The sequence below is a fragment of the Saimiri boliviensis genome, chromosome 18 (assembly GCF_048565385.1).
Source record: "Saimiri boliviensis isolate mSaiBol1 chromosome 18, mSaiBol1.pri, whole genome shotgun sequence".
In the NCBI taxonomy this organism is placed as follows: Eukaryota; Metazoa; Chordata; class Mammalia; order Primates; family Cebidae; genus Saimiri; species Saimiri boliviensis.
The window spans coordinates 38,205,578-38,277,666 of NC_133466.1; the positions used below are offsets into that span (position 1 = coordinate 38,205,578).

The 72,089-nt window shown below is 36.0% G+C and overlaps 1 pseudogene; it reads left to right on the forward strand.

Moving 5' to 3' along the window:
• The first annotated feature begins 22,340 nt into the window (after window positions 1-22,340).
• Window positions 22,341-34,913, forward strand: LOC101042171 (pantothenate kinase 3 pseudogene; annotated as a pseudogene).
• Window positions 34,914-72,089: the final 37,176 nt, after the last annotated feature.

Sequence of the window (72,089 nt, forward strand, 5' to 3'; positions counted from 1 at the left end):
CAAAGTGAGAACATTAATTGCTGTTTTTCTGCTGGAATGTTGCCTTTTCCAAAAGCACTCATGACCCACCTGTCCCTCATCCTGTTCCCCTAAAACACTAAAATCCCAGTGAAACTGGCAGAGAGAGAGGAGAAGAGGAGAAGCCACTGGATGTCAGAGACTATGTTTTGATGTTGGAGAGATGCAGCTTGACTTCAGAGGGACTGCTTGATGACATGACTCCTCTCCAAAGTCATGCCATCAAGCAGCTGGGGACAGCTGGACTCTGGGGGAAGATCACCTTCCCACTCCATCCCCTTCCTAGCTTCCCTTCCAGCTGAGAGCTACTTTCATCAGTAATAAAATCCTCTGCATTCACCACCCTTCAATTCGTTTGTGTGGCCTGATTTTTTCCGAACGCTGAACAAAAGCTCAGGTGCCATGGGTGCAGATGCTAAAAGCCGTCACAGTGACCATCTGCCCTCTCTGCCCACATCTTGATGAGAACTTTCTTAAAAATATGTCCTTAGTAATTATTAGAAATGTGTGAGGCTGTTTTGTTTTGTAACTCTCAAATTTTAACAATAATTATATTCAGAAAAAAAAATGCAAGTGAATTTCGCCAAACACTTCTCTCTCTTAAATTTCAATCCTAGGGAAATTCTAATGGATTGCACTGCATATGATTCTGATTTATTTTTACTTATTCAATCATTACATCATACAGAGGCTATAAGGAAGCATAGATTATACTTTTCTTAATCTTCTTCACACAATTTCTATAGGAAGCAAAGGCCTTAAGCTCCTTGCAGGATTCAAACTGCCTGCAAACTGCATGGTCTATAGATTGAAGAGTCTTACAATTTTCCAGATCATGGTAAGCAGGACACAACAAATGAGGATGCTTTTTATTGTTAAATTATCATTCTGACTCTGAAAAAGGAAGGAGAGATAATGACTCCCTATATAATCTTCATGGCTTTAGGGAGTGAGAGCACACATTTAAACTTAAAAGCACCACAGAAACAGGATTATAGGGAAAATTGTGGAGTAGGAATCACCAGATACCACACACACGTAACAATTATTCTAGCAGAATCCATTTGGTGTAATTATTTTGAAACTATAAACTCCATGGAAGGCTTATGATTTACAGGGGAAGTCCTGGTTAACAAATTACAGATAAATACAGAAGTGCTGGTGAATTTTGTCTGTTGACTTTGTATCTTGCAACTTTACAGAATTTGTTTATCAGTTCTAACAGTTTCCTGGTGGATACTTTAAGTTGTTTCCATATACAAGATCATTTTATCTGCAGCAAGGATGATTTGACTTCTTCCACTTAAATTTGGATCCCTTTACTTTTTTTCCCTCTGGTCTTATAAATTTTTGCTCAAGCTAGGACTTCCAGCTTTATGTTGAATAAGAGAATTGAAAGTGGACATCCTTATTGTGTTCCCAATCTCAGAAAAAAAGGCTTTTCATTTTTCCCCATTCAGTATAATACTAGCTATGAGTCTGTCATATATGTCTTTTATTATATTGAGATATGTTCTTCATTCACATAGTTTTTGAGAATTTTTCTCATGAAGAAATGTTGCATTTTACAAATTGATTTTTCAGCTTCAATTGAAATAATCATATTGTTTTTACCCTTTATTTCATTGATATGATGTGTCACACTGACAGATTTGCATGTATTGAACCACTTGCATCCCTGGGGTAAACCCCACTTGGTCATGATGAATGATCTTTTTAATGTGTTACTGAATTCAATTTGCCAGTATTTTCTTGAGAATTTTTGAGTCATTATTTATCAGAGATAATGGCCTATAGTTTAATTTTCTCAATGTGTCTTTCTCTCATTTTGGTATCAGAGTAATACAGAACTTGCAGAATGAGTTTGGAAATATTCCCTCCTCCTCTGTTGTTTAGAATAGTTTTAGTTTAAGTAATATTGGTATTAGTGCTTCTTCAAATGCTTGGCAAAATTTAGCAATGAAGCCAAGGGGTCCTGGGCTTTTCTTTGCTGAGAGAATTTTTATTATTACTTTGATCTTGTTAATTTTTACTGTTCTGTTTATATATAGAATTTCTTCATGACTCAATCTTAGTAGGGTGTATGTGTTTAGGAATTTATCCATTTCTTCTAGATTTTCCAGTGTATTGTATATACTTGCTCATAGTGGCAACTAACGATCCTCTAAATTTCTGCAGTATCAGATGTAATGTCTCCTTTTTCATCTCTGATTTCATTTATTTGGGTTTTTCTATTTTTCCTGGGTCTGGCTAAAGGTTTGTCCCTGTTTAATTTTTCAAAAAAATCAACTTTTCATTTATTGAGTTTTGTGCCGCTTTCTCTGTTTTAATTTTATTTCTGTTATAATTTTTATCATTTCTATTTTACTAACTTTGGACTCGAGTTGGTGTTTCTTTTCTGTTTCTTTCAGATGTGCTGTCAGGTGGTTCATTTGAAATTTTTCTTCTTTTTTCCCATAGGCACTTATCCCTATAATCTTCTCTGTTAATACTTCTCTTGCTGGGCCTCACAGGTTTTGGAATGTCGTGTTTCCATCATCATTTTTGTTTCAAGAAATTGTTCAACTTGGTTTCTAAGTTTTTCATGGATTAACTGGTCATTCATGAGCATATTTTATTTATATAATTTCCAAAATTCCTTTTGTTCCTCTTGTTATTGATTTCTACTTTTACTTCATTGTGATCAAAGAGGATGCTTGATATTATTTCAGTTATTTAATGTTTTAAGATTTGCTTGTGATTTAACAAACGGTCTATCCTTGAGAATGACCTGTCTCCTCAGGGGAAAAAAAAAATTATTCAGCAACCATTGGATGAAATGTTTCATAAATATCTACTTAATCCATTTGATCTCTACTGCAGATTAAGTACAATGTTTCATTATTGATTTTCTATATGGAAGGTATGTTCAGTGCTGAAAGTGGATGATGAAGTCTCCAGCTATTATTGTATTGGGATCTTTCTCTTTCCTTAGTGCCAATAATATTTGTCTTACATATCTCAGTGCTTCAGTGTTGGGTTCATATATATTTACAGCTGTTATATTCTCTTGCTAATTTGAGGCCTTTATCATTACATAATCACTTTATTTCTCTTTTCTTATAGTTTTTGTCTTGAAATCTATTTTGTCTGATTTGAGGACATCTGTTCCTGCTTTTTTATAGTTTCCACTGGTATGGAATATCTTCTTCAATCCTTTTAAGTCTGTGTATCTTTATAGATGAAGTGTATTTCTTGTAGATAGCACATCATTGGTTTTTATGGTTTTATCCATTTGGCTTCTGTATGTCTTTTAATTGGAGAGTTTAGTCCATTTGTATTCAACGTTACTATTGATGAGTCAGGATTTAGTTCTATCATTTTGTTATTTGTTTTCTGGTTGTTTTGTGATCTCCTCTCCTTTCTTTCCTTTCTATTAATGACAGTGATTTTCTAGGGTGGTGTGATTTAATTTCTTGCTTTTAATTTTTTATGTATCTACTGCATGATTTTGTGGTGTAATATAATCATGATTCTTGCAAATATTATTTTATAACCCATTATGTCAAGCTGATAACAGCTTAACACTGGTTGTACAAACAAACAAGCAAAAAGTCAACTAATATGAGCCCTACACCTCAATGTCATCCCAGCTTTTTTTCACATTTTGCTGTTTTCACTTATAGTTTATTGTATTGCCTGCACCTTAAAAAGTTACTACAGTTATTGGTTTTGATTGTTCTTCATAGTCTTTCTATTTAAGAGTAGTTTACCCTTCACAGTTACGTTGTTATAATATTTTATATTTTTCTGTGTAGTACCTAATGTAGATGACAGGTGGATGGGTGCAGCAAACCACCATGGCACGTGTATATGTATGTAACAAACCTGCATGTTCTGCACATGTATCCCAGAACTTAAAATATAATTTTTTGAAAAAGAGTAAGGAGATTACTCCAGCAATTAAAGATATCTGGAAAAGAAAAACAACGGACCCGATGGCTTCATTTGTGAATTCTACCAAACTTTTAAAGAAAAACTAAAATCAATCCTTCTCAAATTTTTCAAAAAAAAATTCAAAAGTAGGGAACAATTTCTAACCTATTTTATAAGGTCAGCAGGGCCATGATACCAAAATCAAAGATATTACAACCAAAGAAAACTACAGATGAGTACCTCTTATGAACATTGATTAAAATGTCCTCAGCAAAATGCTATCAAACTAAATTCAGCAGCATATTCCAAGGATTATACATTATGACCAAGTGGAATTCCTTCTTGAGATGCAAGAATGTTTCAATATATGAATATTAATCAATATAACACACCACACTAGCAGAATGAAGGAAATAAAAAAATAACACATAACCATCTCCACTAATGCAGAAATCACATTTGACAAAATTCAACACCTTTTTATGGTTAAAATAAAACACATTAAACAAACTAGAAATAAAAGGAAAATGCATACACACACACACACACGCACACACACAAACACACACACACATAATCATATATAAAAACTCACAGCAGGCATCAAACTAAATGATGAAAGACTTAAGCTTTTCCTTTAGGATTAGGAAAACTGCGAGGATGCCCAAATTAACAACTTCTATTTAACATATTGTTTGGAATTCTTGCCAGATTATTTAAAGAAAAGAAATAAAAGTCAGCCAAATTGAAAAGAGAAAGTAAAATTATCCCTGTTTGCAGATGTTATGATCTTATTATAGAAAATCCTGAAAATTTCACTCCCCTCCAAAAAAAGTGGTAAAACTAATAAATCTGGAAAAGTGACAGGATATGAAGCCAACACTCTAAATCAGTTCCATTTCTACACACAGACAATGATCAATCTGAAAAGAAAATCAATAAAACAATTTTATTTATAATAGCATCTAACAAATAAAATACTTAGTAATTAACAAAAAAACTAAAAGACTTGTACAATGAAAACAATGAAACATTGCTAAAATAAATTTAAAAAGACATAAATAAATAGAACATCTCAACTTTATGGATTGGAAGACTTAATATCTTTAAGATGTTGGTACTATCCACAATGATCTATAGATTCAGTACAACAGTTTTAAAGTTCCATTGATATATTTGTAGATACAAAAACAATTCTAAAAGGTTTTATGTAGAATTTCAAGAGACCCTGAATAGCCAAACTAATCTTGAAAGAGAGGGACAAAGGTGGATAATTATTCTCTAATTTCAAAACTTCCTACAAAGCTACAGTTGTCAAAACAATGTAGTTCTGTCACAAAGACAGGTATATTGTCCAATGGAATGAAATAAAGAGCCTAAAAATAAAACCATGCATATATGGCCAAATGATTTTTAACAAGGGAGCTAAAATCGTTCAACAGCCAAAAAAAAAAAAAAAAAACCACATTCTACAAGGGATTCTGGGAAAACTAAATATTCACATGCAAAAATGAAGTTGGACCCTTACCTCATGCTATATACACAAATTAAGTAAAATGAATCAAAGACCTAAATATAAGATTCAAAACTGTAAAACTCCTATAAGAAAACAAAGGGAAAAACCTTTATGACATTGGATTTGGCAATGGTTTAAATATGACACCAAAGATACAGGCAACAACAACAGAAATTTACACAAAGCAGACTTCATGAACACTCAAAATTGTTTGTGCTTTAACAAGCCACCATTAACGAAGTTAAAATGAAACCTACAGAATGAGAAAAAAATTAGCAAATTATGTGTCTGGTAAGGAATTAATATCTAGACTATATTTCCAAATAAAGTATATTTCTAAAGTTCATGGACAAAAGAAAACAGTAAAAAATGAACAAAGAACTTGAGTAGTAACTTATCCAAAGAAAATATGAGAACTACAGATAGAGACATAAAATGCTCAACATCACCAATCATTAGGGAAATGCAAGTCAAAATTACCTTGAGATACAACCTCATGCCCATTAAAATGGCTAGGCGCAGAAAAACCAACCAACCAACCAATCAAACAAACAAAACAAAACAAAACAAAGACAGAAAATAACTGTTGTTGGGAGGATGTGGAGAAATCGGAACCATTGTACACTGTTGGGGAGAATGCAAAACGGTGCAGCTGCTATGGAAAACTGACAGTTCATAAAACATTAAATAAAGAATTAACGTATGATTCAGCAATTTCTGCTTCTGGGTATATATCCAAAGTACTAAAGGCAAGGTATTGAAGATACATTTGCATATCCATGTTTACAGCAGCATTATCTACAATAGGCAAAACATGGAAGCAACCAAGTGGCCATTGACAGATAAATAAATTTTTAAAATATGGTGTGTATATATACGTGTGTGTGCATAGATATACATATATATATACCCATTTATATATTTATGTTTATGTATATATCCACTATATATATTTTATATTTTTATTTTATATATATTATATATATTTTATGGATATATTATATATATTTTATATATATTATATTTTTATATATATTTTATATATATATTTTATATATTATATATATATTTTTTATATATATATTTTATATGTTATATATATTATATATATATTATATATATATTTTATATATTATATATATTATATATATATTTATATATATTTTTTATATATATTTTTATATATATAAAATCCATTTTATATATATATATATATATATATATAAAATGGAACATTAATTGACCTTAAAAAGGAAAAAAATTCTGAGTTACGTGGCAATATGGATGAATCTTGAGGATATTGTGCTAAGTGAAATAGCCAATCAAACACAAAAAAAAATACCGTTTAATTTTATTTATATGAGATATTTAGCGTAGCCAAGTTCACAGAGACAGAAAGTAGAATGGGGGTTAGTAGTGACTCAGGGAGAGAAAAATGAAGGTAGTTTAGTGGGTATAGAGTTTCAATTTGTGAAGATAAAAAGAGCTAAGGAGATGGGTTTTGGTGATGGTAACACAATAATGTGAAAGTACTTAATACTACTGGAATCTAAACCTAAAAGCAGTTAAGATGGTAAATTTTATTTTATGTGTATTTTACTACACTGATAAAAATTTGGGAAAAAAAAAAAAGTACCAGAGTTATACAAGCGTCCCTTTTAGTTATATTCATAGAGGAGACAAAAATGTTTACATTAATGTAATTTTAATATTTATATTGGTGTTTCATACACACTCGAGTTACCATTATGTAAATGTAAAAGTATGTCCTACCTCCTTTCTTAAGTTATGAACAGGATCACTTCCTTCCTTTATTAACTTCTGCTTAAGTGTTGTCTCCTCAGTGAGCTCTTTCCTGACCAACTTATGAAGAATTGTTTTCTCCTATCAGATCCCATAGTCTCCTTGATTTTTATTATTTTTAAGTAAAGTATTTCATATTAAAACATATTAATCTGCTTACTTCTTTATTATCTGTCTCCCAACTTGACCATAGCCCATTGAGGGCAGAAACACTGTTCCATGTACCTCTTACCTCCTGCAGAGAGGACAGGAGTTCAGTAAGATTTACTGGACAAATGGAAGAGTCATATAATGCACTAAAATGGCAGGAGGCTATCTCTCCTAGTTGTGAACATTTCAGAGAAAGGGGCATTTACTTACTACCAGGGATTTTTTGTACATAAGACATAATCAATACATATTAATAAGAAAGAGTTCAAGTGAAGGGATAGTCTTCCAGAAATGTCTAGTATCTTCCAGAGCTGAATTGGCAGAGGTAACAGTTTCAGTGACTGACAAAGTTACAGATGGAACCTTTGCATAAGACAGTGAATGAAATAGAACCAACTGCAAGAAGCTAGCTCATTTGCAGTTCATTGTTTTCATTAAACATACCCATCAATCAACTGAAACCAGCTGCTCAATTTTCAGAAACTACGGGTAACATTTTTTACTGAAAAGGATAATGAACTTATGACAAAAATACCATGTGAGCCTTTCAATCAGATTACTCTCTAAGCTTTCATTAAACTAACATAGACTTTTTTTTTCCATTTAACTTTTGAATTTGTCTTGAGTTCTAATAATGGTCATGGGTCAGAGAAAAGGAAATCTTGTTTTAGTGAAGCCTTTGTATTCTGCTTCTGATAGATGAATATAGTTGAGATAATCCTGAAAGAATTTTTTTTTCAATTTAAAAATGTAATTTTAATCACAAGAACACATTTCAATTACTACTCACCCATTTGACTGAATTCATGCCTGACTCTAAACCACATGACTTACAGACCTCATAACTCAATCAGGCTTAGTCTTCCCACTGCTCCATTAAGTGTGTGCCAACCAAGTTAGTGTTCTTTTAGCATAGCTTTTCATCACATCCCAGATTCCTTAGGGATTTAGGATTTCCAAAATGATTTTCTATGACCAATTATAATGCTCAAAACAGCTCAATTCTCTCTTTGTGTGACATACAGAATTCTGTAAGTAAGGTTTGATCAGAGCTTTAGCTCTAAGTTTCTCCTGTAGAAGCTGACTTTTCATATTCACAAGCTGTGTGAGTAGAAATTACCGTGTCAGTTCTGTGCCTTGCTCTTTATTTATATGGTATAATAAATGCATCTGGCAAAAGCATTCAGAACTAAAAGAAGCCCATTTCCCTACTGCAGACTTGTATTATTCATACATTAGCCACTTTCTCCTAGTTTAGATCAATGTCTGCTATCAGAACACACCTTATTTAATAGCATTAATTGGACATCTAGATGTGCCTTTTTCTTAAGCTAAATAATTCTGCAGTGTTGATGTTTCCTGATCTAAAACTGGACTCATTATGTTAATTTCAATGGGTAGGCTGCAGAAACCCTGTCTGTCTAAGCTTTATTCTAGGAATGGCTTGGTTTTAGAAGTAAATGACTCTACTAAAGCAGGTCTGAATTCTTTAGGCAAGACATTTGTCTGAAAGGAAATATGAAGGTAAGCGTTTAATTTGGAATTATATTTACTCTATTAGTTGAGCACCTGTAAGTGTGACAAAATTAGCTCCAAATTAAATTATGCCTTTTTGCATTCAAAAGGTCAAATCTGAAAGAAAATATAGATATGGAGGCAATAACCAAAAACAATATACAAAAGACACACACAGACCTAAACAGGCATTATGGAGGATGTCCCATTAAGAAGGAGGTAGACTTCAATGCTCATAAAAGCATTTACTTCAATGCTCGTAAAAGTAAATAAATGGTCCATGCAGAAAGAATGTAGTGAGCAAAGATGCAAATATATAAAAGTGCAGAGAAGATCTGGGGGATAACAATTGGTTCCATCTGGTCTGTTGATCAATCATTGATATTCAGAGATTTTGGGTGGCAAATGAGCCTGGGTATCCATCTGCATTCACTCAAGTGAGTGAGAGATATTATTGATTACATCACTGGCTCTAAAATGTTAGTGTCCTTAAGATTAACTGAAAAGTTTGTCAAACATAAATTTTATGATTGATCCACAGAGTGAAGTAAGAAATATGCATATTCAATGAGCACCTCAGGAAATTTTGATTCAGATCAATACCATTCAGGTCCAGGGTAGTAGGGCCCCTGCTGCAGGTCCTCATATCAGAGGCTCCTCCTGTTTCGGAGTGCCTTTCTCAAAACTTTCTAATCTTCTCTCAAGTGCTTGGAATCAGCTTTCCTGGCTACCAGGTTTTTTTCATGGATCCAATATTTCCTCCACAAGATTAGGTTAAGATTGGGCAATGATCATAGAGCTGACATGCTGATTTAGGTGAAACTTAAATTAGACTCCAGACAAGTTTAGCCCTCCAGACTACCTACAGCTCCGAACCTTAGGCTCTATACGTAACTACAGACTTGAGAATCAGTTTTTGACATTCTGTGGGCTGTCATCTATCTGTGTTATGTTCCTATGCTCTATAGCACCTAAGTGTGGCAGATGTGATTGCAAGCATTCTGTAATCTATATAGTCCTCACTGCTGGAACCAAAGGAAGTTTTCCATTACCTTCACCAATTTTGTGTCATGAGTCAGGCAGTCCTTCATTGGTAGACGTGTGCTGCTCCGTAATGTCAATGGGCCATTCTCATTCATATTTCTTTTTGACACCGAGTAATGCAGTCACCTGTTTCTCTTCTAGGTCAGTCTTAAGCCATGTCAATTGAGGGATGGATATTCCTATGAATTCTATATAATTTGGTTCCACAAATATTTGTTGAGTCCTTATTGTATTCTAGACGTGGTTCTAGGTGTGAGAACATAGTGCTCAATTAAGTCAGGACTCATATGCTCAAGGAGATCAAAGTTTGTGAGATGAACACATAAAACAAGGAGTAAATGTTATTATGGTGTATTATAGAAGAATAGAAAACATAAATCACTAGGGAAACATAGATAATCGATAGCAAATAGGGGAACAAGTAAGCACTCATTTATTCTTTCAAACAGGAAATATTTTGGTGTATATCTACCCTGTGCTAGGTATTATACTAATCACTGACAATGGAAAAAAGCTGTCAAAGTATGACATGAACAAGACACAATTACACACAGAAACAAGTTGAACAATAAATGGACATTTCTTAGACTATGATCTTCCTCAGGGATATGTCCCTCCTCTGTGTATAATAAAGCCAAGCTTTTCTTTTCTTTTTTTTTTAAATTTTTTGAATATGTGAAAGGAAAAAAGATTTGATGTTTTTACAATTTAAAGAGCAAAGGAACAACAAACAAATAAACAAAAAATTTATCTCAGGCCCCTGCTGGGAAAATATCACTTAGAGCTTTCCTTTGAAGTCATTTTCTCCCTAATTGCAAACTATCCACAGCAAGTTTGTTTAGAGTTGCTCCCTATTAGACTGATGAGTTGCTTGTCAAACCTTTAAGAGATGAAAATAACCTGAATGATGAGGAGCTGGATAAGATAGCATCCATAAGCATAAGGTTCTGTCTATATTTTGTCAACATTCTTAACAGCAAACCTCTTCACTGAACCCTATACAGAGGAATACTTCTACAAGTTAACCTAGTGAGCTGTTGGTTTGTTATTATTCCAGACTCATCTCATCATTAGAAGGAGTTATTCATTATGCTTATTTGTTGAGTTCCTGTAACATAATACATCCTGTTTGTCAATTGAAATAGTGCACTCTGAAAATAGCAGCAATTATTATTCTTATTATTGCCAATATTTTATTTGGTACATATGAAGGACCTCCTGAACTTAACATCACATTTATAAAATAATAATTAATATTATCATAGATTTTTGAAGCCATTTATTAATTCACATTGTGTACTTGCTAAAGAAGATATTAGTGTTTGAAAACCACTGATGTGACCAATGTGGATGATTTATTTAAGACAGGGAACAGTTGAAAGGATACAAGATGAAAATTTTCACTACATCAAATTTGGCAACTTTTCTTTGTGTTGTCTTCAAAGCATTCAACTGATGAACAATCATGTTACGAAACAGTGGACCTTTCATTCCATTTAAACCCTTTGTAGAAAACAAAAGTATGACAGTGAAAACATTTGTGATGTCATTTCTTCAAGACACTGAAATATGAAGCCAGTTAATGGTAGTCAATATTAAGTCTTTTTGAAATGACAATTACCTTTTAAATACATATACACATATATATATATATACACACATATGTATTCTGATAGTGACTTTACGTTTTATACACACAAACAAATAAATACGCATGCACACACACACACACAAATAGCATAATATAGGGTAAATATGTATACAATTCAAGCATAATAGAGAGCTATGTTAAATTGCTACTTCATAAAATAATTTATTGGCTCGGACTTTGGACATACTTAGGCTTTCTCTCTAAATGATATTTTAGTTGAGATAGCTTCCAGAAGAAAATTGGGTTCCATAGAATTTTGTCTTTGAACTTCAGCTTCAAATTAGCTATTACTCACAAGTATAGAAATCCATGCACAAAAATCTCAATGACCTACAAACTATCACTTCAGATATTTTGCCATAAAGAGCAAAATGTGGCTGCCTTATTCCCGAACACTTTAAGATATATATTTTTACCACCTTAAGACATATAAGAATTATGTGGGGGCCTTTGAAATATAGTGAGTTCTAGCCTCTGCAGGATTTTAGTGTGGAAGAAGACTCTAACAATACTCAGCCACACTCTGAGACACATTGCCTACAGAGAGAAGACCTAATGATTAGAATCTAAAATTATAATGTCTCTTTATATTTGATAGTGAATTTTTTTCTTAATTATCACTACATCAATTTCACGGTCTCATTAAATTCTGGATCAGATCTCCAAAGTAAAATGCAGACATTTGAGGAGCAAAGATATTAGATTGAAGTGTAGAAAAAGGATTAGAACTTAATTTATTTTAAAAAATTCATCCCTTTTTATTTTTTCACTTTTTCACTGTGTTTTATTATATAAAAAATATAAAGGTATAATTTAAAAAATACAAATGCAATGCAACAAAAGCCACATTTGACAAATTGGATCTAATTAAATTCAGTAGCTTCTGCACAGCAAAAGTAACTATCATTAGAGTGAACAGGTAACCTATAGAATGGGAGAAAATATTTGCAATCTATCCATCTGAAAAAGGGCTAATATCCAGAATCTACAAGAAACTTAAACAAATTTACAATAATAATAATAATAATAGACCCCATCAAAAAGTGGGTGAAGGATGTGAACATACGTGTCTCAAAAGAATACATTTATGCGGCCAACAAACATATGAAAAATATCTCAGCATCACTAATCATTAAAGAAATTCAAATCAAAACCACAAAGAGATACCATCTCACACCAGTTAGAGTGATGACCATTAAAAAGTCAGAAAACAACAGATGCTGGAGAAGATGTGGAGAAATAGAAACACTTTTACACTGTTGGTTGGAGTGTAAATTAGTTCAACCATTGTGGAAGACAGTGTGGCAGTTCCTCAAGGTCCTAGAACAAGAAATACCATTTGACCCAGCAATCCCATTACTGGATATATACCCAAAGGATTATAATTCATTCTATTATAAAGACACATAAACACATATGTTTACCGTGGCACTGTTCACAATAGCAAAGACCTGGAACCAACCCAAATGACCATAGATGATAGACTGGATCAAGAAAATATGGCACATATATACCATGGAATACTATGCAGCCATGAAAAAGGATGAGTTCATGTCCTTTACAGGAACACGGATGAAGCTGGAAACCATTATTCTCAGGAAACTAACACAGGAACAGAAAATCAAACACTGTGTGTTCTCATTCATAAGTGGAAGTCAAACAATGAGATCACGTGGACCCAAGGAGGGGAACATCACACAGCAGGGTCTGTCAGGGGTGGGGGTATTGGGGAGGGATAGCATTAGGAGAAATACCTAATGTAGATGAGGGATTGATGGGTGCAGCAAACCACCGTGGCACGTGTATACCTATATAACAAACCTGCACATTCCACACATGTATCCCAGAACTTAAAGTATAATAAAAAGAAGGAAAGAAGGAAAGAGAGAAAGAAAGAAAGAAGAAAGAAAGAAAGAAAGAGAGAAAGAAAGAAAACCAGAAAAATCATCAGCTATAACATTCATAAATATGTGTACATAGTCCCATATACATATGAAATGCATAATCGAAACTTTCAAAAGCTTGAAAATTACTTGTATAAATTATGCCAGCCTAAATTATGCATCCATAATAAACAAAATACAAATATCAGATCCTCAGTACAACAAAAGTGTTGCTTTTATCTTACACAATAGATCTGGGCAACTGTCCAAGGCAACTGTTCCTCATACAGCAACTTGGTGAGGAGGGTCAAGCATTCTGTAACTGATTCATCAAAAACACATGGTGTCCTAGGTCTGGGCAACAGGGAAAGAAAGAGGAGAGAATTGTGCATGAGCTCTTTGATGTAGTTTGGATGTGTGTCCACGCCCAAATCACATGTTGAAATGGAATCTCCAGAGTCAGAGGTGGAGCCTGGTAGGAGGTGATTGGATCATGGAGATTTCTTATAAACGCTTTAGCACCATCTCCCATGACACTGTCCCCATGGTACTGAGGTCTCCTGAGATCTTATTGTTTAAAAGTGTGAAGCTCCTTCCCCCTCATGCCTTTGCTCCTGCTCTGGCCATATGATGTGCCTACTCCTGCTTTGCTTTGCCTTTTACCATGATTGTAAGTTCCTGAGGCGTCCTTAGAAGCTGAGAAGTTGCCAGCACCATGCTTCCTGTACAACCTGTGGAACGTGAGCCAATTAAACCTCTTTACTTCTTTTCTTTATAAATTACCCAGTCTTAAATATTTGTTTATAGCAATATGAGAATGAACTAATGCCCTCCAAAAGGCACATTTTGTTGCCAAAGCAAAGTCCTCAAGGCCATGACTTATTTTAGAGCAGTGGAGAATTGCAATACTTACATGTACAAGAAATATTGGTAAGGAAATCTAATTTCTACTACATAATTGAAACAAAAATTTAATATTTAATACAATTTATCCAGTTCTAAATATTACATTATAATTGTTCAAACACACTAACATACCTGTGTATCAGTGCTGATCATAGAACTATATAGGTTTATATTATAACAAAAATATTTTAATTAATATATTGTATTTCACAATAGAGCATATAAGTTAATGCTCTGCTAGCTTGTATTTCTTTTTATTTGAAAATCATCCTTTGATACAACATATTAAATTATCTAACCCAAAGGAATAAAGAAAATTCCTTTCTCTGGATAACTATTGCACATAATGTAAAAAGCAGTTGAAAACTACCCATTTCAGCATTATTATCATATTAGTTATTTAACTTGGAGGGAAGGAAATATGATTATAGGAAAACCTGGAACTTTAACTTTCCTGTGCTACAGAAACAATTGAGGTATTTAAATTATTTATGTATTTATTTTTAATTGTACATTTGGTTCTGGGGTACATGTGCAGATCACGCAGGATGGTTGCATAGGTACATACATGGCAATGTGGTTTGCTGCCTCCATCCCCCTGTCACCCATATCTGGCATTTCTGCCCATGTTATCCCTCCCCAGCCTCCCTATCCACCATTGTCCCTCCCCTAATCCCCCACCAACAGACCCCAGTGTGTGATACTTTTCTCCCTGTGTCCATGTGCTCTCATTGTTCAACGTTCACCTATAAGTGAGAACATGCACTGTTTGATTTTCTGTTCTTGCGCAGTTTGCTGAGAATGAAGGTTTCCAGATTCATCCATGTCCCTGCTAAAGACAGAAACTTATCCTTTTTTATGGCTGCATAGTATTCTATGGTGTATTTGTGCCATATTTTCCTTGTCCAGTTTATCATTGATGGGCATTCGGGTTGGTTCCAGGCCTTTGCTATTTTAAAAGTGCCACAATGAACACACATGTGCATGGGTCTTCATAATAGAATGTTTTATAGTCCTTTGGATATATACCCATTCATGGGATTGCTGGGCAAATGGAATTTCTATTTCTAGGTCCTTCAGGAATCGCCACACTGTCTTCCACAATGGTTGAACTAATTTACACGCTCACCAACAGTACAAAAGTGTTCCTATTTCTTCACATCCTCTCCAGCATCTGTTGTCTCCAGATGTTTTTAATGATCACCATTCTAATAATAGTGGGACACTTTAACACTTCACTGTGAGGATTAGATCAACGAGACAGAAAATTAACAAGGATATCCAGGATTGGAACTCAGATCTGGACCAAGCAAACTTAATAGACATTTACAGAACTTTCCACCCCAAATCCACAGAATATACATTCTTCTCAGAACCACATTGCACCTACTCTAAAATTGACCACATAATTGGAAGTAAATCACTCCTCAGCAAATACAAAAGAAAGGAAATCATAACAAACAGTCTCTCAGACCACAGTGCAATCAAATTAGAACTCAGGATTAAGAAACTAACTCAGAACCACACAGCTTCATGGAAACTGAACAACTGGCTTTTGAAATGTTGACTGCATAAATAAATTATTTATTTATTTTTATTGTCTTATTTTATTTTATTTTATTTTATTTTATTTTATTTTATTTTATTTTATTTTATTTTATTTTTGAGGCAGAGTCTTGCTCTGTCACCCAGGCTGGAGTTCAGAGGCTCAGTTTTCGTTCACTGCAACTTCCACCTCTGGAGTTCAAGTGATTCTCCTGCCTCAGCCTCCTGAATAGCTGGGATTACAGGCGTGAGCCACCATGCTGGCTAATTTTCTGTTTTTAATAGAAAAAGGTTTTCACATGTTAGGATAATCTTGATCTCCTGACCTTGTGATCCACTGGCCTCTGCCTCTCAAAGTGCTGGGATTACAGGTTTGAGCCACCGCGCCTGGCCTAAATCTTTTTTAAGAACAGGCAATTCACTGGTTTCTATGCCAAATTTCATCAGCTTGAAGGGACTTGGCTTTTCACAGCCAAGTTTTAAGCATGAGGAAATTATAACTGAAAACATATCGTGTCCTGTGATCTTAGAGATGGCAACTTTTCCTAGAAAACTGGGCAGGAGATTGATCTTATTCTTTGATTTTCTACTTTTTTCCTGAAGAATTTGAATTTACTGTATTTTAACCAACAGCTAAAAAAAAAAAATTGCACAACCTCAGTTAGAAGAGCAATGCTTCTTAACTACATAATAGCTTCATCAACAAGTAAGAGTCTGTTTCCTTCAATGAAGCCACAAATATGTTGAAAGGCCCCAGCTTTCTTCAGGATGTACAAAGATGTCTGTTCAAGTCAATTCTGGACTATTTTCCTTCTTTGCGGTAGCAGTGGTTGTCTGGATGTGTGGGTGTACATTTAACACACATCTTACAGATTTTTAATAATACATTCTTTGGGAGAAAGGAAGACCAATTTTTTCCTATGCTGTGAGAATGTAAAGCACTTCTATGATGACTTATCGGTTTTCTTTAGCAACTGAAGATTGATTGAACAGGGAAATAAAGAGGGTTTGTAAAGGAAAGGAGAAAAATACCTAAAACATTTTATTATTATCAAGCTCATTTTATATTCATTTATTGTCAGCGCCACAAAGTCTAACATGGCCAAGTTAAAATCTCAACTGGAATTTATCGTAGTAAATTAAAAGATGTCAAACTCATTTATTTGTAAAGCTTTTCATCTAGGGGTATTAGGTCCGTAATGTTTATTTGTTAATTCACTATCAATTTCCATTTGATATATTCAGTGACGGTGTGTTTCCAGCTCTAATTTATTATCATCTCAAAAGAAAAAAGAATTCTTCCAGGTCAGACTTTCTAGGGGGCAAGTATCTTGAGTATTTTCATGACCTACTTATACTGATTGTATGATTAGATGATGACTTTGGCAAATTTTCCCTGGAGAGCTTCCTTCTGATCTGTGTCTTTCACAGCAATTTGGGTCTGTAGTAGAGCAAACACGTCTGATCCATTTCTATTGTTCTTCATTTCAGGAGTAGGTTTCACATTCTTCAGAACATAATACAGAGGATAGTATCAATATGTCATGAACAGTTTTCTGTGGTTACCTTGCTGTATGTCTAAAATGAATATTTAAGCAAATCGATGTATTCATTTCAATTTTTTAACCTTATAATGAAATTACAATCCCTTTTCTGATCTAGTAAATGTAAATTTTTTCTATTTGTTTCTAAGCTAGATGATAATTTAAGCATAATAAATAGATGCACTATTTTTATAAAAAGCTAAGATTCTATAGGTAAAATCAAAGGTTTGGTTGAAATTATTTCTTATGTCTCCTTACATTTCATATTCTTTTATTTTAAAAACCATTAAGGATAATTGCTTTACCAATTCTAAAGAACTTTTTAAATTACAGATCTTTGTTTTTAGGGAATATATTCCGCATTAATAACCTAAATTACTCAAGATGAAATAAATTACTTTGTACCATTTAAAAAATACTAAGTAATAAATTTTAGCATTCTTAATTCATATACTAGACCACATCTGTTTTCTTAACTCCAAGAATAAAAATATTTTCTCAATTTTTTCAGTGTTTAGACTGTTAGCAAAATGCTTTTTGTGCCATTTTCACTTTTTCTGATTTATTCTTAATTTGTCAACTTTGTTCCTTTATGATCACTAGGGTAAAAGAGACTAGCTCACACTTCTCAGCACATATGCTCTAATACCCCAAATTATGCATGGTAGCCTCTTCTACAAGACCTTTAGCTCACTGGTTTTTAAGTATCACCTTTACCTCACACCTCACAACCTGGAAAAATCTAGCAAAATGAACAGGCATTCACCCCCTTGGAGAGTTTTATAACTTAATAGAGAAAATATATAATAAAATTGATCCTTGAGGTTATATATCAATAATAAACTCTCTCAAAAACATTTTATTCAACAGGTAAACGTGTGGATTCAGATATAACAGAAGAAGGGATTTCAGGAAGGAATCTGATTTTGGAAATCCCCCGTATGCAAGCCTACTCTTTCCATAGACCTCACTTTGTAGGATACCTCATGAGGAAGGCCATTTTCACATAGCGGCACATACAATGGCCACCAGAATTTATCCCTCCTCACTCCACACTCAATTCAGCCCACATTTAGGCTAGGACATTTACGATGAGTCAAGTATTGTATACACATTACTTCATGTAATGCTTATATCAATCCTGTAAAAATCTATGTCATAATTATCATAAGTTCACACTTGAGTAAATAAATATTTACTGGCATGACATTATCCAAGGTCACACAACCAGTATATGAAAGAAATGGAAATCAAACCCCAGGCTCATTTCACCACAAAGTCAATGTTTCTACCCTGCAGGCTCTGCTGTCTGTGCTTTATGAATTCTTTATATGCTACATCACGTTTTTCCTTCTCACTGTGGTCTTCCCCATTCAGAACAAGTGATAATTCTGAGGAATATTTTATGTAGCCTCTTTACTTGTTGAATTTTCTCATGTTTTACAAAATTGAACTAAAATAAAAGTTTTAAATTCCCCCAAGTTTATTGTTTCTTCTAAATTTATTTTATTATTAATATTTGAGATGAGTCTCACTCTGTAGCCTAGACTGGAGTGCAGTAGCACTGTATCTGCTCACTGCAACCTCCGCTTCCTGGGTTCAAGTGATTTTCCTGCCTCAGACTCCCAAGTAGCTGGGATTACAGACATTCCCCACCATGCCCGACTAATTTTTGTGTTTGTAGAGACATGGTTTTACCATGTTGACCAGGTTGGTCTTGATCTCCTGACCTCAAGTGATCTGCTCACCTTGACCTCCCAACGTACTGAGATTACAGTCCTGAGCTACTGCACTGAGTCAAATTCCAAATTTAAATTAACACAAATTCAAATGTTAAGTATCAACTGTTGAGATAAAGCAACTAAAATGTATTTGTGTTAAATTTTAGCTTTTTCAATTAAAAAAAAAAAAGTGACATAAAGTAAATTTTGATTGTAGACCACACTATCTCCTACTCTCAGGAGATCTATTTCAACTAGGAAGTGTAGTTCATGGTCAGATTACACTCTTCTCCATTTTCAGTTATAAATATATGTGATTTGAAGCCAATATTGGCACAGCCAGAATAACTAATGATTTTCAGGATCGTGTCTTGATATTATGTAGTAAACTCAAAGCTTCTGTAAAGCAATATGAAGTTTTAGCTACTATACAACTCTTTCAAACCTGCCTGCCTTGATAACCCAAGGTCATTGCAAAGCTCTCCTCTAACTTCCCAAGGAGCCACTACCATAAATTAAAAATTAGAATAATTATTTCACAACAGATGAGAGGGAGAGTATACCTCTAAAGAGCAACATTATTCTTTTTAAAATTTTTTATGGCTTTAAAGATATTTTAGTTTCACTTGATGAATTTCCTTAATTGACCAGTAATCAAAAGATCAAAAGTAGGTTCAAATAATTTTATAATGTTGAACAGTACACAAAATTGCAAAATTATTTCTTCTTGGCTGCCAACTTTTTCTTTGTTTTAGGACTGCAATGCAGCTTCCAGTTAAAGCATCCCAGCCTTCTTTGAAAGCTACTTATTTGCTTCATGACTACGGTCATGTGCTTTCAATTGCTTTTGCATTTTACCACTTACTCTCTACAGCATTCTTTTATGGATGAACGACTGCCTGGCAAAATAGAAAATGAACTACACTATGTAATTAACTTCTTTGCACAATGGAAGTTAGTCATCGACACAATTAAGCCACTGGCTTCAGGATCCAGTGCTGAAGGAATGAACAGCATAACCCAAGAGTATTCATTTCAAGAAGACTTTCCTAAATCATTGAATTGAAGAGTTCTGCCTGCTTTTTTGGTATTGCAAGAAGAATCCAAAGTAAACTCTCTTTCATAAACTGAAATGTCCTAAAAGTATTTTGTTTTTTCTACGTATTTTTTAAAGATTTTTTTACTGTTTCTGAACTATTTACAGAGATTTCAGAATATTAGTGGGAAGATATAATTTAGGGATTATTTTCTTGTTCAAGCCCAGGAAAACTGATCTAAAACATAAAATGTAGTTTTTAAAAGCAGAATATTTAAATATTTTTCCATTTTAACATAAAGTATGATCAAAAAATAAATAGAATAAATATAATATAAAATCATTAATTTTAATATGTTTCAGTTCTTCAAAATATAAATAACTTTCAGAATTAGTTAAGAATGCTTTAGGAATTTTAACTTATTAGGTAAAATTCAATATCAAGTGATGGCTAGGTATGTATGTAGACTAAAATACATGATAAACAGCTACTAAGTTGCTGGAAAAGTATTTTTTTTAAAGAAAATTGTAAAATTTTAAATAAGTATGGTTTGTTTTTAAAATTTAATTAATTTTCAAAGTGACATATGAGGATAAAAATCTTGACAAGGAAACTATCCAAGGTCAATTGAGTTAATAAAAAATTTCCAAATTGCTCTTTGCCCTTTGATCATATTATTGATCAAAAACATTCGTACAAACTAGCTGAAGCACCTATGAAGTCAGATAAAAGTATAAAATGTAGAAAATAATCCCACAATGTTGCAAAATTGTGATAACATTCAGTAATTCTGTGACTGCAATTGTTGACAATGTTGAAGAAATACATTTATGTAAAGAATGAGTGTTAATGATCTTATTGTTTTTAAGTTCATACAAACATTTCTCCTTTGATATTTCATTTTAAGTTTTCATTATAGTAACTAGCATGTTTGGACTTGACCATACTCAAATATGTAAAACTATAAATACCCAGAGAACTCCAAAGAAATTGGAGTTGCAATTAGTGTTTCTACTGCAATTTTTTTTCTTATACTAGTTTTTGACTAGGCATTTATTTTTCCTTTGACAGAGGATTGTAAATAGCTTCTAGTTGATAGTAATTGAATGTGGTCACTTGACTTACTCCTACAACTAGTACACTATTTTATGAACTTTGAATTTAAGGACAACCATTAAATTTCTGGTGCAAGAGGCAGCAAACCACTTTGCCATGTACATACCTATGCAACAATCCTGCATTATCTGTACATGTACCCCAGAACCTAAAGTACAATTTAAAAAAGTTTCTTCCTCCTTAAATGTTATGATTCTCTCATATTACTTTTCTCAGTGTTTCTCTATAGCTGTTTTCTCCATTGAATTTAACAATGCATTGTTGAATACCTGTGGGTTAACACACTGACTCTTTAGGGATTATTTTCTTGTTCAAGCCTAGAAAAACTGATCTAAAACATAAAATGTAGTTTTTAAAAGCAGAATATTTAAATATTTTTCTATTTTAACATAAAGTATGATCAAAAAATAGAATAAATATAATACAAAATCATTAATTTTAATATGTTTCAGTTCTTCAAAATATAAATAACTTTCAGGTTAGTTAAGAATGCTTTAGGAATTTTAACTTATTATGTCAAATTCAATATCAAGTGATGGCTAGGTACATATGTAGACTTGCAGGGAAGGCATTGCGACTTATAACAGAGAGATTTCTTATGGACATACGAACTTTTAGGTCCTCAGTGTTGTTGGATAACATTTTGAGACAGACACTTTCTTTTTGCACATAGGATGAGGGCAGCCACTTGCTTGACCTATATCATGAAAAGGCAACATCTAGCCTCAAGGTTAATATTACTCAGACCATCATCTTACCTGATTTTTACAAGGTTGTAGTATTCTGGGTTACCGAAGGATGGAGTGCAATCTATCATTAACTATCCCATAATCAAGTTAGAGAGTAACATAACAAGTGGGCTGTTAGAAAGAGCTAGGATTAAAAAATAAAATCTGCATCGGATAAAAATACTGGCAGAGTGGAGCTTTTTGGTTTTCCAGCTCATAGAATTTTCAAAAGATTAACTAGTTGGGAAATGGGTTGGAATGCTGGCAAGGGATGGTCATGGAAAAGAAGCAGCTTGCTATGTGGGCTGGGGTTTGGGAAGAACCTGAAATCAGAAGTAGATGGTGGGAAGAACACCAAGCTTGTGCCAGCCTGGGCTTCCACGGACTGGCATCCCAGGTCTTCTTTGGTCTACAGTGAAAACATGGTCAAAGTATGTACATAGATTCTCACAAGAATTATTTTATGTGAGATGATTTGCTGTTCGATATTCACTCCTTTATACATCTGCCCCCCAAAATAATATTAAGTGATTATCGTCTATCACATAAGATGTGAATCTTGATGTTTGTAAAGATGTGAGAATCAACATAAAGGACGAAAAAGTACCCAAACAGTACAACACAAGGGGCTTGGAGAAAATACAGAAGGTACATGTGATATAAACTAAGAAGCTTGGTGAGTTTACCGAAAGGGGAGGCTCTTCAATAGCAATGAAAGAGAAAGGATTAAGATGAAAAAATATTAGAAGTTTCCAGGCAGAGCATGGGCAAGGTCCAGAGGTGAAGATTGAGCTTGTCAGTATTTTGGAATCATACTTAGAGTGAGAAAGAGGGCAAGTGGCCATCAGACACTAAAGAATATCTAATGTCTTGAACAAAAGTTTGGACTCTATTCTCTAGGTAATAGGGAGCCATTGAAGGGTTTCAAGCAGAGAGGTGATGCTTTTAGATCTGACTTTTCAAAAGATTGTGCTGGGAACAGTGAAAAAAATTGTTTGGAAAAGATCAAGATTAGAGATGGAACCGGTTCAGCAGTTGTGGCAGCTAGAAGGAGAAATGGTAAAAAATTATTGTTTTTGTTAATGGTGACCTTGAAGATTTTATACTTAATGTCATGAATGCTTACATTTATTTAAATATCATTCTATTATTTAGCCTTTCCTGCTCCCTTTTAAACTTAATAAAATATGATTCTCTTTTATTATTTTAAATTAGCCAAATTTCTAGGCAATGAATGTAATGGACTTTGTCAGAAATTAATAAACTTTAATCAAGAAAAGATTATTTTCACCAGACAAGGTATTTTCACTAAACAACTAAACAGGAAATTCAGAAATAGGGCATCATATTCTAAATACCTTTCTATAACTAATTTTCATAATGGGATTTTATAAGAATTTTTTTCTTTTTTTTTTAAATTATACTTGTTCTGAGGTATATGTGCAGATATTGCAGGATTGTTACATAGGTATACATATGCCATGGTGGTTTGCTGCCTCCAGCCCCCTGTCAGCTACATTAGGTATTAAGGGTTCAAGCTAGCACAGGTTGCTACTTCATTATAAGGATAGTTTGACCATTTATGCAAAAATATTATATTTACAAACACCCAACTATTCCCATTTCTACATCTATCTCTGCTGAACAGACTTTTCTCAAATGAATGGAAACTTAATTTACAGAAATAAGATTATTTTAATAAATATAAGAGGGCATTGGCATGGACATTTATAAAGCATTAATTGGAACAAAAATCTGGCATATTGTTAATAAGAAATCAAGATGTGATACTCCTAGAGGGTAACTGAAGTTTTGTTTCTGCTCATTTATCTTATGTGAAAATCAATAATTTTAAATTTTATGTTATATGTGGACCATAGTTATTGATAGGAGAGCCTGGACATGAAGTGAGAATATGTGGGTCTAAATTTGAGTGTATTCTGCTGATTGTATATAAAAACTTGTTCATATTTTTGAGACTTTAGATGAGATAAACTCGGTCAAGCTTGCCCAACCCACAACCTGTGGGCTACATAGGGCCCAATATGACTGAATTGGATTTACAACACAAATTTGTAAACTTAAAACATTTTGAGAATTATTATTATTATTATTATTTTTTTGCGTTTTGCTTTGTTTGGCTTCAGCTCATCAGCTATCATTGGCGCTAGTGGGTTTTATGTGTCAGCCAGCACAATCCTATTTCTTCCATTGTGTCCCAGGGCATCCAAAAGATTGGACACCCCTGAACTCGCTAATACTTAAAGATTTTTTTAAATTCAGATTACTGTGAGTCTTTGGTTCTCATCATGTATAAATTTATAAACATAGGTACTATTTAGTAACAAAACGCAATAATGAAATACAAACGTCGATAACTGTTTTCACCATTCAATATTCCATTTTAATTTTTCTGAAATTATCTTTGCTCTATTAATAAAGTCAATTATTTCTCATTCATTCTTAATCATCTAAGACCATATCTATTTAGATGTACATAAATATATGTGTACCAACAATTCCACATGTTGAAAGTGAACTTATTCTATAATGGAATAAAATAACACTGGTCTTTGGATATGGGGGTAAGTGCTTTTATTTTTATTTTTTTTAATATATTTTATTGCACTTTAGGTTCTGAGGTACAGGTGCAAAACTTGCAGGATTGTTGCATAGGTACATACATGGCAATGTGGTTTATTGCCTCCATCCCTCCGGTCACCTATACCTGGCATTTCTCCCCAGGCTATCCCTCCCCAACCTCCTTAACCCCCCATCCCTCCCCTAATTCCCCACAACAGACCCCAGAGTGTGATGCTCCCCTCCCTGTGTCTATATGTTCTCATTGTTTAACACGCACCTATGAGTGAGAACATGGAGTGTTTGTTTTTCTGTTCTTGTGTCAGTTCACTGAGAATGATGGTTTCCAGATTCATCCATGTCCCTACAAATGACATGAACTCAACATTTTTTGTGGCTGCATAGTATTCCATGGTGTATATATGTCACATTTTCTTCTTCATTCAGTCTATTATTGATGGGTATTTGGGTTGGTTCCAGGTCTTTGCTATTGTAAACAGTGCCACAATGAACATATGTGTGCATGTGTCATTATAGTAGAATGATTTATAATCCTTTGGATATATACCCAGTCATGGGATTGCTGGGTCAAATGGAATTTCTATTTCTAGGTCCTTGAGGAATCGTCACACTGTCTTCCACAATGGTTGAACTAATTTACACTCCCACCAACAGTGTAGAAGTGTTCCTATTTCTCCACATTCTCTCCAGCATCTGTTGTCTCTAGATTTTTTAATGATTGCCATTCTAACTGGTGTGAGATGGCATCTCACTGTGGTTTTGATTTGCATTTCTCTAATGACCAGTGATGATGAGCATTTTTTTATATGTTTGTTGGCTCATAAATGGCATCTTTTGAAAAGGGTCTGTTCATATCCTTCACCCACTTTTGAATGGGTTTGTTTGTATTTTTTGTAAATCTCTTTTAGTTCTTTGTAGATTCTGGATATTAGCCTTAGTCAGATGGGTAGATTGCAAAAAAATTTTTTGCATTCTCTTGGTTGCCAATCCACTTAACAATTGTTTGTCTTGCTTTGCAGAAGCTCTAGAGTTTAATTATATCCCATCTGTCTATTTTGGTTTTTGTTGTTGTTGCTTTTGGTGTTTTATTCGTGAAGCCCTTGCCTATGCCTATGTCCTGAATAGTTATGACTAGGTTTTCTTCTAGAGTTTCTATGCTGTTAGGTCTTATGTTTAAGTCTTTAATCCATCTGGAGTTAATTTTAGTGTAAGGTGTCAGAAAGGGGTCCTGTTTCTGCTTTCTGCACGTGGCTAGTTTTCCCAACACCATTTATTAAACAGAGGATCTTTTCCCCATGGCTTGTTTTCTTCAGGTTTGTCAAAGATCAGATGGTTGTAGATGTGTGGCATTGCCTCCAAGGCCTCTATTCTGTTCCATTGGTCTATATCTCTGTTTTGGTACCAGTACTGTGCTGTTTTGATTACTGTAGACTTGTAGCATAGTTCTTTTTGCTTAGAATTGTCTTGGCTATGTGGGTTCTCTTTTGCTTCCATATGGATTTTAAGGTGATTTTTTCCCATTTTGTGAAGAGGGTCATAGGTAGCTTGATGGGGATAGCCTTGAATCTATAAATTACTTTGGGCAGTATGGCCATTTTCACAATATTGATTCTTCCTAACCATGAGCATGGAATATTTTTCCATCTGTTTGTGTCCTCTCTTATTTTCTTGAGCAGTGGTTTGTAGTTCTCCTTGATGAGATCCTTTACATCCTTTATTAGTTGTATCCCGAGATATTTTATTCTCTTTGTAGCAGTTGTGAATGGGAGTTTGTTCTTCATTTGTCTCTCTTTAAGTCTGTTACTGGTGTATAGGAATGCTTGTGATTTCTGCACATTGATTTTGTATCCTGAGACTTTGCTGAAGTTGCTTATCAGTTTCAGGAGATTTTGGGCTGAGACAATGGGGTCTTCTAAATATACAATCATGTCATCTACAAATAGAGACAATTCGACTTTCTCCTTTCCTAATTGAATCCCTGTTATTTCTTTTCTTACCTGATTGCTTGGGCTAGAACTTTCAGTACTGTATTAATTAGGAGTGGTGAGAGTGTCCTCCAAGAGAGGACATCCTTGTCTAGTGCCAGATTTCAAAGGGAATGCTTCCGGGTTTGACCATTCAGTATGATATTGGCTGTGGGTTTGTGATGAAGAGCTTTTATTATTTTGTGACATGTTCCATCAATACCTAGTTTATTGAGAGTTCTTAGCATAAAGGGCTGTTGAAGTTTGTTGAAGGCCTTCTTTGCATCTATTGAGATAATCATATGGTTTTTGTCTTTGATTCTGTTATATGATGGATTACATTTATAGATTTGCATATGTTGAACCAGCCTTGCAACCCTGGGATGAAACTTACTTGATCATGATGGATAAGCTTTTTGATGTGCTGTTGCAATCAGTTTGCCAGTATTTTGTTGAAGATTTTTGCATCCAGTTTCATCATGGATATTGGCCTGAAGTTTTCTTTTTTTGTTGAGTCTCTGCTGGGTTTTGGTATCAGGATGATGTTGGTCTCATAAATGATTTGGGAAGGATTCCCTGTTTTTGGATTATTTGGAATAGTTTCAGGAGTGGTCTAAGCTCCTCTTTGTATGTCTGGTAGAATTCAGCTGTGAAGCCATCTGTACCTGGGCTTTTTAAAGTTGATAATTGCTGCCTCAACTTCAGCCCTTATTAGTCTATTCAGGTTTTCAACTTCTTCCTGGTTTAGGCTTGGGAGGGTGCAAGTGTCCAAGAATTTATCCATTTCTTCCAGGCTTACTGGTTTGTGTGCATAGAGTTGCTTGTAGTAATCTCTGATGGTAGTTTGTATTTCTGTGGAATCTGTGGTGATATCCCCTGTATCATTTTTTATTGCATCTATTTGAGTCTTCTCTCTTCTTTATAAATCTTGCTAGTGGTCTATTTTTTAATCTTTTTGAAAAAACCAACTCCTGGATTTACTGATTTTTTGAAGGATTTTTTTTGTGTCTCCATCTCCTTTAGTTCTGTTCTGATCTTAGTTATTTCTTGACTTCTGCTAGCTTTTGAGATTTTTGATCTTGCTCCTCTTGCTGTTTCAAATTTGATGACAAGGTGTCAATTTTAGATCTTTCCTTGCTTCTCATGTGGGCATTTATTGCTATAAATTTCTCATATAGAAACTTCCAGATGTTAACCTGGGCTCTCCTTTATGAGGTGACTCTTTGGATATGTGTGGATCAGGGAGCTGCTTGAGGAGACAGTCTGTCTTTTATAGGAGCTGAAGTGCTGAGCTTTGAGCTCCGTTGTTCCGTTCAGAGCTGCTGGGCAGGTACATTTAAGTCTGCTGCAGTGGAACTCATAGCTGCCTTTTTTCCCAGGTGCTCTGTCCTGGGAAGGTGGGGCTTTATTTATAAGTTTCTGATGTGCTTCTGCCTTTTTTTCAGAGCTTCCCTGCCCAGCAGGGAGATAGCCTAGTCACAGTCTGCCAGCAGACGTGTTGCTGAGCTGCCGTGGGCTCTGCCCAGCTGCTGTGTGAACTTCCTTCCAGTTTTGTTTATAGAGGTATAGTTAGAACTGCCAAGGTAATTGCTGTCTGCTGCAGTAATGGAGGACTACCTCTGTAATGGAGGACTGCCTCAGTAATGCTAGATGCTTTTTCCCCCCACCAAACTGGACTGTCCCAAGTCTAGTTGCACTTGCTGCAAAACTCTCAGTGCAGAGTGTTTCAGATTGTTTGTCTTTGTGGGAGTGGGACCCACTGAGCCAGATCACCTGGCTCCCTGTTTCATCCCCCTTTTTTTCAGTTGAATGGGTAGCTCTGTATCCCAGGCATTCCAGGCTCCAGTTGAAATGGCTGTCCAGATTTGTGTGAGTTTTCTTGCAGAGACCTGCAGCACTGCTAAAACAACTGTGCTGGAAACTCATGGTGCTTTTCAGCCTGGGAATCTCCTGATCTGTGAGCAGCAATAACTTGTTTGGAAATGCAGTGTTCACTCACCCTCTGCATTGTTCTCACTGGGAACTGCACTCAAGAGATGTTCTTATTCTGCCATCTTGGATCCACCCCAGTGCTTATAGATAAAAATGAAACAGATTGTTTCAAAATAGATGCATTAAAACCCCCCATCATCAAGATTAAACTTCATTTAAAAAGCTTTATTTTATTTTATTATTATTATTATTATTTTCTGAGATGGAGTCTCACTCTGTCAATCAGGTTGTAGTGCAGGGGCTTGATCTCGGCTCACTGCAATCTCCCCATCCTGGGTTCAAGTGATACTCTTGCCTCAGCATCCTGTGTAACTGATATCAGCCTCCTGTCTAGCTGGGATCACAGGCATATCCAATCACATCCAACTAATTTTTATATTTTTATTAGAAACAGGGTTTCACTATGTTGCCCAGGCTCCTCTAGAACTTCTGACCTCAGGCAATTCACCCACATGGGCCTTCCAAAGTACTGTGATTAAAGGCGTGACCTATGGTACCAGGCCTAAACTTCTTGAAATTCTGAAGATCTTCAAACCTCTTCATATATGTTGCATAACACAATTAGTAAAGAATTTTAGGCCAGACCCAGTCCCTCATGCCTGTAATCCCAGCTTTTTGGGAGGCTGAGGCAGTGGATCACGAGGTAAGGAGAACAAGAACATCCTGGCCAGCAAAGTGAAACCCTGTCTCTACTAAAATTTAAAAAAAAAAAAAAAAAAAAATTAGCTGGGCATGGGGGTGGATGTCTGTCATCCCAGCTACTCCAGAGGCTGAGGCAGGGAAATGGCTTGAACCCTAGAGGTGGAGATTGCAGTGAGCTGAGATTGCACCACTGCACTCCAGTCTGGTGACAGAGTGAGAGACTCTGCCTCCAAAAAAAAGAAAAAGCCTTTTAAGTGCAAACTTATTCTCAAAGCAGTGAGAAAGTGGTAAATTTTCCTTAATTGGCTGTGACCTACATATTCTCTTTAAATGTTACATTTTAATATTTTTTTAAATTGCAGAGATTTTAAGATAATGCTTTGACAATTTTTTTTTTTTTTTTTTTTTTTTTTTTTACTGGAGACAACATTAACTTTGATGAGTTTTTTCCACAGGCTTAGGAAATATAAGGCTTTATATGACAATTTTACCTAGACATATCCTGTCATGTATAAGCTATATGCTTGGAGCTTGGATATATTCTGTATAATATATAGGATGCTTCCACTGCTTGAGCAATGTGCATGTTTCAATAAGAGTACAATAAAACATTTGAGAGTTTGTGACAGCTAAAGTCATGGCCAAGATCATCATTTTTGTAATCCTTAAAGCCAACGTTTTATGTGCATTTTAAAATATACATGTGTTTGGGAAAAGGTCATGTTTCATTACACAAAATGTGAATATTTTGATATTGCATATTATTTTTTAAAACTGTATTCACTGTGATTCCCTCACTTCAGGAAAAATAAATGTGTCCACAATCTCTTCAACCAAACAGTACAACTGTCATTATTTGAAATGAATAAGAATGTACCAAGTACAAAAAAATCTAAGTATAATCAATGGGTTATGAAATATAATTGTCAAAATTCCTATGTTCTCTCTTGAAAAATAAATTTTTAGGTATATGGACTGAAATGCTTTGGTGTTAAATCAGTTTCCTTTTTTTTCAGTTTTTTTAATTGCATTTTAGATTTGGGGGTACATGTGAAGAACATGCAAGATTGTTGCATAGGTACACACATGGCAGTGTGATGTGCTGCCTTCCTCCCTCTCACCTATATCTGTCATTTCTCCCCATGCTATCTCTCCCCACCTCCCCTCTCCATCCCTCCCCCATTTCCCCCCAACGGACCCCAGTGTGTAGTGCTCCTCTCCCCATGTCCATGTGTTCTCACTGTTCAACACCCACCTATGAGTGAGAACATTTGGTGTTTGATTTTATGCTCTTGTGTCAGTTTGCTGAGAATGATGGTTTCCAGGTTCATCCATGTCCCTACAAAGGACATGAGCTCATCGTTTTTGATGGCTGTGTAATATTCCATGGTGTATATGTACCACATTTTCCCTGTCCAGTCTATCATCGATGGGCATTTGAGTTGGTTCCAGGTCTTTGCTATTGTAAACAGTGCTGCAATGAACATTTGTGTGCATATGTCCTTATAGTAGAACGATTTATAATCCTTTGGATATATACCCAGTCATGGGATTGCTGGGTCAAATGGGATTTCTATTTTTAGGTCATCAGTTTCTAAAGCATCATAGATTTGTCAGAAGACCTCAGTTGGACCTAGGTGAGGGGTGTGTGTGTGTGTGTGTGTGTGTGTGTGTGTGTGTATGCGTATGTGTGTGCATGTTTCAGTAATGTTTGTGATTTCTGATTACAGAGTTTTAAATTTTTAATTAAAACTTTTTGAGCCAATACTAAAAATTGGAAATTTTCATAAAACAATCCAGGTGTTATTCTCTTCTGGAAAACCAGAAGTAATACAGAGATGCATAGAGGCTTTAGATTTACACTCATTTACATTTATTTGAGACCTGTAAGCATTTGAGTTTTAATCATAGTTTTAGACCAACTCAATGGGTTCTTGGCGCCTTGTTATATTATGCCCCAGAGGTAGTGTAGAGGGGGATTTCAGCTGTACCAAATAGTTCAATTTATACAGTAGCAGAAGCAAAGAGGATAAATTTTAATTTTAGTTATATTTATAGAGATTAAAGGCATTTCTTTCTCAACATCAGAAAACAGTTTCTGAAAACCAGACATCCTTTATGAATGTACTAACCTGGAACTTATTTCATCTATTGTAAGTATAAGAAATCATAATATGCCATGTGGACTCAATGTGTCTCAATTATTTTATAAATCATTATACGAGGTTTGTCACATGTTTTCACTGTTAATAAATGGTGTTTTTTTATTTCAGTAACTTGTTTCTAATAGGTAAAAGTGCTTGGTGGTTAAATTTGTCAAAAGTGTCATTATTGTACATCCAAGGTAGATCTTCACTGTAACAAACTATGATGATTATAAAGAAAAATGCAATAATGAAAGGGAGACTTTGGAGATACCATACTAAACATTCGCTGTAATTTTTTTATTGGAAAATCCAGAATTCTTATCAAAACGAAAATCTGACAACACATTTTCTTAGAAAACATTTGAGAGTAAACAGCTATAATGTAGCCATTCAGGAATACGGAGATTTTATTTTGGAGGGCAACACACTGTAAACTTTTTTCCTAGAAGACTTTCCAATTTTCATATTTGCTTTTGTAAGTTATGGGAAGTGGAAATTTTTTCTGTTTTTCTTTTCAGCAAGGCAACAAAGGGTAAGTTCTAGTCTAAACTTAGGCAATAAATTAGAATTGGAATTGTTCATATCTACTTTGCGGAATGACAGCACTGAAAAATGTCTTCACGAAAATCTCTGAACCTTAAAAGTAATCCTTTCTTCTTTTTCTTTTCCTTCCCCTTCCCTCCCTCCCTCCCTTCCTTCCTTCCTTCCTTACCTTTTCTTTTGTTCATTCATTCCTGCTTTCTTTAGATACACAAAGAAAGAGTGTGTGCATGTGGATTTGTGTGTGAGATGTTTGTAGTTATCCAACAGCCTAATTAATACTCATTAGCTAGAAAAGAGTGTTGATATGTAGTTCACCACAGACACTATCTCAAGTATTCCGGCAGCATAGAACGTACCTGCATGCATGCATACTTTGAAAAAAATTAATATACAGAGATCTCTGGGAAAAATATTATTAGCTTTGTGCTATGGAAATTTTTTTCAAAAAGAGTAAGGCACACACACATACACATTTAAGACAGTATTTCATTGTCGGTTTTAAGATAATAATAGGAAACATAATTTTATGAGTCAGAGTCCGCTTGACTTTAATCCTTTTAGACACTGCAACCATTTGATTAAGTGCTATATGAGCTTTCTCCCCCAACACTCTCAAAGTGTCATCTGTCATAGCCTTGCTGTCACAGCTATAAAATATGACTGTCTAATGATATTAGAGCCAAGAAATATGATGTTGGGTTTGGCGTTTCATATCACAATGATTCCTTACTGTAAGCCACGTAGCATATCCCAGTGTACATAACGGAAAAGAAAATATTAAATTGAACACATAAACATGGCCGATTTGGGGGTGAAGACTAAAAAAGGTAACATTATTTTACTTTTACACACATTCAACGCAGACTATCATGAAAATAAAGACCTATTGTCCCCGAATTTGTTTTTTCTAAGAAAATTCCTCGGAATGTATTATTTTGAGGATGTGAAAGATTATATACACAAGCTAAAACACCTGATCGGAATATTTGCTTGAGTTGTCTGTATTAATATTGCATCTAGATTTGTTATTCTCTGGTTTCTAAAAATATCCTCATGTGTTGCTAACACTGTAAGCGTCAGCTAAAAGTGGAGCAAGATCTCACAGGATCTGCGATAAGAGAAGGTATTCTCTAGTTCCTGTCCCCGAATAGATAATTCAGTTGTGTCGTTATTGGGCAAGTTACTTCTCTTTCTCACTGTCCTCATTTGTAAAACTATGCTTTCAGTGTTCGCCTGGCAGACACTACTGTGAATTAAACTGGGGGCTCCTCAGCGGCGAGGCCGGCGGCCTTCCCCAGCTCTCTGGGTCCAGGTCGCCCCTCTGGGGCTGGGAGGCCGCCCCGGGACCTGGCAACGCCACCCCCCAACCCCCAGGTCCTCCCCGCCCGGCCGGAGTGGGGAACTGCGGGCCTCAGCGCCGGCCCAGGCCCCTCCGGCGTCCGCGCTGGATCCCAGGCTGCCGCTCAGCGCGCGGCCCCGACGCCGTGAAGATCAAAAACGCGGGCCGGGCGCGGTGGCTCACGCCTGTAATCCCAGCACTTTGGGAGGCCGAGGTGGGTGGATCACGAGGTCAAGAGATCGAGACCATCCTGGTCCACATGGTGAAACCCTGTCTCTACTACAAATACAAAAAATTAGCCGGCCGTGGTTGCATGCACCTGTAATTCCAGCTACTTGGGAGGCTGAGGCAGGAGAATTGCTTGAACCTGGGATGCGGAGGTTGCGGTGAGCCGGGATTGCGCCATTGTGCCTCAGCCTAGTGACAGAGCAGGACTCCGTCTCAAAAAAAAAAAAAAAAAAAAAAAAAAAGAAAGAAAAAAAAAAAAGAAAAGCCAGGAAACCGTCTTTCCCATGGTTTGGCATGAGCATTAGGGGAACTCTAGTAAAGCTCTCGCACTTTGAACATATTGATATCACCGCAGAGGAAGAACAAGAAGAAGTTGAGAGTTTAAAAAGTATTCGGAAATATTTGACTTCTAAGGTAGCATTTGGATCACCGGCATTCGGGATATACAGCTTGAACGGAAAGATTTAATACTTTTTGGCAGAAGAGGGAACTTGGACTTTATTAGGTTTCCAATCCAGGACCTGCCTACTTTTATCCAAATGGGAAGAGATAAAATCCTCTTAACTTTGAAGACGATGCTGTGTGTTACAGGAGGCGGTGCTTACAAGTTTGAAAAAGATTTTGGCACCATTGGAAACCTCCACCTGCACAAATTGGGTGAACTTGACTGCCTTGTCAAGGGCTTGCTGTATAGACTCTTGTCAGTTTCACTGGCCAAGTGGAGTGCTATTATTTCTATTATTTTGCTAATACCTCAGAACCTGAGCGATGCCAAAAGATGCCTTTTAACCTGGATGATCCCTACCCACTGCTTGTAGTGAACATTGGCTCAGGAGTCAGTATTTTAACAGTCCGTTTCAAAGACAACTGTAAATGAGTGGCTGAGACAAGCCGTGGAGGGGGTACCATTGTGGGTGTATGAAGTTTATTGACTGTCTGTGAAAGTTTGGAAGTCTTGAGATGGCATCCCAAGGTGACAGCACACAAGCTGACAAGCCGGTCTGTGATATTTATGAAGGAGATTATGAAAGATTTGGTTTGCCAGGTTGGGCTGTAGCATCTAGTTTTGGGATTATGATTTACAAGGAGAAGCAAGAATCTGTTAGTAAAGAAAATCTGACAAGAGCTACCTTAGTTACTATTGCCACTAACATTGGTTCTGTGCCACGAATGTGTGCTGTGAATGAATGTGTGCTGTGAATCCAAAAAGTCTTTGTTGGAAACTTTTTATGTGTCAATACCTTCTCAATGAAGGTTTTGGCATATGCACTAGACTATTAGTCAAATGGTCAACTGAAAGCACTATTTTTAGAACTTGCGGGATACTTTGGAACAGTTGGTGTGCTTCTGCCAAATTTCAGCTAAAGCATCAGGTCTCTCTCTCTGCTAATAAAGTCATCCAAGAGGAACTAAAACCAGAGGCATTATTATGCATTGTCACTGGGAACCAAAAGATAAGAGTAGCATAAGCTACTGAATGTTAACAAAAAAAGAATACCTGTGAAACAATTAGGAGAAGGTTTGACTCATAGAAAGTGCTCAATAAAATATAGTTATATTTGTCATTGGGATTATTGCTGAAAACATACAGTGAATCTAGCCTTGTCTTCATACAATGCCATAATTTAGATCTGTAATTTGGGAATTTTTGCCCCATACTTCTTAAATAATTAGATAACTTGTAGAGAATGCAAATAATATAATAAAATTAATTGAGGAGATTAGGGTACATTCAAGAACAATTGCTTTGGTTCACGGAGCTGTATGAATTATAAGACATGTCAAAGTAGACAATAAGGAAATGTGAGAAGTAGAAATAACCCACAGGCAGTAAAGATGATCACTGGGGGAAGATAGAATATTTTGAATGGAGGAGGTTTAGCCAGACTGTTATATGTGAGGAGTACTGTGTATTCTTTAACAAACAACCACTGAGAAGGGTGTACAAAACTCAGACACATAGAATCTGTCCTCTGAAAATGCGTGTGCAAATGGAGGAACTGGAAAATACATTAAGTACCATAAGACGCACTTGCCAGACTGCAAAAATGCACAAAGGGCAAGAAGTGGTTGTAGAATCATAGCATGAGTATTGCCTTGGACCCTTTTCTGAAATAAAACAACCGTAACTTTCCACAAAACAACTATAGCTCATGAAAATCACAAAATGAAACAAAGCAAAAACAAAAACAAGCCTCTTTCAGTCTCTAGATGTTGTCCTAAGGGCCTACAATAAATGGAGAAACATTTACTCAAGAGAGTCTTTGCACTCGTAATCTGTGCCGTCTATAGCCTACCCACTCTCCTCCCTCAGCTCAATGTGACAAAAGTTCTACTGTAGGCAGGTGCAGCCAAGAAGATGGAATTCACTCTCCTCCCAGCTCCCTAACTTACAACTTCTTTTTGAGAAGGAAAAGCTATGAGCATTACTCTTCCCTTCTTCCCAGCTCTGTTCTTTATTCCATGCAGCATGACAGAAAGGTCCGGGAGTTTATTTTCTCACCCAGCCCTCACCTTCAAAATGTAAACTCTAAAGCCAGGTGTGGCAGGCCAAGAAAACTAAGCCCCAGTTGGCTCCCACCTCAGCTTACTCACATGGTGGAGGTTCCATGCCAGTAGGAAAATTAGAAGACTAAACTACCATACACCATCATCATTTCAATATCCAAACCCAGGACAGAATTGTCATTCTAAGGGAACTGGGCCGCTGTTCCTGACTCCTTCTCAGAAGCAGTAGAAGAGTGTCTGTCCAGGGTGAGATGCATGCTATAAGAATAGAAGGTGCTATCACTCTCTTAAAAGACATTGACTTTATTTGAAGCATACGAGGTGCATTCATGCCCAAGGGCAGGTTGGAAATCATGGAGATCTTGCTGCAGAGCTATTAAGAGGCAGCTATAAGACAGCAACAAGTAGATCACATAGCAGTTAAACAAAATAGTCAAGGAAAAATTTGTTTTAAAAGAGCCCCTTATTTCGAGGGCTTAAAGCAAGCTTCAACGTCTGACCTGATGAAAACTTTTTAGAGTACTCCTGCATAAGGGGCCAGGCTTTATTTGAATGTGACCATGGAAAATCTGTTAAAAACAATACAACAACCAGCTAGGAATCAGTGAAAGATAACTAGACTTGATGCCATTCGCTACAGATCATCTAAAGTTTAATAGAAAGAGCAATGAAACAGACAAAGAGCTAAAACCACAGCTAAAATCACAGTCATCTATGTGTAGGTTAGGTGAAGACTCTGCCCATACATAAGGCTGCACCCTCTGAAGGGCATCATCAGAAGCTGCACAGTGTGCAGCAAATAGACTTCACTCAATTGGTCCAGTCAAGTCACTAAATAAGTAAACAACCAAACAATAAGATGGGAAATGGAGAGGTGTCAGGATCTAGAGTCATTATAACTAATATCTAAAATGTATAGTTTACAACAAAAAATCATGAGAAATGAAAATAAACAGAAAACAGTGACCCATATACAAGGAAAAAGCAGGTAATAGAAATTGTCTTTGAGGATGAAGTTGATACTCTTAGATAAAGACTTCAAACCAGCTATAATAACTGTTTTGAAATAAATATAGACAACGGTGTTAAATGATTTAAAGGAAGATATAACAATGTCTCATCAGGCTGGGTGCGGTGGCTCAAGCCTGTAATCTCAGCACTTTGGGAGGCTGAGGCAGGCAGATCACGAGGTCAAGAGATCGAGACCATGGTGAAATCCCATCTCTACTAAAATATACAAAAATTAACTGGGTGTGGTGGTGTGCACCTGTGGTCCCAGCTACTTGGGAGTCTAAGGCAGGAGAATTGCTTGAACCCGGGAAGTGGAGGTTGCAGTGAGCCAAGATCGTACTGCTGTAGCACTCCAGCCTGGCGCCTGGCAACAGAGCAAGACTCTGTCTCAAAAAAAAAAAAAAAAAAAAAAAAAAAAAAAAAAAAAAAAGCTCATCAAATAGCAAATAGTGAATATTAACAAAGAGAAAGTATTTTTAATGAATTAAATGAAAATTCTGTAGTTGAAAAGTGCTATAACATAAATGATGATCTTACTAGAGAGGCTCAATAGTAGTTTTGAGATGTCAGAAGAAAAAAAAAATCAGTAAACTTGAAGACAGATTGATAAAAATGATGCAATGTGAACAACACAGATACAAAGAAAGAAAAATAAACAGCCTCAGAAAACATAGGACATCATTAAATGAACTAATACATGAGTAATGAAAGTACGTGGAGGGGAGGTGAGAAGTGGGGGAGAAAAAAGTATTATAAGACATTACGTCTGAAAACTTACCAAATCTGATGAAATGCATTTATTGTACACATCCAAAATGCTCAAAGGCTAGTAAGATTAAAAAAAAAAAAAAAAAAAAAAAAAAAAAAAAAAGAGATCTGGCTGGGCATGGTGGCTCACACCTGTAATTCCCGCACTTTTGGGAGGCCGAGGTCGGCAGATTGCCTAAGTTCAGGAGCTCAAGATCAGCCTGGGCAATGTGGCAAAAACCCATCTCTACTGAAAATACAAGATTACCCGGGTGGCATGGTGGTGGGTGCCTATATTCTCAGCTACACCAGAGGGTGAAGCAGGAGAATCACTTGAACCCAGGGGACCAAGGTTACAGTGAGCTGAGATGGTGCCATTGCACTCCAGCCTGGGTAACAGAGCCAGATTCTGCCAAAACAGAACAAAACAAAACAAAAAAATAAAATGAGAAAAAAAAAATCCTCACTAAAAAATATTATGTTTAAAATGTTTAAAGTATAGAATGAGGAGAAAATCTTATAAGTAGCAAATAAAATGTGACTTGTCACATGCAAGGGGACTGGAACAAGAATAGCAGCTGCTTTCTCATCAGAAACAATGAAGTCCAGATGACAGCGGTGTAATGCAATGATTAAAAGTGCTGAATAAAGGCCTGTCAATCAAGAATCTTTAAATTAGCAAATTTTTTCAAAAACTTAGGTAAAAACAAATTATTTCAAGATTTTAAGTGAGGTCATTTCTTGCTAGCAGGAACACCATACAAGAAATACAAAAGAAGTATTAGAGTCAGAAAGCAAGTAACACTGGGCTAATTTGAATCCACACACACTCAACAAAAAGAGCATTAAAAAAAAAAAAAAAAAAAAAAACCTAATTGTAAAACAGGTAGGTAATTATAAAAGATAGTATAATTGCTTGAGGCCAGTATTTACCTGTGACCAAAGCCAGACAAAGACATCACAATATAAAGAAAGCTTAAGACCATTATAGATTTAAAAATTCTCAATTAAATATAGCAAACAAATCTAGTTACATCTATAAAGTGTTATAAAATTCATGGCCAGTAGGTATTCATCCCAGGAATGCAAGGTAGGTTTAACCTATAAGGATCAATATAATTAATTATATTAATAGAATGAAAGATAAAAATTACATAATTATCTCAAGAGGAACAAAAATTCTTTAAAAAAAATTCAACACTCTTTTTTTTATTGCACTTTAGGTTTTGGGGTACATGTGCAGACCATGCAGGGATGTTTCATGGGTACTTACATGGCAAGGTGGTTTGCAGCCTCCATTCCCCAGTCACCCACATCTGGCATTTCTCCCAATGTTATCCCTCCCCAACCTTCCCAACCCCCACTGTCCCTCCCCCAGCCTTTCCAGCAGACCCCAGTGTGTGATGATCCATTCCCGGTGTCCATGTGCTCTCATTGTTCAACACCCACCTATGAGTAAGAAGATGTTGTGTTTGATTTTTCTGTTCTTGTGTCAGTTTACTGAGAATGATCATTTCCAGATTCATTCATGTGCCTACAAAGGATACTAACTCATCATTTTTTTATGGCTGCATAGTAGTCTATGGTGTATATGTACCACATTTTCCCTGTCCAGTCTCTCATTGATGGACATTTTGGGTTGGTTGCAAGTCTTTGTTATTGTAAACAGTGCCACAATGAACATACCTGTGCATGTGTCTTTATAATACAATTTATGATCCTTTGGATACATACCCAGTCATGGTATTGCTGGGTCAAATGGAATTTCTATTTCTAGGTCCTTGAGGAATCACCACAGTATCTTCCACAATGACTGAACTAGTTTACACTCCCACCAACAGTGTAAAAGTGTTCCTATTTCTCCACATCCTCTGCAGCATTTGTTGTCTCCAGATTTTATAATGATCACCATTCTAACTGGAATGAGATGGTATCTCAATGTGGTTTTGATTTGCATTTCTCTAATGACCAGTGATGAAGAGCAATTTTTCATATGTTTGTTGGCTTCATATATTTCTTCTTTTGAAAAGTGTCTGTTCATATCCTTTCCCCATTTTTTAATGGGTTTGTTTGTTTGTTTTTTCTTGTAAATCTGTTTTAGTTCTTTTTAGGTTCTGGATGTTAGCTAGCCCTTTGTCAGATGGGTAGATTGCAAAAATTTTTTCCATTCTCTTGGTTGCTGTTTAACTCTATTGATTATTTCTTTTGCTGTACAGAAGCTCTGGAGTTTAATTAGATCCCATTTGTCTATTTGGGCTTTCGTTGCAGTTGCTTTTGATGTTTTACTCATGAAGTTCTTGCCTATGCCTGTGTTCTGAATGGTTTTGCCTAGGTTTTTTTCTAGGGTTTTTATCCTGTTAGGTCTTATGTTAAGTCTTTAATCCATCTGGAGTTAATTTTAGTATAAAGTGTCAGAAAGAGGTCCAGTTTCTGCTTTCTGCACATGGCTAGCCAGTTTTCCCAACACCATTTATTAAACGGGGAATCCTTTCCTCATTGATTGTTTTTGTCAGGTTTGTCAAAGATCAGATGGTTGTAGATGTGTGGCATTATCTCTGAGGCCTCTGTTCTGTTCCATTGGTCTATATCTCTATTTTGGTACTAATACAATGCTCTTTTGATTACTGTAGCTTTGTAGTACAGTTTGAAGTCAGGTAGCGTGATGGCACCAGCTTTTTTTTTTTTTTTTTTTTTGCTTAGCATTGTCTTGGCTGTGTGGGCTCTCTTTTGCTTCCATATGAAGTTTAAGGTGTTTTTCTAGTTCTGTGAAGGCAGTCATAGGTAGCTTGATGGGGATAGCCTTGAATCTGTAAATTACTTTGGTCAGTATGGCCATTTTCACAATATTGATTCTTCCTAACCATGAGCATGGAATGCTTTTCCATCTGTTTGTGTCCTCTTTTATTTCCTTGAGCAGTGATTTGTAGTTCTCCTTAGAGATGTCCTTTATATCCTTTATTAGTTGTATTGCTAGGTATTTTATTCTCTTTGTAGCAATTGTGAATGGGAGTTCGGCTCTTGATTTGCCTCTCTTCAAGTCTGTTGTTGGTTTATAGGAATGCTTGTGATTTCTGCATATTGATTTTGTATCCTGAGACTTTGCTGAAAAGGTTTATCAGTTCCAGGAGACTTTGGGCTGAGACGATGGGGTCTTCTAAATACACAATCGTGTCGTCTGCAAATAGAAACGATTTGACTTCCTCCTTTCCTAATTGAATACGCTTTATTCCTTTTTCTTGCTTGATTGTTCTGGCTAGAATTCCCTATAATATATTGAATAGGAGTGGTGAGAGAGGGCATCCTTGTCTAGTGCCAGATTTCAAAGGGAATGCTTCTATTTTTTTGCCCATTCAATATGATATTGGCTGTTGGTTTGTCGTAAATAGCTTTTATTATTTTGAGATACATTCTATCAATACCTAGTTTATTGAGAGTTTTTAGCATAAAGGACTGTTGATTTTGTTGAAGGCCTTCTCGGCTTCTATTGAGATAATCATGTGGTTTTTGTCTTTGGTTCTGTTTATATGGTGGATTATGTTTATAGACTTGCGTATGTTGAACCAGCCTTGCATCCTCAGGATGAAGCCTACTTGATCATGTGAATAAGCTTTTTGATGTGCTTTTGCAATCAGTTTGCCAGTATTTTATTGAAGATTTTTGCATCTATGTTCATCATGGATATCGGCCTGAAGTTTTCTTTTTTTGTTGAGTCTCTGCTGGGTTTTGGTATCAGGATGATGTTGTTCTCATAAAATGATTTGGGAAGGATTCCCTCTTTTTGGGTTGTTTGGAATAGTTTCAGGAGTGGTCCCAGCTCCTCTTTGTATGTCTGGTAGAATTCGGCTGTGAACCTGGCTGGTCTTGGACATTTTTTCGTTGATATGCTATAAATTGCTGCCTCAACTTCAGCCCTTATTATTGGTCTATTCACGGTTTTGATTTCTTCCTGGTTTAGACTTGTGAGGGTACCAGTGTCCAGGAATTTATCCATTTCTTCCAGGTTTACTGGTTTATGTGCATAGAGTTGTTTGTAGTAATCTCTGATGGTAGTTTGTATTTCTGTGCAATCTGTGGTGATATCCCCTTTATCGTTTTTTATTGAATCTATTTTATTCTTCTCTCTTTTCTTTTTTATTAATCTGGCTAGCAGTCTCTCTATTTTGTTGATCTTTTCAAAAAACCTCCTCCTGGATTTATTGATTTTTTGAAGGGTTTTTTGTGTCTCTTTCTCCTTCAGTTCTGCTCTGATCTTAGTTATTTCCTGTCTTCTGCTAGCTTTTGAGTTATTTTGATCTTGCTTCTCTAGCTCTTTCAATTTTGATGATATGGTTGAGATTTTAGATCTTTCTTTTCTTCTCATGTGGGCATTTATTGCTATAAATTTCCCTCTAGATGCTGCTTTAAATGTGTCCCAAAGATCCTGGTATATTGTGATTTCATTCTTGCTGGTTTCCAAGAACATCATTATTTCTGCCTTCATTTCATTGTTTATCCAGTCGACATTCAGGAGCCAGTTGCTCAGTTTCCATGAAGTTGTGCAATTCTGAGTTAGTTTCTTTTTTCTTTTTTCTTTTTTTTTTCTGAGTAGTTTCTTAATCCTGAGTTCTGATTTGATTGCACTGTGGTCTGAGAGACTGTTATGATTTCTGGGTTTGTTGTTGTTGTTGTTGTTGTTTGTTTGTTTGTTTTTTTGTTTGTTTGTTTTGCATGTGCTGAAGAGTAATTTAGTTCCAATTTTAGAGTAGGTGGGACGTGGTGCTGAGAAGAATGTATATTCTGTGGATTTGGGGTGGAGAGTTCTGTAGATGTCTGTTAGGTCCACTTGGTCAAAATCTGAGTTCAAGTCCTAGATATTCTTGCTAATTTTCTGTCTTGTAAATCTGTCTAATATTGACAGTGGAGTGTTAAAGCCTCCCACTATTATTGTATGGGAGTCTAATCTCTTTGGAGGTGGTTAAAAACTTGCTTTATGTATCTGGGTGCTCCTGTATTGGGTGTATATATTAGGATTGTTAGTTCTACTTGTTGCATTGATCCTTTTATCATTATGTAATGCCCTTCTTTGTCTCTTTTGATCTTTGTTAAAGTCCACTTTATCAGAGACTAGGATTACAACTTCTGGTTTGTTTCTTTGTTTGTTTGTTTGTTTGTTTTTATCTCTCTCCATTTGCTTGGTAAATCTTACTCCATCCCTTTACTTGAGCCTATGTGTGTCCTTGCATGTGAGATGGGTTTCCTGAATATAGCACACTGATAGGTCTTGACTTTTTTATCCAATTTGCCAGTCTGTGTCTTTTGATTGGGGCTTTTATCCCATTGAATTTAAGGTTAATATTATTATGTGTGAATTTAATCTTGCCATTTTGATGCTAGCTGGTTGTTTTGCCTGTTAGTTGATGCAGTTTCTTCATTGTATTGACGGTCTTTACCATTTGGTACCTTTTTGGAGTGGCTGGTACTGGTTGTTCCTTTCCATGTTTAGGGGTTCTTTCAGAAGCTCTTGTAAGACAGGCCTGGTGGTTACAGATTCTCTTAGCATTTGCTTGTCTGTAAAGGATTTTATTTCTCCTTCGCTTATGAAGCTAATTTCGAGTGTTTTCCAGCTTGGATTATTTCTCCCCATCACATTTGGGTACAACTATCAAAGGTAGATTTGGTCTTTTCACATAATCCTGTATTTCTTGGAGGCTTTGTTCTTTTATTTTCACTATTTTTTCTCTAATCTTGCCTTCTCATTTTATTTCATTGAGTTGATCTCTGATATCCTTTCTTTTGCTTGGTTGATTTGGCTATTGAAACTTGTGTATGCTTTACGAAGTTCTAGAATGCAGAGATAACTCATCCTCTGTGCCAATCTTGCTGGGAACTGCACTCAAAGGCTGTTCCTATTCAGCCATCCTGCTCCCCTCAACACGCTCTCTTAATAAAATTGCTCAAAAACTAGAAATCAAAGGGAAATTCTACAACCTGAGAGAATCTATGGAATAATACATGATAACACTATAGTTAATGGTGGAAGACTAAAACCTTTCCCTCTAATCCTGAGAACAAGACATATAATTCTACTCCACTATTCTATTCTATTCAATATTATACTTAATTTTTGTCAGGGAAATAAGGCAATTCATATAGATACAGATATAGATATAGATAAAGATATAAAAGATTGCAAGGAAGAAATGTAAAAATTTCTTCTTTGAAATGGTTATAATCTTGTATGTAGACATCAGAAGGAATTTACTAGACAATAATATAAGAGCTAATAAACTACTCCAGCAAGCTTGCAGAATTTAATATCAATATTCAAATATCAACTGTATTTCTATACACTTGTAATGAATAACCATCAAACAAAAATAAAATAATAAGGAATTAATTTAATGAAAGAAGTGCAATACTTGTGCTCTGAAAACTGTAAACCATTTTGAAAGACACTAAATGATAATTAATAAATAGAAATAAATCTTTATTTATAGAAGCCTTGATGTAGTTAGGATGCCAAAACTCCTAAATTGATCTAAATTTAATGTGAGCCCTATCAAAATTCCGACTACTTTCTTTTTAAAGGAAATTGGTAGATTCATCCTGAAATAAATGTGAAAATTCAAGAGACCCAGAATAGTCAAAACAATCTTGAAATAGAACAAAGTTGGAGTATTTTCTGATTTCTAAACTTAATACAAACCGTCTATGATACAGACAGATTGGTCTGCCATAAAGATAAGCATATAGATAAATGAAATTGGATTGAGTTCTAAAGATAATCTTCTACCTTTATTGTTAGTTGATTTTTCAAAGCCATGCCAAGAAAATTCAGTGGGGAAAAAATAGTCTTTTCAAATAACGAGGTAGAGACAAATAGATGTTTACATGCAAAATAATTCTATATTCTTATTTATTATTCTCTATGCCAATATTTATATTAGTTATTCTATATTCTTACTGGTTATTATTCTATAACCTATAGCTAATTCAAAACCTAAATGTAAGCTAAGCCTACACAAGTCTTAGAATAAAACCTAGAGTTAGTATGGGTTAAGAAAATCCTTCTTAGAGAAGCCAAAACCCTGAACAGACCCATAACAAGGTCTGAAGTTGAGGCAGCAATTAAGAGCCTACCACCCAAAAAAAGCCCACGTCCAGATGGGTTCACAGCCGAATTCTACCAGATATACAAAGAGGAGATGGTACCATTCCTTCTGAAACTATTCCAAATAATCCAAAAAGAGGGAATCCTTCCAAAATCATTTTATGAGACCAACATCATCCTGATACCAAAACCTGGCAGAGACTCAACAAGAAAAGAAAACTTCAGGCCAATACCCATGATGAACATAGATGCAAAAATCTTCAGTAAAATACTGGCAAGCTGATTGCAATAGCACATCAAAAAGCTTATCCACCATGATCAAGTAGGCTTCATCCTGAGGATGCAAGGCTGGTTCAACATACGCAAGTCTATAAATGTAATTCACCACATAAACAGAACCAAAGACAAAAACCACATGATTATCTCAATTGATGCAGAGAAGGCCTTTGACAAAATTCAACAGCCCTTTATGATAAAAGCCCTCAGTAAACTAGGTATTGATGGAATGTATCTCAAAATAATAAAAGCTATTTACGACAAACCAACAGCCAATATCATATTGAATGGGCAAAAACTGGAAGCATTCCCTTTGAAATCTGGCACTAGACAAGGATGCCCTCTCTCACCACTCCTATTCAATATAGTACTGGAAGTTCTAGCCAGAGCAATCAGGCAAGAAAAAGAAATAAAGGGTATACAAATTGGAAAGGAGGAAATCAAATTGTCTCTATTTGCAGACGACATGATTGTGTATTTAGAAGACCCCATCGTCTCAACCCAAAATCTCCTGAAACTGATAAGCAACTTCAGCAAAGTCTCAGGATACAAAATCAATGTGCAAAAATCACAAGCATTCCTATACATGAATAACAGACTTAAAGAGAGCCAAATCAAGAAAGAACTGCTATTCACAATTGCCACAAAGAGAATAAAATATCTAGGAATACAATTAACAAGGAACGTAAAGGACCTCTTCAAGGAGAACTAAAAGCCACTGCTCAATGAAATCAGAGAGGACACAAACAGATGAAGAAACATTCCATCTTCATGGTTAGGAGGAGTCAATGGCCATACTGCCCAAAGTAATTTACAGATTCAACACTATTCCCATCAAGCTACCAATGACCTTCTTCACAGAACTGGGGGAAAAAAAAAAACACCTTAAACTTAACATGGACCAAAAGAGAGCCCACATAGCCAAGTCAATTCTAAGCAAAAAGAACAAAGTGAGAGGCATCACACTACCTGACTTCAAACTATGCTACAAGGCTACAGTAATCAAAACAGCATGGTACTGGTACCAAAACAGAGATATAGACCCATGGAACAGAACAGAGGCCTCGGAGGCAACACATCATGTCTACAACCATCTGATCTTTGACAAACCTGACAAAAATAAGCAATGGGGAAAGGATTCCCTGTTTAATAAATGGTGTTGGGAAAACTGGCTAGCCATGTGCAGAAAGCAGAAACTGGACCCCTTCCTGATACCTTACACTAAAATTAACTCCAGATGGATTAAAAACTTAAACATAAGACCTAACACCATAAAAACCCTAGAAGAAAATCTAGGCAAAGCCATTCAGGACATAGGCATAGGCAAGGACTTGATGGCCAAAACACCGAAAGCATTGGCAACAAAAGCCAAAATAGACAAATGGGACCTCATCAAACTCCACAGCTTCTGCATGGCAAAAGAAACAGTCATTAGAGTAAATTTGTAACCAACAGAATGGGAAAAAATTTTTGCAGTTTACCCATCTGACAAAGGACTGATATCCAGCATTTACAAAGAACTAAAACAGATTTACAAGAAAAAAAAAAAAAAAAAAAAAACGAGCCCATTCAAAAGTGGGCAAAGGATATGAACAGATACTTTACAAAAGAAGACATATATGAGGCCAACAAACATATGAAAAAATGCTCATCATCACTGGTCATTAGAGAAATGCAAATCAAAACTACCCTGAGATATCATCTCTTGCCAGTTAGAATGTTGATCATTAAAAAATTGGAAGACAACAGATACTGGAGAGGTTGAGGAGAAACAGGAACACTTTTACACTGTTGGTGGGAGTGTAAATTAGTTCAATCATTGTGGAAGACAGTGTGGCGCTTCCTCAAGGACCTAGAAATGGAAATTCCATTTGACCCAGCAATCCCATGACTGGGTATATATCCAAAGGATTATAAATCGTTCTACTATAAGGACATGTGCACACGAATGTTCATTGCAGCACTGTTTACAATAGCAAAGACCTGGAACCAACCCAAATGTCCATCGATGATAGACTGGACAGGGAAAATGTGGCATATATCCACCATGGAATATTATGCAGCCATCGAAAATGATGAGTTAGCATCCTTTGTAAGGACATGGATGAACCTGAAAACCATCATTCTCAGCGAACTGACACAAGAGCAGAAAATCAAACACCACATGTTCTCACTCATAGGTGAGTGTTGAACAATGAGAACACATGGACACAGGGAGGGGAGCACTACACACTGAGTTCTGTTGGGGGGAAATAGGGGAGGGACAATGGGGCTGGGGAGGTGGGGAGAGATGGCATGGGGAGAAATGCCAGATATAGGTGATGGGGAGGAAGGCAGCAAATCACACTGTCACGTGTGTACCTATGCAACAATCTTGCATGTTCTTCGCATGTACTCCTAAACCTAAAATGCAATAAAATAAAAATAAAAATAAAGAAAATTCTTCTTAGATAGGACAACAAATACACAAGCAACAACAACAACAACAAAAATAGTTTGGATTTCCTCAAAATTCAAAGACCTTTGTGTCAAATCTACAGAATTGGGGAAATATTTGCAAACAATACGTCTGATAAGGGCTTTGTTTTTAGAAAATATAAGACTCTGACCACCCAAAAAGATAAATAATCCAATTTTTTTAAAAATGCACAAAGTATCTGAATAGACATTTCTCAAAAAAAAAAAAAATAGGCGAACCCAGGAAATACATGAAAAGATGCTCAACATCATTAGCTACAGTAATACCATTAAAAACTACAATGTGATGTCGCTTCTGAAACCCACTAGAATGACTCTAATAAACAAGTAATCACAAGTGTTAGCAAAGAAATGGAGAAACTGAGACTCTCATATATTACTAGTGGAAATGCAAAGTGTTGCAAATATATTGGAAAATAGCATAAACATTCTTGAAAATATAAAGCATAGAGTTATTATATAACTCAACAATGCCACTTCTAGGTATATACCCAAGAAAAATGGAATGGAAAATACCTTCACACAGTATTTGTGCATGAATGGTCATAACATTATTTATTACACCTAAAACCAAAAAGTTAAAATGCAAATGCCCATTAACTGCTGAATGAAGAAATAAAACGTAATGTGTCCATGACAGAATATCACTTGGCAATAAAAAGAAATTGGATAGTTATATATGCTGCAATATTAATGAATCTTAAAAGAAGTTTTGCTAATGGGAATATATCAGTTATAAATAATCTTATGTGATATAATGCTATTTAAATGAAATATGTAGAATAGGAAAAAAAAAAACTCTAGAGACAAAGAACATATAAATGGTTTTAGACGTGCCTGTGGCTGGGGCTTGAGGAGAGATGTGGGGATTGTGAGTGACTGAACAATAATGAACTTATGAGTCATTTTAAAATAATGAAAATGTTCTACAGTTAAATTGTGATGATGATAAAACAACTCTGTGAGTATCCTAAAACACACTGAACTGTACAATTTAAATGCATTATTTGTATAATATGTGAGTTATATCTCAATTAAGCTGTTAAGAACTATACAAAGAAAACAACTAAACTTAGTAGAGTTTAAGTGGGGAACATTCAAGCAGTAAATGGATATAATTGAAATAAAGAAAGAAATAATCTCTGTTGTTAGGTGGGTAGAGCTCATCTCCAGGAGCCTAGGAACAGAAAATAATGTAAAATAAGAAATTCTGAGAGCAGACAGCTGAAAATTTTAGTAATGGGGGTTAGTAGGTAGTGGACATTTTTACAGAATTTCTCCTGAGAACAATTATCTTTTCAGAAACTAGAAAAAAATTTGCATGAAGTTTTTTTGAAGCAGTCACATCTAGGAAGAGAGAAATAAATACTGTTGTTGGATTAAATAAATATCTCTTACATCCATACACATGAAACAAACCAGATTCCCGTTGACCACCTCCTCTCTCTCTAATTTATTTTAAACTGTTTCCAGTCAGACTGAGGATGAATTTCACAGATAAAAGATGACACATTATTGGAGTTTAGAAATGGTGGTATTAGTTTTGCAGGCTCTCACCCTGATCCAGAGACATGGGCAGATTTATATTAAGTCCAGACTTGGCCAGAAAACTTTAGTTTAGCATGGGAAGAAGAGTGAGATGTGAGTCACAACCACAAAACGCTTTATTTCATGTGAAACTGGTGTAAGTGAGAACTTTAAATTGTATTGACAGGAGTGTGAATTTTCTTTTTTGAGAGTTCCACCTGCCTAAAAGTGGAAGCTTCCCCTGCTGCTGCCCATGCTGTCCTCGTTTGAGGGATAAACAAAAGCCTCCTCTCCAAAAATCTGTCAATCCTGCACTTTTCTGAGGCACTGAATTCATTTAAAGTAAAAAAAAAAAAAAAAAAAAAAAAGTGCTAAACGAATACATTGTCAAACTAAAAATGATTTTAATTTTTTAAAGGGGAACTTGGCATACCAATTATTCTGAATAATTATCTCAGCAATGTGTAGTATTGTGTTACCTACTACTATGATAACAAGAAAGCCAATAACATACCTACTATTCTAAACAGTTGCCATTGGGCTCCAAAGAATAACTAGCAAGAAATGACTCCAAAATGTGTGTATCAATGCTATAGAAGGTGGGGAGCAAAAATGCTGTTTCAGTAAATATTATCAGAGAAATTGTTAATACCAGATTGTCTGCTTTTATTTTTTAATATTAATGAAAATTACATAAAAATAAGAATCTGATATCTTAAGCCACATAATTATTTTATAATTTCTTGATAACTGTGGACTGATTTAATTCATGGGATAAATTTATTGAAGTATGAACTTATTACCTTTGATTTTTAATATTTCCTATGGTCCCATTTTGATCCAAGAAAGTTATTTTAAAAAATTGTTATTATTTTTAAAGTAAAAAAGATATTTTCCTGTGCTCTTTTTCAACTTAGAGACTATTATAAGTCATTTGTTTAGGTTAATACAATAAAAAATGTATATAATGTCTCCAGTTTTAATTCATCATATTTTTTTTTTCTTTCCAATAATCAAGTTGGGAACATTTTTTTCAAGTGCTCCTTTCAAGTACTGTTCTTTAATTTCAATTCATTGGCTGGTACACATGACCTGATAAAAGATGGGATCTGGTTAATACTCCTGATCCATTGTGTGCACGTTGGCTTCCTCTGTGGTACCCTGATCCAGAGCAGTGCACAATAGGAGGCATTTTGGTGCTTAATGTGCATAATTATTAAGGTGTGACAAAGGAATGGAGGAATTGCAGAGGCAATCTGTTCTTCAATCTGGGCTGTCTGAGGACCCTTTCAGAGCAGCAGAGTGTTAATTTCCTGAACATCTCATGATAAGCAAAACAAGGCTTCTCTGACAAGAAGGTTGCCATAAAAACATGATTGATGCATGATTTTTTTCCCCAATGTAATAAAAACAACAGTGAAATAGGAGGGTGAGTTCTCAGGTAAAGAAGCTCTTAAGCGTTTATAAACAATTTGTGTCCTACGAAGAGGAAAAGAAAAAGACAACTAGCTTATACACAAATATATATATATATATATATATATATATATATACACACACACACATACATATGTGTGTATATGTATGGGGAGGGAGAGAGAGAGAGAGAGAGAGTGACTCGCTCTGTTGCCAGGCTAGAGTGCAGTGACGAGAGCTCAGCTTGCTGCAACCTCCACTTCCAAGGTTCAAGTGATTCTCCTGCCTCAGTCTCCTGAGTAGCTGGAACTAAAGGCGCATCCCACCACACTCAGCTGATTTTTGTACTTTTAGTAGAGGCCACGTTTCACCATGCTGGCCAGGATGGTCTCCATCTCCTGACCTCGTGGTCCGCCCGCCTTGGCATCCCAAAGTGCTGGGATTACAGGTGTGAATCACTGCACATGGACTAGTTTATATTTTGAAAGTTAATAAAACTCCTAATATGCACTCATTTTTATTTCATATGTGCAGTGACAACAAAACAGAACTTAACAATGATTCCTGGTGATATGGGTCTATTCCTTTTCAGAGTGTAGCTTGCAAAACTCGCTTGACTGTTGAAGAAATAGAGCTTATCATTGATAAATATTATTTCCTTGTGCATTGTTACACATAGCTGTGAAAACCAGTAAACAGTAAAATTCCAAATGCATATTTCATGTAATAGAGTTATCACTTAAGAAATAAAAATGGATCTATTGTAATACGATGAGCTTAATAATCAACCCTGCCTACTTCTTTTTGGCCAGACTTTAACATATTCTATTTAAAACAAATGCTGTATGAGAGAAATGAAATGAACCAAAATTTATACTTTTTAACTTCCTTAGGTCAAAAAAAAGTATTACTATAATGAATGACACAAAATACCTATTTTCCCCCTTAGCTGGAAATATCAGGTTATGTTATATAATTTTGGTCTCCAAAGTAACACATCAACTCAGAAGTTAAAAGCTGTGTTTTGTGGCCCCCTGTGAGGTTGCATATCTAGTTACCTGGGAGAGTATTGCCTTTCTTATGCTGCACCTCAGGACTTTCAGAAATCATCTAGAGAGCTAGCAGCAGTGATCTTCAGTCTGAACCTTTTGAAAGGAAAACAAAAAAAAAATATATCAAGAGCAGAGGCAGTTTGGAATATACTCCCTCTTGCTTCTTTTAGGTTTGACTCCACTGGTATGCTCAGCAGCTTATGCTATTCAGCTTTATGTGAGTGATTTGTGGATGTCTTTTATGACGGTTTGAAAATCATCTCAGACTTCTTTTTCTTTGTCACATGGGTAGCAATTTAAGTAGATTAAATAAGAGTTAACCCACCTCAAACTGGGTATCTATTTCATGTAGAGAGAATCAACAGTCCATTCCAATTAAGGTCTTGCCTAAGGTGGAAGGTAGGAGCCTTAAACAGAGATGTGTAACAAAATGGAATATTTTAGTCACACTCTGAAGACGCGTGATTCTGAATTTTAGTTTGTTAAAATACATAAACTGTTAGTTCTCTCCGTCAGAGTGTCTGATTCAGGTCCAGGTTGAATCAATCTGAATGTTTAACAAGTGTCTTTGGTGTTTTTGTGAATTGTACTCTGATAAACCCACAATATGTTAAGTATTACCAAAATTCATAAATATTTCAGTCAGTTACTGAACATTACAATTAATCTCAAGCTGCAGCATGATATGAGTATAGACTTGATTCAGTGTCTCCTTTTATGAAGGGTTTGTGGAAGTTTGCAGAATTAGCTGTGTCTCTATTAAATGTGACATACATGTGTGTGATCTGCTGAGCTTTTTACCTTTTATTCCCATTATCTCATGCATGGTTGTATTACTCATTCTTCTGAAGTATTTTTAAAAGTCAACCTGTTATATTTGTAAGGAAGTTTCATCCGCATTCCCAGTCTTCATATGTGTTGTAACCAAAAGAGCAATTTTTTTTTTTTTTTTTTTTTTTTTTTTTTTTTTCCTCAGACGCACTCTGCTATCATCTTACCAAGAACACAAGGTGGCTGGGGGTGGCAGGGGGTTGCTTATGCAGGGAAACTATAACCTAGAAATGCAATCTAGTCAAAATTTCAGAAAACAGTTGTTGAAAGGGTTAGACACATTTTACACAGTGGATCGATCATTCCGCATTTCAGATGTAGATTCACAAAGGTGGACATTCTGAAAACCAGGATATACACAGAGACACTTAACGTCATACAATAAACAAAGAGAAATCGGGGTGAAAGAGAGTAGGGAGAAAATAAATATGAGAGAGGTAAGAGAGATGTGAGAGTGTATTAGCTTCCTGTGGCTGTTGTGACAAATTCCCACAAGGCTTTGTTTGACATAAAGCCACAGAAATAAATAATTTCAGAATTCTTAACGCTAGACGTCCAAAATCAAGGTGGCTGGCAGAGCTGCACTCCTTCTGAGGGCCTAGAGAATAATCTATTTCTTGCCAGTTTCAGATGGCTTCCAACATTCCTTGCTTGTGGTCACATCACTCAAATCTTCAAGGCAAGCACTTTCAAACCTCTCTCTGTTCCATCTGTACCTCCTCTTCTTTGCTGCGTGATTGCCTGTAAGATGTCCCCTAGAATCCCAGTTAAAAAAATGCACGTGACTGCATTTAAGGCCCATCTAGACAGGATGGTCTTCCTGCTTCAAGAACCTTAATGTAATCACGAGGTTTTTTTTTTTGTTTTTTTTGTTTTTTTTTTTTTTTTTTTTTTTCCCATCATAAGGTAACATTTACAGGTTCTGGGAGTCTGGAACTTAAGATGCAGGTATCTTTTGGGCTTTGTGATTTTTAAGCCTTTACAGAAGGATAAGAAAGAACTTTTATCAGGAAGCTGAAGGTAGTACAGAAAGTAATCATTGGAAAATCCTAGATGGAGGAGCAGCCACAGGCTGTAACAGAAATATCTGAGATCAATTTAAACGGTGTGCCTTGCTGAGATAAAAACGATCTTGATCTTCTTAAATTTTCAATGACTACTGCCTCAAAAACAAAGCTTTGTGAGAAAAGCTATCTGAGTTTCACAGAAGTAGAAACGTCTGTCAAAAATGACCATGAGCATTTTAATCCCTGCAAGAATTGGCGACAGGACTTCCCACAGGACTTGGGGTAAGAGCTTGAGCTAATTTTATCTAAATATCAAAGATCAGTGTTGCTTAGCTGATATCTGGATGGCAGTATTACTGTGGCTTACCCTGGGGCTTAACAATGACTAGGGTTTTTTTTTTTTTTTTTTTTTTTTTTTTTTTTTTTTTTTTCCCCCTGCAGCCACTCTGTTCTTCCTTGACTATTCACGCATATCTGGGATCCATTTTAGTTAACTCTGTGCTTCCTTTTCTATCTTTTTCTTTGCTATCTCATTGACCTGGACACCTCCTGCCTAAGCTTGAATGAAAGAGCTTGCTGACACTCATTTGTATTTACAAAATATAAAAGATTTCAGGTTCAGAGCAATGAGAGTTCCCATCTGCTTCTCCTTGCATCATAGTTTTCACTCATTAAATACTGGGTTTGTTTTCTTTCTTTTTTTTTTTTTTTTGGCAGGGAACTTTGTTGATAGTACATGACAAAATGTAAGACTCCCATTTTTCAGGGATTCTGGGTTAAAAACTGCACCGGAAAGGAGAAAGTCTCAGTGTGGTGGGGACTGAGTTGGGACAAGGACTCTAGCAACTGAGTACCTATCTCTCCCTCTCATACTCTCTCTAAAGCAGGTGGACCAGGGGGCTTTCATTCCTTGGTGGCCACACCCTGTTGCTATAGCCAACTTTATTTCCATACCAAGAAATGAGCTTGACAAAGTGGTCTTTGAGAGCCCATGCCAGCTCTAATATCAAAGGCGGAAGGGTGAGTGTCACTATTAAAGTTGGACGGGGAAAATCTGGTGCTCAGTGTAGGTCAGGATGCACCTGAGGAAGCCACCTAATGCCTGCTTCACCACATTTTGGATGTTATAGTATTTGGCAACTCGCTTCAGAAAGCACACCAGTTCCGCATCTGACACACTGTCAGTAGTTACAGAAGGCCATGTTAATGAGCTTCTCATTCAACCCAGAGATGATCTTGTCCACAGCCTTGGCAGTGCCAGTAGATGCAGGGATAATGTTCTGGAGGACCTCATGGTCATAATACCTGTCTCCCAGAGGGACCATCCCTGTTACCCAGTGTTTTCTGGGTAACAGTGATGTCATGGACTGCGGTTATGAGTCTCTCCATGATGCCAGAGTTGTCACAGATGATCTTGGCAAGGAGACGAAGCAGTTGGTGAGGCCAGAGGCACAGCTGACAATCCGGTGGTTGTTCTCACACTATTTATGATTCACACATCATAAACAGAGGAGAATCAGCAGAAGGGTCAGAGATTATAACTCTTTTACTTCTACCTTCTAAGTGAGCCCAAGCCTTCTCCAAGATAGTAAAGAGAACAGTGTACCCAAAACATATTCAGCACCAGCATCATCTATTAGATTTTGGTGAGATCTCACTCCTGGAAGATGCAGATGGGATTGTCATCGATGACCAGATTCCTTTCCTCAGCATGGACAATGGCCTGAAATTTACCATGAATGAAATCATACAGGAACATGAAGATGTTGTAATTGATATCAGTGAAAGTGTCATTAATGATGACAATATCCCCTTGGCTGGGGTTAAAAGCAACCCTGATGACCAGACATCCAACATCGCTAAATTTGTTTCCCCTGGCCTTCACTGTCACTATCAGGTCTCGGGGATGCAATTGCCACTGTATGAGAAGATGTGGCTATCTGTCGAACAGGGAAGAGAACAGAGCTTCACTCATAAAACTTAATATTCAAATCTATAATTAGAGAGATTATTAATCCCCATCAGAAAACACTTCATTTTTTTTGGAAGGGAGAGACTTTTCGGACTGACTTCAGAATTATGTAAGTGCTATCAATACCTGGTATTTATAGTCTGCCCTAAAGCTCCCTGGCACATCTAAAAGGAAGGCATTCTTTAGTTAACAGCAAGGCCCACATCAGAGTTTATAGTAGAAATAAAGAGATTATATATATATACGTGTGATTATATATTACATGAAAGTAAAAAATGAAGGGATTATGTATGTCTGTGATTATGTATTATATATGTAAAAGTAGAGATTATCATTCAATGGGCTGGCAAGAACAGACAAAGAGAAAAGCCACTGATGCTGTAAAGCCTTACACACGTGGGTTTCATAGTGCTGGTTCTGGCTTGCATTGCCTTAAATTTCCAGTTTCATAGATATCCCCCAAAATGACAAAAAATAGGACACATAGTTTAGAATGAGGTGCCAGGTCACCTTTGCAGGGCATTCTAATGAGCTGCATTAGAGCTACTTTACCTACAGGATGAGGTTGGACAGCAAAGGAGAGGCTGAGGATTCTCCTGGAGCATCAGGGGCATGTTAAGGGAGGAAGTGGTTTCCATCTGCCTCCAGATAAAGGGGAAGGGGTTGCGAAGGCAGCTCTTCAAAAAGCTTTGTATATTTTCTCTAGAGTTTGAGAAGCTAACATGTGACTTTTGCCAAGAAAAGAGTCTTGATGCCAGGGAGCTGTGCCTGGAACCGATACTTTCTGTCTGCACAAGGGTTAAGTCTGCATTGGAGTGAGCTGAGCTTCCTCTGCTGGTGGGACAACGGTTTGAGAATTTACCTATGAACTAAGCCTGTTTGAAAGAGCCCGCCTGGTCCTCTCACTGCAGAAGACTGCCTGGATTCCTGAAGAGACCTCTAAAGAACAAAAGTCTGTGTGGGTTTTATCAGGATAGAGGATCTTTGAGGTCCTAGTTATATTGGACTGAATAAAAGTTATTCAAATGGTTTTTTTAAAGAGAGTCAAATGGAATGAGGTGGAGAAATGTAACATTTTATTTTATTTTGCTTGTACCACATCAAATCCAGAGCCTTTTCCACAAAATAGCTACAGACAATCAGAAAGTAGTTGCGTTTGTTCTTTGATTTTTACAGACTAGTAAAATAATTTTAAGGAATATTAATAATTAAGTTTACTCTGTATCACTATACAGCAAATATCAAAAAAATAAATTAAGCTGTTCAGGCCAGGCATGGTGGCTCATGCCTGTAGTCCCAGCATGAGTCACCTTTGGGAGGCTCAGATGGGCGAATCACCTGAGGTCAGGAGCTCAAGACCAGCCTGGCCAACATGATAAATCCTTGTCTCTATTAAAAATACAAAAATTAGTTGGGTGTGGTGTTGGGCACCTGTAGTCCCAGCTACTCAGGAGAATGAGGCAGGAGAATTGCTTGAACCCAGGAGGCAGAGGTTGCAGTGAGCCGAGATCGTACCATTGCACTCCATCCGGGGCTACAAGAGTGAAACTGTGTCTCAAAAACAAAACAAAACAAATAAAAAATTAAGGTGTCCAATATTCATAAACTATTTTTGTTTTTTCTTAAAAATTTTCCATCCTGATTTTCTAAAGGCGGCTTTTCCCATTGCTCGCATGCATACATCATAGCTAGGAAAACCCCACCACTGACTTTTCCCTGAATACCCTTTTCTACCTTTATTCCTTGAAACCTGTATGTGGATGTTGTTAAATGCTATTTATTCATTCAAGATTTTTTGGTTTTTCTACAGCCGTATACAAAATTCTCAGTTCTTCGATTGAAAAGCGTCAAGATTCTGTGTTTTCATGGTCATACTTGCTGAACTTTAAATTGTATTTTTGTACTTTGCCAGGTCAACAAATGTATTTATTCTTTCATTCAGCAAACAATTCATCAGTATCTATGACGTGCAAAGAATTGTGTTGCATTCTTTAAGCAGAGATAGTAATTTTATTTAGCATAGACACTAGGAAATTAATAGTATTCAAAAATATGTTTTGAAGAAATATCAAACCGAGCATTTAATGAATGCATCTTTGCACAATACACTGTGTGGAATATAAACATGAATCTGATGCAATCTCTCCCACCAAAGAGGAGCTTGTTATTCAGTGATTAATTTTGATATAATATTGTTATATATGGTAAAATGTAACAAGTGAGAAGCTGTATTTAGTTACAATAAGACAGTGCCATAAAGACAAAATTTCTGGCATTGGTTACAAGACAGGGTCTTATTTAAAACCGTTCTATCAGCTCATGTAAGTCTGCTTACCTTTTGAATAAGATAACAGCACCACACAGGAATATCTTTGTGTGTCAAATGCTATGTCATAGGTGAAGATTCCAAAGATGACTATCTCTAACCTCGGAAAAGGCTATGAAGCAAGGAGAGGAATAAACATTTATGGAGATTATGTTAATGAAGTGTGGGTGTGCCCAAGTGTGTTTCCAAAACTGAAAGCCATACAAAGCATCTAGCTCTGTTGAGAAAAGTCAGAAAGATAAAATTAATGATTTTAGAAAGAGTAAAACTTTTTTTTTTCTCTTCTACAGTAAATAAATAAATAAATAAATAATAAAATAAAACCTATCTTTTCTCAAAACTGAAAGGAGTTTAAATCTAGAAGTGATTCTCAGGAAACCAAGAAGATTGTCTGAGCTGGGAGGTTTGCTTCTCACTCTGCCTGTCCTCAATGTCAAAATAAGGCATGTCTCCAGGGTCACCAACACTGTGATGACACAGCCCCTGGGCATCACATGAGTGAGAACCTTCACCACACACTTAGTCGTCACGGTGCGACTTCTCAGTGGCAGCTCTCTGGGCATAGAGCTCAATTCTTTTCTGCATTTGATGACCTCAGCTACTAATCCTGCCACTCTTTCTCCCATTTTATTTCTCCTTAACCTAAATTTCCTTGTTGATGTCTGAAACTTTTTTTCTGAAATATAACTCTACCTTTTCTCAACAAGGTTTTTAAAAAAATGCTTCTCTCCCTTAAGGTAATGTGATTTAATATACTTCCCAGATTCTGAAACTTTCACAAGCAGGATATTACCCTTGGAGGTAAACTACCACCCGTCTTGGCTTCATAGGTAAAGTCTGGATACTATTCACAAATGCCATTGTTTACAAATACTAGGCAAATAGGATTTATTCCTTAACAAAGATTACAAAGATTTACAAGAAAAAAAAAGAAAAACAAATAATTTTAATAAATTTGACTACCAGATGACTTTTCTGAAGTATATTTGAGTTAGTTCTAAGTATAAATACTTTTGGAAGAATGCATTTTCTATAGAATACATACTAAATGTAATATGGATTGGCAATTAAACCTTGGGAAAATAAACCACTGAAAGTTTCTTTTTTTCAGAACTAAATGCAAAACCAATTAGGACTTTGCTGCTTTGATTAAGATGGACATTTTAAAATGTTTGGAAATTTAAATTTTGCATAACACATGTAGAAAAGAATTGCAAAACAAGGGACAATGTATTTTTTTTTTTTCTTTTTGCAACACGTAGCCAGCCATATCAGAAAGACCATATGTTAGGTGCAAAAAAAGTTTGCGCTGAGAGGTTTTAGTTAGAATTTTGCAGTTTGGAGACTGTATATGACAAGACAGTCTTTCAGAAAAGATTTAAGGCTTTTTGGTAATGGTGATACAATCAAACTGTATTGTAATGCCAGAGACTCTACTTCCAACTATCATATGTCAAAATAACTGAAGTGCTTTTTGTTGCGGTCACCCCACAGAAGGGAAACCTCCCTCAACTCCAAATTGTGTTTGGATATCAAGATTGATGATGTCACAGACTTACCAAGAGAGTATTAAAAGGTTTATTACTCACATAGTGAGTATTTCTGAGGAGAAAGGAATGATCTCCCAAGCAGGTCCATGAATTTCTTGATAAAACAGAGAACAAAGGCTGGCTTTAGGGTTTTCAGAGTTAATAGGGGATGAAGACAGGGTGACGGTTCCTTTGCATGTGCTGGGGGCCTGTGTGGTTTAAAATTCCCACCAGCTCCAAGGAGAGAGTGTCGGGCTTTCTTATCTGCTTGCCCAGACACAGAGCAGAGGGGAAAGGGAAATGCTCAGGCTTGAAAGCTGCCAGCAGTCAAACACTAAAAACAGAATCTGACTCTATTGCAATTCACCTATGATATTTTACTGGTAGCTAAAATGTGCAATGTTTCAGCTAACTGAATTTGAACTTGTTTAAATAAACCATCATCATGCTCTATGGCCCTCTTGCCTGAGGCTGGTATGGGAGGTGAATGTTTAATTGAATGTGTCATTTAAGAGTCCAGTTTGTATAGCTGTGGAAGTGAAATGCATGCCTTCCTCACTATCAACAGTCTCTGAAATTCTGAAGAGACTAGGCAATATCTTCATGAGGGCTTGTATCATGGTTTTAGCATGTGCAGAACATGTCTGATTTTTAATTTTTTGTATATTTGTGAATCAGGAACTTTGTCAGAGGATTAGGCAACAAAGGTAATTTGTGGAGTCCTAGTTAACCATCTGCTTTTAAAAGTGCTGCCTCTACATGTCATATGATCCATGCTTTTCCTATACAAGCAACCACCCAATGAATGTACATACCACACAGAGAATCAGTCTTTCCCGCATCACTCTGCAGCATGGGTTTCAGTCAATGCCTGGTTGAAACAAACAGACACACAGGGTAAGAGCTGCTACCCTGAGCCTGGCTAGAGTACAAAAAATAATAATAATAATGTGCTGTCACTAAAAAACACGAATCAATTGAACACACAGAGAAGTCTGGGCCAATGCACATGACCCAGTGCCATTTAAAGAGGGCCCTGATCCCATTTTCCTGTCCCTAAGTGCTAATCCTTGAAACTTAGTATTTAGGTTAGCAAAAGCTGTAAGAGGCTCAGTAGGACTCAGCAGATGCAGCACAGAGCAGCACAAGTCAAAGCAGAAGCTTGACGGCATGGAGTCAATCTAGCTAAGCAGCCAGGGCCAGAGAAGAAAGATCTGTTGGTCACCATCTAGACATCCTGATTGCTATGCCAAATGCTGTGGTCACCTGTAGCAGGGGAGTGGACCCGCCATCCAAAATTTGGTTTGGAAAACAATGTTACTCAATGCATAAGGAAGGTCTGAAAAGGTGTTTGTTACTTACACAATGGGGCTCTCGGGAGAGCAAGGTGGACTTTCTACAAAACGGCTTAGGAAAGGGAGGAGAGACAAGCTCCTGCTGTTTCTATAGTAGTTAGAGGATGGTGATGGGGTGAGAGGGTCCCCACTCAGCCTGGAACTTACATGATTTAACCTTTCCGCATCCAAAGGAGGTAGAACCTAAGATTTCTTACTGGCTTTCACATAAGCAGGGCCTAAAGAGAAAGGAACGTGATGGGACTCAAAAGCTTTCATAAAAAACGGAGTCTGATATATTACTTTGTCACACAGTATGTGCGCGTGCGTGTGTGTTTGCTGTATGTATGTTAGAAGGAAATATTTGGTTTTGAATATTATACCGTATTTTCACCTGAGTTCAGCATGAAATAGTGATCTGTAAGGAATCAGGAGTGGTGTAGAAATAGCATGGGTTTTAGAGTCAAACAGACTGAAATTCATATGCTTTTTCTAGACAAACAACCTAATCTGTTAAGTATATATTCCATGCCCTTGGGAATATATATGTAACGTTTTTGGGTTTCTCCAGTATGCAAAATAGAAACTTCATGGAACTGATGGGTATAGGGGCCAATATGTGTATGCATGGGGACTGAGTGGCACGGTCGTTGGCATATGGTAGTTCTTATCAATGCTAGTTACTTCTCCTTCAGTCATTCAGTAACTTCCATTAACTTCTGAATGGAAACCCTGGCAATAGTAACGTTTTCCTAGACAGTCAACTCCCAGTAATTCACAAGGGCGTTTTCCTTTCTTGGCGATAAAGTGGCGCCCCAGGAGTTTCCTGGTTCCCATTTCAGCTGGCCATCATTCTTCATCCTAGGTAAGATCCGAGTCACACCAGCTAATTTAATCACATATTTAATTGACTCACACAAAGTAGTTTCCTCTGTTGTGTGCCTCTACACCATCAAAAAGCAAATTTGAATCCTTCCATTTAATCCCTGTGAATCAATTATCATTTTTAGCCATGAATTTTAGGATGCTTACTTATTATGCATTTTTATGCTATGTTCTTTCAACAGACATGAATTGTGTACATTATGGTAGATCATGGTGACACAGGAGTCCTGAGGACATAGTAAAAAAATAAATAGAAAAAGAATTCAAAATATGTACACGTAGCAAAGCAGCATGTGCTATTTGTTGGTAGGTAGACCATGCGCTGCAGTGTCTTGTTCCTTTGCTCTAAGGCAGCAAAGGCAGCAAACTCATGACTATGAACTCCCCTAACTTGCTCTTTTCTTCAAAACACTGGGACTTTTTTTTTTTTTTTTTTTTTTTTTTTTTTTTTGGATACGGGATCTTGCTCTGTCACCCAGGCTGGAGTGCAGTGGTGCCATCATGGCTCACTGAAGCCTCAACCTCCCAGGCTCAAGTTACCCTATTACTTCAGCTTTCCAAGTAGCTGGAACTACAGGAGCATGCCACTAGGCCTGGCTAATTTTTTTTTTTTTTAAATTAACTTTTTATTGAGACAGGGTATTACTCTGTTGTCCAGGCTGGTCTCAAACTCATGGGCTCAAGCAATGCACCTGCCTCAGCCTCCCGAAGTGTTGAGATTATAGGCATGGGCCACTGTGCCCAGCCTTAGAAGGGCCATTTTAGCAATTTAGGTGATGCTTTGCTGCCCCTGTATCCCTTTTACTATATCATTACTGTGGACACAGGCTAATTCCAACTCTAATATTTGCATCACTGTACCTGATATTGTTCTCCAAATTCAGAGACCACTCTGCTCACATGTCTTGAAATGACAAGATTTAATATCCACCTGGTGGAAACTGTTCTGTAACTAACCCATCATTCTCATCTCTTAGAGAAAATAACTCAGAAATATGTGCTTCATATTGACTTCCAGAATCAAGCGTCAGGGGGCAAAGCAAAATTAGCTGTCTCTACTCCCTGATCTCCAGAGGATTTTATCATAAGATAAAGGTCTCTGTTAAAGTAAACACCTCGATCATCACAGTCTTACAATAAAGCACTCCTTAAACTCTTTTTCTATGCCAATAGGAGAGTTTAGTGAGCATGAGAACAATGGGAATGGAATCTGCGGAAGCTAATCTATCAGGTCTAGAATTCGAACTGTCAAGCCTTCAATCCCACAGAAGAAACTTCTTAGCAACATGATGACTTTGGACAAGTTACATAGCATCTCTAGAATACAGTTTCCATATCTGCAAAATGGGAATAATGCAATTTCATTCATCATGCATGATGTTCTCATGACTAAATGAAACAAATCATGTAAAGTTCATGATGGGGCATCAGGCACGTATTAATCATCTCATATAAATAGTTATAATCCTCAGGTTTATACAGTTTTCACAGTTGGAAGTGGAAAGTGTTTGATACAATAGCACACATACAATCAAGCCACCATGCTTATTTGGCTACTACTAAAGTATTTTCAAAAGAGTTTTCCAAATGGGAAATAATCATAATGTTTACAAGTTGTAATATATTTATCAAAATTGAAATCAGCTCACTATATCAAAATGTAACTGTGGCTTTCTAAATGTTGCCAACAAATTTTCAAAGAAGTTTAAGAGTTGAGTCTATCATTTATTTTTAAGAAAATCCCTACACATTCATAAGCAAGAAATAATGCATTATCTTTATACAAATTATTTCCATATGCCATGGGGGGATTCAAAGAGGGAATGTTTCAAAACACTACTAAGTGGCTAATAACAGTTTAAGTTCGAGTAAAAATAGTCATAGAATTTAATAGCTAAGAAATACCAAACATAGAACACATGGTTCATTACCTGATGGTATTCCAATATGCTTTGTTGTAATTGGAAATGAAGAAGGATAAGTATGTGTAAGCCTGTACCGCAGGCATCTATAACACTTATCTTGGCCAAACCCCAACCCCAAAGCCACAAGTATGCTTTATTGGATAAACCTAGGGCTTCCCCACTTGCATGCACTATGACAAAAGTCACACATAGTGCTTGTACCAACAGTTACATAACTTGCTTTGTAGCCATAGTAATCTTGCTTCTTCCTCTCTGGGGCCCATTCAGTCACTGCTCATTTATCTTACTCCATGCCTCCCTGTTCACTTTCCCCATTCCTTTTAAGCCCTGGTGCCTGAGCTCCTTACCGCACGACTCACTCCCTAAAAATTGGCCTGGACTCTGCAAAGTGCAACAGATTTCCTTTTACTATTCACCTCTTACGTGACTCTGCCTCTTCTAAGCTGGCTTCTGAATCTTTATCCTGTTTCTCCCTTTCTCTGTGTATTTGGCATGAATGTGATATAATTCCTGGGGGTGAGAGGGATGATCTTCTAATCCAACCCCCTCACTGTACAGAGATGAAATGACTTCACTTTAGTTACTTTTAGATTAGAATGTTTCTCATGAGATTTTTGCAGGAATATTTATAAGTCACTTCAAATGGTGGGCTAATTTCTGAAAGGTTTCCACCAGTGGCTAGTCTTCTTTTCTGCATTATATTGATTCCTAATAGTTGTATTCAGAGGATACAATTTATGTATTGTCCCCTGACGTAAAAATGTCTCTTTATCAATAAGCCAACAGATCAAAAGAGAGAGACTGTATTGTTGTCTTTGAATAAAAATGCGCAGAACACGTTTTTAAAATGTATTTAAATTATTTAGTCATTAATTTAAATTATATATTATCCCTATGAGTTAATTCAGATATTTATTTCTTCTTTCCTTGGTTCCCATGAAATTCCCACCTTTTGTGTTTATGTTACTTAATAATAGTTAAAGTACATCACATTCTTCTAATAATAATAAATAATGCTGGATGGGAAAATGTACAATTTTATTGTATAAATTAAAAAACATGGATCATTTCTAGCAGACTGGGTTAGACTACCGAATATTAAAAAAAAATTGTAAATGCCAAGGATATTGGGGAAAACTGGAATGTTGATATACTCGAGAGCCCAAATTCCATAATTTTCTCTTTCCAAAAAAACCAAGTATTTTAAAAATACTCACAGATGGTGAAAATATCCAATATATGTCCCAAGTATGTCATTCTCCAGGTGTGCCAAAAGTATTTCTTTAGGCATTTAAGATTTAAACACTCTTTACGGTGTCCATTTCACAGTGAATTATTCTCTGTCCATGTAACACTGTTGAAAATTCCAGAGTCTCTTATTGTCTTTAGAATTAGTTTTCACAAATTATGAGTACAAAGTTATTTTGAATTTTAGGTGTTTTATTACCTAAATAAATAAGCATGAGGTGAATTTTTTAAACATCTGTTAAGTCATCTCAAACTCCATGAGAAAAATATTATTCAGTACTCCTTCTTGAAAGAGAAGATATGAAAAAAGAAAAAAATATGTACTGTTGTATGTCTCATTTTTACCTCAAACCGATTTCGTCCTCCTTATTTGGAAACTTTGGTTTAAAATCGTGCTGAGGAAAACCGCAAGTGAATCCATTAACTACTTCACTGACCCAGATCCATTTTAAACCAGGAAGACCTTCCATCCAAATTTACTGTTGTGTCACAGTGAGCCACTCTTTAATCCTCCTTCTTCATTTAGAATATAGCAATGTCCTCTAATACTTTAAAAGAACATTGGTCAAAATACTCCATCAACACTCTCTTTGTTTTCTTTTGTGTTATTTCAGAGTTTTATAAACATATCTTTCTCCCTTTAAAATGTCAAGTTTTAGTTATTTAAAATATATGTGCTACTGTACCTGCATAAACCACTAGCTAGACCTAGTGACAAGAACATGAGTTGGCTCCTCTTTAGGAAAGATGTCATAATTCCCCAACACCACCTTCACCCTGTGGTACATGGTCTCCAATGCTTCATCTAACAAATAAGTTCTGTTGAAAAGAACAACCATCTAATATAAACATCAGTAAAATTGTTAAAATGGTTAATTATGTTTTTCAACCAAATATTGTTTTACACTAATGTTTGCTCTGAGCATTGTCAGCAAAATTTTATTCACCATAATATGTGATGTAGATTGTCACATTGTCGCTAAAATTTAATAAATTGAGCAGCTATTATTTAATTATCCAATAACAGAACTATCAACCAGAACACTCAGCAAAACTTTTGCTTAAGTGTCCTTCTATGCATCCGAACAGAGAATGGTTAGAGTGCTTTAAAATCCTGACGTGTATATTTCATGAATGACTTCGGACACACTGGAGAAAGTACTCCATAATAAGCAGGAGAGCTCAGTTCTCTGCAGCTCTGTGGCAAAGTAACTTTGTGATTCTAGACCAGAATGGTTTGTGTCTGATTCATAGGCTGGCAAGTCTACAATTAGATAGATAGATAGATAGGTAGATAGATAGATAGATAGGTAGGTAGGTAGGTAGATAGATAGATAGATAGATAGATAGAGATAGGTAAATAGATGGACAAACTGACAGACATAGGAGTAGAAATAGATATATAGATATAAATGTGAAGGTAGGCATAGAAATAAACACAGATCTATGGATATACTAATAAATAAATATAGATAGACCAGCACAGAACCCCTTTCACCAAAGTGTTTTCTCTTCTTTGATCAAAAATTTACGAAAATTGCCTGTCACCTATAGGCATTTGCATGCCTATACTTCGTCCTAAAAAATGCAAAGTAACTGAAAGGTTCTGTTTCACAGCAGAAGGTCTCTACATGCCTGGAGCGAGTCAAAGGCTTTTCGTAGATACACATGTACAGCTCTTACTGAAGCATGGCATCATCATCAAAGCACAGGAAACACTGAGCAAAAAACCTGAGCTTTATACATTTGTTAAAGCCCCATTAAGAAAGGTGTCCAATTACAACTAGCAAATAGAAATCTACATATTGATCTTCAGAAATTTATCAGGCTGGATGCAGTGGCTCACACCTGTAATCCTAGCACTTTGGGAGGCTAAGGCCAGCGGATCAGGAGGTCAGAAATTGAGACCATCTTGGCCATGGTGAAACCCTGTGTCTACTAAAATATTAAAAAATTAGCTGAGCATGGGGGTGCACGCCTGTAGTCGCAGGTACCAGGAGGATGAGGCAGGGGAATTGCTTGAACACGAGAGGCAGAGGTTTTAGTGAGCTAAGATTGTGCCACTGCACTCCAGCCTGACAAAAGAGCAAGACTCCATCTCAAAAATAAATAAATAAATAAATAAATAAACCTACCTTTTATCCAACCTTAAGGACAATGTCTATCAGCTTATTTAAGCTTGAAGTTTATTTGTTAGTGTTATGTAAATGGGGACTGACATGTTTGTAGAAAAAGCAAATCTTCATTCCTTAAAAGATCCAACGATTCATAGGAAAGTATGTTGCATTAAACACCCACACACATATATACACACAAGCACATCCTCATCACACACATATAGACACAAATGAACGCTTTCAAATTAATTTATTTGATATGATTGTGTTGGATAAACCTCAGTGTTACACAAATATAATATTTTCACTGAGTTCTGTCTTTCTTTCTAGGTATATTGTTTAAAATATGTCCACTTCACCAGAGAAGTGATAAATATCAAATCAGGTTAAAACTACTCTGCCCTTAATTCGTAGACTAATAACTCAAATTTACATTTTCACTGACTTGACAACCGCTAAATTTCCAAAACAATGATTTTAGTCCCACTAATGTATACTTTTTACAGGTAAAAGAGAACTAAGCAATGTAAAAGCCATCCAAGTACATGAGAGATAATATGTTTGATATGTGTGTTTGATATATATTGACTGGCGTGGCAGTTTGCAATAGCAGTTTTAGATTTATCTGCTACATATGCTATATTCTTACATGTTGATATACATTTGACTGGTGTTGACTTGCTCTGTGTGCAAATGGTTTTGGCTCACAGAAGGCTGTTAGGTCTCTAAAGTATTTTCCCATGAACTGATGTAATTGTTTGCAAACATAATCTGAAATGCAAGAGACCAAAACCAACAGCAACAACAAAACATAGAAAGCGACATCACTGAAAAGTACTTTAGCTTAAGAAAAATAAAATATCTTCCAATAAACTAAAACATTTCTGTTGTGTAGAAACCATGTAGACTTCTTTGTATATTTTTCAATCATTTGTGTACTACTTCAGCTTCTCTAACTATGGTATTCAAGAATCCTGCTGGTAATATCACAATTAAACATTTATATATTGTTTTGTTTGAGATTAATCATTCCTTAAGTCACAAATTGTCAGAGCTTAGAATATACCTGAAATATCATCCAGTTTGTTTTCCATTGATGACTGATGTTAATCCTGAGGAGAAAAGCATTACAACTATTTAAAGAAGTAAAAATATATAGTATTTTAAACTTACATTAAGAAGACATTAATAATCAAATTAATTTAGACGTCTTAGAAAAAAATTCAAATTTCTTTGAGTAAGGCAAATTAAAGAAAAAGATGATTATTTAGAGGGCTATTTGCTTTCAAACTTTAATACCTACTACTTGCCATTTACAGGTTTATTTACTGAACATCGAGAAATAAACAAAGCAGAGGGAAAAAACAGCTATCTTGGAGCTCATATTTTAGTGAAGGAAGTGACGTAAATGAGTAAAATTATGTATATTTTGTTTACAAATATTATTAATATTTGCCTACAATTTATATATTTGTAAATAAATAAGGTGTTGCTTACATAGATTAATAAAGAAAACATCGCAGAATCACAAGCCCTGAGCATTAATCTAGAGTCTGAAACACTCAAGCCACTTTCATAAGTTATTTATCAAGTTTAGCTTCAGTTTTGACCCAAGTTAATTGTGAATCGTATATACACCCAGGCTTCCTGACACTACTTCTCTGAATCTCACGTGTGATCTATAGCAATTTGTAAAGTTGTGTCAAGCACTGCGTAAACAAAAAGCAGTGTCATTATGCCTAGAACCTGATGTGGGGAAGAAGGTAAACTATGACATGGCAACAAAATCTATAGAGCATTTTGGGATCTTTTTATTTTTAACTTTTAAGTTCAGGGGTACATGTGCAGGTATGTTACATAGGTAAACTTGTGTCATGGTTTTTTGTTGTTGTTGTTGTTCAGACTATTTCATCACCTACATATTGAGCCTTGTACCCATTAGTTATTTTTCCTGATCCTCTCCCCTCCAAAAGACCTTTCTTCCTTTTCCATTCATGTGGATGTCTATGAATCTATCATTCGGATTCATAGATGGCCATATGTTCTCATCCCTTATATCCCACTTATAAGTGAGAACATGAGGTATCTGGTGTTCTGATCCTGTGTTAGTCTGCTAAGGATAATGACCTCCAGCTCCATTCATGTCACTGCAAAGGACATGATCTAGTTGTTTTTTATGCTGTATAGTATTCCATGGTGTATATGTACCACATTTCCTTTATCTAGTTTATTATTGATGGGGATTTAAGTGGATTCCATGTCTTTACTGTTGTGATCATTGTTGCAGTTGTGAATAGTGTTGCAATCTTAACAAGTGCTAGCAATTGACCAGCAAAGTAACATCATCATTATGAGCCACTAAATGAAGATAGTGAGAACTTAGGACCTATACATACTCAGTTTTTCCCTATCCAGGTCCACCCTGAGAATGTCGTGTACTGGAGCCTTCTCCTCAGAGAGGCTCATGTTTCAAGGGGATCAGCTACTACATGACATGTGGTAATGCAACAAGGATTCTAGGAACAGTCAATGAGATAAAAAGAGATCCCTCTCTCACTTACTTGTGCAAAAAACCAGTGGCAACTTCTCAAAAAGGTACAAAAGAGAGATGTCTCTACCTTTTAAAATTTTTCATTAATTTCTATTTTTAATTTTAATTTGCTCTTGACAGTAACCTTAAACCCATTGCATCTGCTTTAAATGTTGGCAGTAGGTCTGGAGTTAGAATGAGAAGTAAAGGCAGCATTTTTCCTTAGGTTCTATGCCTTCGATGGTAGTGGTTCTCAAATAGTGTGAGTTGAAGACAAACGTTGATCTTAGGGACCCTGGCATCCCTGGACACTAGCACGAATATTTTGACTTAGTAAGTCTGGAATGTGTCCCAGATCTGCATACTAAATAGTACCCACCTATTTCTCCATTCTACTTCTCTCGACCCTAATAATACATTTTGAAGATAACAAATGAAGATTAGTAAGCAATCCTAAAAATACCTAGATTAATGTTTTAGTTTAGAAAATTACTTGCAAATTTTATAAATGAGATTACTTTTAGGATTGTCTACCTAGAGAAACCAGAAAAAAATCATGAAAATAATATTTTTTTTGGTTTTAACTAAATATAGGTCTCCTAAAACAACCAAAATAAATCTGCCAGAATTGGATAAAGTAAGCTCAGGATTCTAGAATGTTCTACACTCTGACTTGGAGATGATAATAAGAGCCCTTGTTACTAAAGAATTTTTATATGCGTGTGCCCGTACTTGTGTGAGAGAGAAAGAGAAAAAGAGAGAGCATGTACATGTGTAGGTGTCTGCACGCACAATCCACACACGCATTTAATGCCATGAGACAGAAACTAATCTGCTTAGGTTTTTGGTGTGCGTTTTTCTTTTAAACATGTTGTTGATGCTTTGGAGAATGGACAATTCTAAGAACACATCTAAAAGTATATTTTCATTTGAAATAACAAATATAAGGGAAGGGAGGAAATGAAAAGCATGGTTTTGATTAAGGTTTTTCCATTGGCTTATATATGTCAAGAACTTCCTTTTCCTACATTTTAAAAGGCTCAGAAGCATTTGATGGGTTTTTATTTTCCTCTGAGTATCTACTTGGATTAATTCTCCAGGGTTCTGAGATTCATTGCTCAATAGGATGTGATTGGGGCAACTCCAAAGTTGAAAATAAATAGCAAACTTGGGTAAAGGCTTAGGGAATACCATATATGTGGGATAGTAATAGAACAAAAGTGACCTTTGCTTTTGGAAGACATGAATGAAAGATACTACAACTCTTTCAGCAATATCCAGGGTAGCTACATAGAGCACGTATACAGGTGTTCGTCTCCATTGAGGACAGGAGAGGAAAGGATGAAACTGAATTATTTACTTTGAAATAAGAAACACATTTCTGAGACTGAGGACCAAAAAAATAATGTAATTGTTATTGTTGTGGCGGTGGTAGTGTGTGTGCCTGTGTCTGTATTTTATGATGTAAAGGAATCACACAATAAAATTTTCAAATTGGCTCTCTTTGGTCTCAGTTGGCTTAAGTATGGTGCCGCATGAGAGAGAAAACAGTGTAAGTGACCTCCTGAATACATTTTTACCTATCATTCTGCAAATTAAAAATCCGAGTGAATATTTTCTTTTCTTCAGATAGTTTGAAACTGACTGACAAGATGTCTTTAGGGAGTTTTCCTAGAATTAAACATGAATTTCTTTCCCGTAATCCTCTTCTCCTTTTACCCTTCATCTCATTCATTCCCCATTATTTTCTTTCTCTTGATAGTGGAAGTTAAAGAGGGTGCGACACACAGAGAATGTTTCAGATGTACTCCCTCCTGCCTGAGTTGAAAAGCAGCATTTGGAAAAGTTTATGTTACAATTTCCTATGATTCTAAAATAGAAACCTTATTGGATTAGTTTTCTGAAAGAGAAAAACACACATCAGTAGAAGCAGAAATATGAAAAAATAGTTTATTAATTTAAATGCCACTTTCCAAAGGGAAATTACGAATTACTCATTTCAAAAATGCAACCGAACTTGATTTATTTATGGCAATGATGACCTGTATTTTGTAATTGCAATATTCTGTAGTGGCACAATACAATGTAAAGTACAGAAAGAAGAAGACAAAACCTCTTGTCTCAAACCACATCTTGGCTATAAGGCAGCTATTAGAAATAGCTTTTTACTTTATGCAATGCAAGCTTTACTGTAGTCAAATAATATTAATTGCATTTTCATTGATATTGTAGCTTACAACTTACATTTTTAAAGTTTAGTTTTATCCCAAAACACTTTTTAATGGTGCCCTTTTCTCTGTCACTAAAAAGGATGGAGAAGGTTACCCATGGTGAAATGAAAGGATCATTAAATAAAAGTGATGCTTGGGCTGGGCGCGGTGGCTCAAGCCTGTAATCCCAGCACTTTGGGAGGCCGAGGCGGGTAGATCACGAGGTCAAGAGATCGAGACCAACCTGGTCAACATGGTGAAACCCCATTTATACTAAAAATACAAAAAATTAGCTGGGCATGGTGGCACGTACCTGTAATCCCAGCTACTCAGGAGGCTGAGGCAGGAGAATTGCCTGAACCCAGGAGGCGGAGGTTGCGGTGAGCCGAGATCGCGCCATTGCACTCCAGCCTGGGTAACAAGAGCGAAACTCCGTCTCAAAAAAAAAAAAAAAAAAAAAAAAAAAAAAAAAAAAAGTGATGCTTGGTATAAATAGCCTTTTCTATTTACGATATTTATTTA